General features: G+C 46.0%; 2 protein-coding genes across 3 annotated transcripts; both read right to left on the bottom strand.

Moving 5' to 3' along the window:
- Positions 1 to 6,043: 6,043 nt before the first annotated feature.
- ndc1 (NDC1 transmembrane nucleoporin) lies at positions 6,044 to 50,384 on the bottom strand. Of its 2 annotated transcripts, none has more exons than XM_052509521.1 (18): positions 49,616 to 50,384; positions 45,109 to 45,229; positions 43,375 to 43,476; positions 39,888 to 40,062; positions 37,541 to 37,670; positions 33,429 to 33,537; positions 33,249 to 33,300; positions 30,270 to 30,402; positions 24,601 to 24,693; positions 22,562 to 22,643; positions 19,512 to 19,679; positions 15,774 to 16,049; positions 14,434 to 14,546; positions 14,265 to 14,315; positions 10,319 to 10,382; positions 10,124 to 10,224; positions 9,584 to 9,744; positions 6,044 to 6,540 (listed from the first exon to the last, which is right to left on the bottom strand). In XM_052509521.1, exons 1-18 carry the CDS (start codon positions 49,652 to 49,654, stop codon positions 6,477 to 6,479), a joined length of 2,034 nt encoding a protein of 677 aa, XP_052365481.1. In that variant the 5' UTR covers positions 49,655 to 50,384; the 3' UTR covers positions 6,044 to 6,476. The 2 variants fall into 2 exon arrangements, with proteins under 2 accessions (XP_052365481.1, XP_052365480.1); XM_052509520.1 differs by having other exon boundaries at positions 37,541 to 37,673; positions 49,616 to 50,383.
- Positions 50,385 to 59,116: 8,732 nt separating this feature from the next.
- zgc:113691 (uncharacterized protein LOC503529 homolog) lies at positions 59,117 to 59,866 on the bottom strand. Its single transcript, XM_035762628.2, has one exon. The coding sequence runs from the start codon at positions 59,864 to 59,866 to the stop codon at positions 59,117 to 59,119; it is 750 nt and encodes a 249-aa protein (XP_035618521.2).
- Between the last annotated feature and the right edge of the window lie 5,129 nt (positions 59,867 to 64,995).

Below are 64,995 nucleotides of genomic sequence, written 5' to 3'. Positions count from 1 at the left end.
CTGAGATCTACAGACTAGATCTGACAGACAGAGTACAGACCTGGTATTTTCAGGAAAAGACACAATAATCACCAGGCAGCCTAGAGTAGAACCAGGCTGAAGCCTCAAACAGGCTGAAGCCTACAGTGAAGCCTACAGAGTCTGCCTACAGAGTAGAGTAGAGCCAGGCTGAAGCCTATAGAGCTTTGCATTAATTCATGGGCTGAAGCCTAAAACCTTCTCACACCAAGAGTAGGGTTAAAGCTTTAGATGGCATACCAACAGTAGTGGTTGGATCTACAATAATATGACTAACTCCCTTCCTCAATAATCAAGCAGTAGCTGTATCCTTGGTTGAATAATATTTGCACTAACTGGTAAAACCTTCCTCCAAGGAGTTAAAAGATGGCATTAGCATACAGTAGCTGTGGTTGGTTGAATAATATGGCACTAACTCCTTCCTCATAGCAACAGTAGCTGTGGTTGGTTGAATAATATGGCACTAACTCCTTCCTCATAGCAACAGTAGCTGTGATTGGTTGTGTAGTCATCGCAGAGTCATTTTCTGTTCAAGTCAGTTATGTTCCAATGAACAGATCAGACAGAACTGAAGGCTGAGGATACTATGTAGATGGCAACAGAACACAGTGGCTTGTCTTGGCAGAATCATGTAACAATTAACTAATTAGGATTTTGGGGCACCACGGAAGTTGTTTAACGAGTTACCATCTCCCGAATTAAACTTTAGATGATATACAGGTGAAGTCGGAAGTTTACAAACACTTAGGTTGGAGTCATTAAAACTCGTTGTTCAAACACTCCTCAAATGTCTTGTTAACAAACTATAGTTTTGGCAAGTCGGTTAGGACATCTACTTTGTGCATCAGTTGACTGAGCCTTTAAACAGCTTGGAAAATTCCAGAAAATGATGCCATGGCTTTAGAAGCTTCTGATAGGCTAATTGACATCATTTGAGGCAATTGAAGGTGTACCTGTGGATGTATTTCAAGGCCTGTGGATGTTTTTCAATGCCTGAAGGTACCACATTCATCTGTACAAACAATAGTACGCAAGTATAAACACCATGGGACCATGCAGCCGTCGTACCATTCAGGAAGGAGACGCATTCTGTCTCCTAGCGATGAACGTACTTTGGTGTGAAAAATGCAAATCAATCGCAGAAAAACAGCAAAGGACCTTGTGAAGATGCTGGAGGAAACAGGTACAAAAGTATCAATATCCACAGTAAAACAAGTCCTATATTGACATAACCTGAAAGGCAGCTGAGCAAGTAAGAAGCCACTGCTCCGAAACTGCCATAAAAAAGCCAGACTACGGATTGCAACGGCACATGGGGACAAAGATCGTACTTTTTGCAGAAATGTCCTCTGGTCGGATGAAACAAAAATAGAACTGTTGGGCAATAATGACCATCGTTATGTTTGGAGGAAAAGTGGGAGGCTTGTAAGTCAAGAACACCATCTCAACTGTGAAGCACGGGGTGGCAGCATCATGTTGTGGGGGTGCTTTGCTGCAGGAGGGACTGGTGCACTTCACAAAAGATGGCATCATGAGCAAGGAAAATGATGTGGATATATTGAAGCAACATCTCAAGACATCAGTCAGGAAGTTAAAGCTTGGTCGCAAATGGGTCTTCCAAATGAACAATGACCCCAAGCATAGTTCCAAAGTTGTGGCAAAATGACTTAAGGACAACAAAGTCAAGGTATTGGAGTGACCATCACAAAGCCCCGACCTCAATCCCATAGAAAATTGGTAGGCAGAACTGAAAAAGCGTGTGCGAGCAAGGAGGCCTACAAACCTGACTCAGTTACAACAGCTCTGTCAGGAGGAATGGGCCAAAATTCACCCAACTTATTGTGGAAAGCTTGTGGAAGGCTACCAAAAACATTTGACCCAAGTTAAACAATTTAAAGGCAATGCTACCAAATATGAATTGAGTGTATGTAAACTTAAATGTCAGGAATTGTGAAAAACTGAGTTTAAATGTATTTGGCTAAGGTGTATGTAAACTTCCGAATTCAACTGTATATGAGATACAAGTCATTTATTAATCATTACCTCATATCAGTCTAATTCTGAACGTCGCAAACTTCTTGAATCCGCCTTTTCTGATTATTCAGTTCTACACAAATGTATTTAATTATTTATTTATTTACTAATGAACTAAATAATTACACAGAATACACATACACACTTACATGAGACAAAAGTCCCTAGTGGACTGATAAGAAATGCAGGCTCATTACACAGAGATGGAGAAGGGGTTGGGAAAATAGAAATATGGAGAGAACGAGACATTTATCGTGGATACATTCTATAACTGTTCCCACTTTAATCATATACCTTGCATACGAACCACTGCCCAGTTGGGTAAGACATGCAATGTATTTCCGTGTAGATATTTTTGTTCGTCGTCTCTCTGTTGAAACCAATCAATCTAATCTATGGGAAAGGCTCGATGGGTGTAAAGCTCTGGTTGTCCACCAGAGGTCACAATGTCCTTCTTTGCAGTTGTCTTGTTCTTGTGGTGGACTGTTCAAATAGAACAGATCCCTTTTAAGCACTCTGGTCGAAAAGGGTGTTTCCATGACACCGACACTCTCTTCTGACCTAATTTGGGGCGTGGCTTAGTTAATGTGTAACGGACATGAAAACTATGATCTCTTTAAAATCCCATTCCTATCTGAGAGAAACTAGTTTCATCGTTCTTCATATTTCCAACACAACGTAAAGGATTTAAACCTGACATACACAGCGTGAAAACTCTTCAAGTTACAGTATTTTTGTTTTACAGTTTTTAATGACATCACAAAATGAAAAACAATATGACATGATTATTCATTAGATCATTAGACCATTCTTTAATATTCCTATCTTAGAAATATTACTCCAATATTCACTTTTGTGGATGTTAGAGCTTTTGGGCAGGCAACAGTCTCTCCAGCCAAAGGCATTCCTTTGGTTGATACTTGAAGAGCAGGAGAGGGCTCTCTGATGCATAATACTTACCATTGGTGTGATGTGTCATAAAACTGGCCCAGCCCCCCTCTCCTGTGGAAGAGAGGGGGTATGGCTAGCTGACAGCCATTTGCCAAGCTGATCTGAGACCTTGGTTCCTCGACCCGGAGAGCTATGACAACTGAGATCTACAAGGCCTATTGCTACTACACTGACTGATGCGTGGTAACCATAGTAACTCCTGTATAATAACTACACTTACTAATGCGTAGTAACCATAGTAACTCTCCTGTACAATAACTACACTTACTGATGCATAGTAACCATAGTAACTCCTGTATAATAACCACACTTACGGATGCATAGTAACTCTCCTGTATAATAACCACACTTACTGATGCATAGTAACCATAGTAACTCTCCTGTATAATAACTACACTTACTGATGCGTAGTAACCATAGTAACTCTCCTGTATAATAACCACACTTACTGATGTAACCATAGTAACTCTCTGTATAATAACTACACTTACTGATGCATAGTAACCATAGTAACTCTCCTGTATAATAACTACACTTACTGATGCGTAGTAACCATAGTAACTCTCCTGTATAATAACTACACTTACTGATGCGTAGTAACCATATTAACTCTCCTGTATAATAACTACACTTACTGATGCGTAGTAACCATAGTAACTCTCCTGTATAATAACTATACTTACTGATGCGTAGTAACCATAGTAACTCTCCTGTATAATAACTACACTTACTGATGCGTAGTAACCATAGTAACTCTCCTGTATAATAACTACACTTACTGATGCGTAGTAACCATAGTAACTCTCCTGTATAATAACTACATTGGTTGAAGTGTTTTTCTCTAAAAGTAGGCTAACTTTGTAGCTATGCAGATGGCATCACTCAGTTCCAGTACAGTATATTTAGAAAACACACAGACCTTTATGCGGACTCTCGTGTGTGGTTCAGTGCAGGGAATATTACAGCCCCAGGGTTGAGTTCAATATAAAAGGAACAGAACTCTTTCCTTTACGGACATGTTACGAGGAGAAACGGAGATCGCAGTTGGAGGCCACGGAAGGAGAGTTGTAATGGCATTGAAGCTCGTCTGGAGGTTAGTTAACAGTGTCCAAAGAAGGGCCAGAAGTATACAGAATGGTGTCGTCTGTGTTGAGGTGGATCAGTCGGCCCGAGAATTGAAGTCGGCCCAAGAATTGAACCCTGTGGCACCCTCATAGAGACTGCCAGAGGTACAGACAACAGGCCCTCCGATTTGACACACTGAACTCTATCAGAGAAGTAGTTGGTGCCTCGCCTGGTTCACTACCTCCACATCCCCTCAAGTTGACTAGAATAATGTATTCAGTATAGGTACCAAACAGGAGAACACAGTTTAGACCTGACTATACTCCCAATGGCCTAGTTCACTCGGTACCAAACAGGAGAACAGTTTGGATGGTGCAGTATATTGGACCCTAGACAGAGAACTGTCTCTACTGGCTCGATTTAAGAGTTCTCTAGATGGTGCAGTATATGGTTGTCATGGTTCTTCCTGGCACCGGAGGGCAGCAGAGACCGCCCTAGAGACTTGTTGGACTCAGGTGTGTCTTAGTATTTTAGGATTATGTCCCTGCTAAAAGAGGTGTGGTCTTTTGCAGAAGATTCAGTTGTTTTCTGTGTGTGACCCTTTTCCGAGACAGTGTTGGTTGTTTTTCAACTTTTTGTTGTTGTTGTTTCTCAGTAAAGTATTATATGTTTATCCTTAACCACTGATTCCTCATCTGGTCTTTTCTCTGCACCGGTGTCCAACCTACAGTCAATGTCTCTGACTGGCGATGGATCGACTGGGGATGGATCGACTGGGATGGATCGACTGGCGATGGATCGACTGGGGATGGATCGACTGGCGATGGATCGACTGGGGATGGATCGACTGGGATGGACGACTGGGGATGGACCGACTGGGGATGGATCGACTGGGATGGATCGACTGGGGATGGATCGACTGGGGATGGATCGACTGGGGATGGATCGACTGGGGATGGATCGACTGGGGATGGACCGACTGGGGATGGATCGACTGGGGATGGATCGACTGGGGATGGATCGACAACACTGTAGTTACTCCACAAGAATAACCTAATTGACAGAGTGAGAAGACTGAAGACTGTACAGAATAAAAATGTTCAAAACACGCATCCTGTTTGCAACAAGGTACTAAAGTAATACTGCAAAAAAATATAGCAAAGCAATTAACTTTTTGTCCTGAATGCAGTGTTATTGGATTTGCCCCAAACATACAACACATTACTGAGTACCACTCTCCATATTTTCAAGCGTAGTCGTGGCTGCATCATGTTATGGGTATGCTTGTCATTGTTAAGGACTGGGGAGGTTTTCAGGATAAAAATAACGTATGGAATGGAGCTAAGCACAGGCAAAAACCTAGAGGAAAACCTGGTTCATTCTGCTTTCCACCAGACACTGGGAGATGAATTAATGTTGAATAGAACCAACATGAACACCTGTAAACGCTCAACACCTGCCACGTGGGAGATCTTTGCGACCTTGTAGACTATCATGAAATACGCATATGTATTCATGTTGAGGTGCCCCCCTCTGATGTTTTGAGGGAAATTAAAACATGTTACCTACATTAAGACCTAAACGATGTAGCAGTAAGTAGTAGCCTGGTGTAGTGATAACAACACACAATGTTTTCATAATTCACTGCGTTTCAGCAGTCATTAAAGTATTGCTAAAATCTTATGTTGGACAATGTAGAATAGGCGAGTCACTCAGCATAGATTTATATATTTTTTTCAAGTTCTTTGTTTATTAAATTATTCTTCTCTTGTCGAGTTCAATATCCCTTCAAGGAATCAGCCGTACACATATTTCAGAGTCTCCTGCGACATATATTATTAGTGGAACCGTCACAGGGGGGTGTTGAGGATTACGCTGCCCTGTACCTGGCGTGGCCCTTGTGGCAGCGCCCTCTGCTGGGCAAAACACTTCTCTACAGATGTATATGCGCATGAACCAAAATGAGACCAAGGCATCTTTTTACAACACGTTTTATTCATTCCCTATGTAGTCATGGATCATACGTGAACTCAGGTTGCTGGAGGTGACTTTTCAAAGACTTCCTAGACGTATGTCGCAATCCCGTTCATTTCAGTTAAAGCAGAAAACAACAAAGCGATTTGTCAGATGGACAAAAAACATTATTGACAGAGCTCATTACAAAATGTATAGTACAAAACAAAAAACAACTAACAAGAACTTGGAAGTAACCTCGTTTCCTACGAACAGTAGTCTAGGCAACCAATTCAAATTTGGCACTTTCAAGATCTTTCAATAGGAAGCACAGCCACACACACACACACACACACACACACACACACACACACACACACACACACACACACACACACACACACACTACCATTGTCATCAGCTAAGTGACAGTCCTGGGCATGACACTCACGCCTTCACTCTTTATACTCCAGGAAGTGCTGCAGTCTCTTCCGGTGCTCTGCGGACATCTGGACAGCGCTGGAAACCAGGGACACACGAATCAGACAATCAGATCTGTGTTTGCAGGAGTAGGACAAGGATAAACTTTCAAACTAAGCTTCACATCCACAACGGCAAAACATGATTACACCTATTCTATAGCAGTAGTAGATGACCTGACCAAATCAATTGTGGGACCAAAACATTATAAAGGAAAGTGTTGGAGCAATTGAGTGTTCGGCTTCTACCTCAGTGTGCTCAACAGCCAGCCTCCCCATATTACCACATCTCTCAGGTCCAGCCCCCATATTACCGCATCTCTCAGGTCCAGCCCCCATATTACCGCATCTCTCAGGTCCAGCCCCCATATTAGAGCATCTCTCAGGTCCAGCCCCCATATTAGAGCATCTCTCAGGTCCAGCCCCCATATTAGAGCATCTCTCAGGTCCAGCCCCCATATTACAGCATCTCTCAGGTCCAGCCCCCATATTACAGCATCTCTCAGGTCCAGCCCCCATATTACAGCATCTCTCAGGTCCAGCCCCCATATTACCACATCTCTCAGGTCCAGCCCCCATATTACCACATCTCTCAGGTCCAGCCCCCATATTACCACATCTCTCAGGTCCAGCCCCCCATATTACCACATCTCTCAGGTCCAGCCCCCATATTACCACATCTCTCAGGTCCAGCCCCCATATTACCACATCTCTCAGGTCCAGCCCCCATATTACCACATCTCTCAGGTCCAGCCCCCATATTACCACATCTCTCAGGTCCAGCCCCCCATATTACCACATCTCTTAGGTCCAGCCCCCATATTACCACATCTCTTAGGTCCAGCCCTCTCTCAGGTCCAGCCCCCATATTACCACATCTCTCAGGTCCAGCCCCCATCTCTCAGGTCATATTACCAGCATCTCTCAGGTCCAGCCCCCCATATTACCAGCCCCCCCATAGCATCTCTCAGGTCCAGCCCCCATATTACCAGCATCTCTCAGGTCCAGCCCCCATATTACAGCATCTCTCAGGTCCAGCCCCCATATTAGCCCCCATCTCTCATCCAGCCCCCAATATTACCACATCTCTCAGGTCCAGCCCCCATATTACTCTCAGGTCCAGCCCCCATATTACCAGCATCTCTCAGGTCCAGCCCCCATATTACAGCATCTCTCAGGTCCAGCCCCCATATTACAGCATCTCTCAGGTCCAGCCCCCATATTTACACATCTCTCAGGTCATCTCTCAGGTCCAGCCCCCATATTACCACATCTCTCAGGTCCAGCCCCCATATTACAGCATCTCTCAGGTCCAGCCCCCATATTACAGCATCTCTCAGGTCCAGCCCCCATATTACCATCATCTCTCCAGCCCCAGCCCCCATATTACCACATCTCTCAGGTCCAGCCCCCATATTACCACATCTCTCAGGTCCAGCCCCCATATTACCAGCATCTCTCAGGTCCAGCCCCCATATTACAGCATCTCTCAGGTCCAGCCCCCATATTACCAGCATCTCTCAGGTCCAGCCCCCATATTACCACATCTCTCAGGTCCAGCCCCCATATTACAGCATCTCTCAGGTCCAGCCCCCATATTACAGCATCTCTCAGGTCCAGCAGCCCCATCCCCATATTACCACATCTCTCAGGTCCAGCCCCCCCATATTACCACATCTCTCAGGTCCAGCCCCCATATTACCACATCTCTCAGGTCCAGCCCCCATATTACCACATCTCTCAGGTCCAGCCCCCATATTACCGCATCTCTCAGGTCCAGCCCCCATATTACAGCATCTCTCAGGTCCAGCCCCCATATTACCACATCTCTCAGGTCCAGCCCCCCATATTACCACATCTCTCAGGTCCAGCCCCCATATTACCACATCTCTTAGGTCCAGCCCCCATATTACCACATCTCTCAGGTCCAGCCCCCATATTACCACATCTCTCAGGTCCAGCCCCCATATTACAGCATCTCTCAGGTCCAGCCCCCATATTACAGCATCTCTCAGGTCCAGCCCCCATATTACAGCATCTCTCAGGTCCAGCCCCCATATTACAGCATCTCTCAGGTCCAGCCCCCATATTACAGCATCTCTCAGGTCCAGCCCCCATATTACAGCATCTCTCAGGTCCAGCCCCCATATTACAGCATCTCTCAGGTCCAGCCCCCATATTACAGCATCTCTCAGGTCCAGCCCCCATATTACAGCATCTCTCAGGTCCAGCCCCCATATTACAGCATCTCTCAGGTCCAGCCCCCATATTACAGCATCTCTCAGGTCCAGCCCCCATATTACAGCATCTCTCAGGTCCAGCCCCCATATTACAGCATCTCTCAGGTCCAGCCCCCATATTACAGCATCTCTCAGGTCCAGCCCCCATATTACAGCATCTCTCAGGTCCAGCCCCCATATTACCACATCTCTCAGGTCCAGCCCCCATATTACAGCATCTCTCAGGTCCAGCCCCCATATTACAGCATCTCTCAGGTCCAGCCCCCATATTACCACATCTCTCAGGTCCAGCCCCCATATTACCACATCTCTCAGGTCCAGCCCCCATATTACCACATCTCTCAGGTCCAACCCCCATATTACCACATCTCTCAGGTCCAACCCCCATATTACCACATCTCTCAGGTCCAACCCCCATATTACCACATCTCTTAGGTCCAGCCCCCATATTACAGCATCTCTCAGGTCCAGCCCCCATATTACAGCATCTCTCAGGTCCAACCCCCATATTACAGCATCTCTCAGGTCCAACCCCCATATTACAGCATCTCTCAGGTCCAGCCCCCATATTACAGCATCTCTCAGGTCCAACCCCCATATTACAGCATCTCTCAGGTCCAACCCCCATATTACAGCATCTCTCAGGTCCAACCCCCATATTACAGCATCTCTCAGGTCCAGCCCCCATATTACCACATCTCTCAGGTCCAACCCCCATATTACCACATCTCTCAGGTCCAACCCCCATATTACAGCATCTCTCAGGTCCAACCCCCATATTACAGCATCTCTCAGGTCCAGGACCGCATTAAAGTGGTGTTTAACTACATCTGCTATTCTTACTGGAGGTGTCCTCCGAAGGTGGCTGTGATCCTGTAGACAGAGGTCTTCAGGGTGGATCGCAGGGCGAAGCGGAGCGTCTTGAAACTGTCATCTCCCATACTGCAGGAACAGTGACCTGGTTTAGAGGAGGTATGGGGGAGCTTGAAGTGACGATCCACAGCCTGGAGGAGAGGAGAGGGGGTGAGGAGAGGAGGAGGGGGGGTGAGGAGAGGAGGTCCAGAGGAGGGGGGTGAGGAGAGGAGAGGAGGGGGGGGTGAGGGAGAGGAGAGGAGGGGGTGAGGGAGAGGAGGAGAGGGGGTGAGGAGAGGGAAGGAAGGAAGGAAGACAGTCAGGCATTAAGCAGTCTTGGTATGGATGGATTTGTGCTAACTAACATGTTGACACACTCCCCCCCCCCCATAGTCGATCAAATAATTTAGTGAAACATTACAAGCTAAGAACAGGTCAGCGAGAACCAGCAAATACTGTACCATTATTAGATTCATTTTAAGTGAAAAGTACGCAGGTCTGAAGCTGTCAAATTAACTTCACATGTCTAACCTCCTGTAACAGCAGTAGGGTGCTGAGGATGGTAGGCAGGGTGGTCTGAACTATTCCATACTGGTCCTCAGAGAAGGACGCTGCCACCAGGTGAGACAGACCTACAGGAGGGAGAACATTAGGCTACAATATAAATCTTGACAAAATGTGAAAATCTGTTGTTTTTCTGCAAAAATCTGATGAAGAATGCAAGACCTTGCAGAGCCCATATGTGAACCTGGCTGTCAGCAAACAGGGCCTGACTGGAGGCTTCTGGTAGCTGCAGGGAGAGACAACAATGAGTGAGGAAACTCTACAGAAATCACACAGTGTTAGCCACGGCTAACTGGGCCTTCAGCAATCACACGGTGTTAGCCGCGGCTAACTGGGACGGCAGCAATCACACGGTGTTAGCCACGGCTAACTGGGCCTTTAGCAATCATACGGTGTTAGCCACGGCTAACTGGGACAGCGGCAATCATACGGTGTTAGCCACGGCTAACTGGGCCTTCAGCAATCACACGGTGTTAGCCACGGCTAACTGGGCCTTCAGCAATCACACGGTGTTAGCCACGGCTAACTGGGCCTTCAGCAATCACACGGTGTTAGCCACGGCTAACTGGGCCTTCAGCAATCACACGGTGTTAGCCACGGCTAACTGGGCCTTCAGCAATCACACGGTGTTAGCCACGGCTAACTGGGCCTTCAGCAATCACACGGTGTTAGCCACGGCTAACTGGGCCTTCAGCAATCACACGGTGTTAGCCACGGCTAACTGGGCCTTCAGCAATCACACGGTGTTAGCCACGGCTAACTGGGCATTTAGCAATCACACGGTGTTAGCCACGGCTAACTGGGACAGCAGCAATCATACGGTGTTAGCCACAGCTAACTGGGCCTTCAGCAATCATACGGTGTTAGCCACGGCTAACTGGGCCTTCAGCAATCATACGGTGTTAGCCACGGCTAACTGGGCCTTCAGCAATCATACGTTGTTAGCCACGGCTAACTGGGCCTTCAGCAATCATACGTTGTTAGCCACGGCTAACTGGGCCTTCAGCAATCACACGGTGTTAGCCACGGCTAACTGGGCCTTCAGCAATCACACGGTGTTAGCCACGGCTAACTGGGCCTTCAGCAATCACACGGTGTTAGCCACGGCTAACTGGGACAGCAGCAATCATACGGTGTTAGCCACGGCTAACTGGGCCTTCAGCAATCATACGGTGTTAGCCACGGCTAACTGGGACAGAAGCAATAATACGGTGTTAGCCACGGCTAACTGGGCCTTCAGCAATCATACAGTGTTAACCACGGCTAACTGGACCTTCAGCAATCATACGGTGTTAGCGCCACGGCTAACTGGGCCTTCAGCAATCATACTGTGTTAGCCACGGCTAACTGGGCCTTCAGCAATCATACGGTGTTAACCACGGCTAACTGGGCCTTCAGCAATCATACGGTGTTAGCCACGGCTAACTGGGCCTTCAGCAATCATACGGTGTTAGCCACGGCTAACTGGGCCTTCAGCAATCATACGGTGTTAGCCACGGCTAACTGGGCCTTTAGCAATCATACGGTGTTAGCCACGGCTAACTGGGCCTTCAGCAATCATACGGTGTTAGCCACGGCTACATGCACTACATTGAGAGAATGATATCATATTGCTAGAAGGTACGGCTAGCTAGCGCTTGTCTGCATCTCCGGTATTTTCCATCCTACAGCCATTCTCCATCTTCTTTTCAAATAGTGAGCCAACACTATTACTATTATTACTATTACTACATTACTATTTACCTGGTTAGCTCTCTTAGCCGACGCCCCCCATACTGCGCCCCCACGCTCTCTCTGCGCCTCCTTACGCCCCAGGTACTGCGCATCTCTCAGGTCCAGCCCCCAATATTACCCATCTCTCAGGTCGCCCTCGCGCCACGCCCCTACTGCGCTGACGCCCCTACTGCGCTGACGCTCTTAAAATTACCACATGCGCTGACGCCCCCTACTGCGCTGGTCCAGCCCCCAATATTACGCCCCTACTGCGCCGACGCTTCTCTTACTGCGCCGACGCTTCACTGCGCCCCATATTACAGACGCCCCCATATTACTGCGCCGACGCTCCCACATATTACAGGGTGCGCCAGACGCTCCCCACTGGTGCCGACGCCCCCCCCACTGCGCCGAGCGCCCCCACTGCACACCCCCATATTACACGCTTTACCACTGCGCCGACGCTCCCTACTCTCTTAGAGTCGGCGCTCCCTACTGCGTCGACGCTCCCTACTGAGTCGACGCTCCCTACTGAGTCGACGCATCCCCACTGAGTCGACGCTCCCCCACTGCGCCGACGCTCCCCACTGGTGCCGACGCCCCCACTGCGCCGGCCAGCCCCCACTGCGCCCCCATATTACCACATCTCTCAGACGCTCCCCACTGCAATCTTAGCCAACCCCATATTACAACACGCTCCCCACTGTCCCCCACTGCGCTATTACCGACGCTCCCCATGCGCCTTTAGACGCTCCTACTGAGTCGACGCTCCCTACTGAGTCGATCATTACGCTCCCTACTGAGTCGACGCTCCCTACTGAGTCGACGCTCCCTACTGAGTCAACGCTCCCTACTGAGTCAACGCTCCCTACTGGTCGACGCTCCCTACTGAGTCGACGGGCTCCCTACTGAGTCGACGCTCCAATACTGAGTCGACGCTCCCAGGTGCTGAGTCGAGCGCTCTCCTACTGCGCCCCCATATTACAGCCGACGCCTCCCCATGTTGCGCCCCCACGCTCCCTACTGCGCCCCCATTCACGCTCCCTACTGCGCCGGGCTCCCAGCTGCGCGGTGTTAGCCACTACTGCGCCGCACGCTCCCTACTGCGCCCCCACGCTCCCTTACACGCGCCGCATTAAAGCGACGCTCCCTTCTGGACTGCGCCCGACGCCCTCTACTGCGCCGGTTTAGAGGGAGGTATGGGGGAGCACGCCCCTGACTGCGCCGACGCCCCCACTCTTGCGATTCTGGCTCAAGGAAGTAGCTAAAGCCTTTAGATGACATTGGTAATTTCAGCAAGATGGAGGGAGGAAGTTTAATTCGTAGGGGAGGGAGGAAGTTTAATTCGTAGGGGAGGGAGGAAGTTTAATTCGTAGGGGAGGGTGGAAGTTTAATTAGTAATGCCTGAATGATGGAGCCCTTCTCTCAGTTTAATTAGTAATGCCTGAATGATGGAGCCCTTCTCTCAGTTTAATTAGTAATGCCTGAATGATGGAGCTCTTCTCTCAGTTTAATTAGTAATGCCTGAATGATGGAGCTCTTCTCTCAGTTTAATTAGTAATGCCTGAATGATGGAGCCCTTCTCTGAGTTTAATTAGTAATGCCTGAATGATGGAGCCCTTCTCTCAGTTTAATTAGTAATGCCTGAATGATGGAGCCCTTCTCTCAGTTTAATTAGTAATGCCTGAATGATGGAGCCCTTCTCTCAGTTTAATTAGTAATGCCTGAATGATGGAGCCCTTCTCTCAGTTTAATTAGTAATGCCTGAATGATGGAGCCCTTCTCTCAGTTTAATTAGTAATGCCTGAATGATGGAGCCCTTCTCTCAGTTTAATTAGTAATGCCTGAATGATGGAGCCCTTCTCTCAGTTTAATTAGTAATGCCTGAATGATGGAGCCCTTCTCTCAGTTTAATTAGTAATGCCTGAATGATGGAGCCCTTCTCTCAGTTTAATTAGTAATGCCTGAATGATGGAGCCCTTCTCTCAGTTTAATTAGTAATGCCTGAATGATGGAGCCCTTCTCTCAGTTTAATTAGTAATGCCTGAATGATGGAGCCCTTCTCTCAGTTTAATTAGTAATGCCTGAATGATGGAGCTCTTCTCTCCGTTGAATTAGTAATGCCTGAGCGAATGGTGAGCCTGCTAGACCAGGTAACTTCCAGCATTAAGTAGATGATTTGTTAGGGATGATTTGGGGAAGAGCATGCAGTGAGCCCATGAGTTCCAGAGACAGAGTCCTGGCCCCACACCCCAGAGACAGCGTGCAGGTAAACACACCCCAGGGACAGAGTCCTGGCCCCACACCCCAGGGACAGCGTGCAGGTAAACACACCCCAGGGACAGAGTCCTGGCCCCACACCCCAGAGACAGCGTGCAGGTAAACACACCCTTACCTTGTTAAACAGATACATTATCAGCATCCGCTTTGCCAAGAAATGTTTAACCTGAATGAGACAATAATAAGTTAATAAAAAAATAATGAATAATAGCTAAAATAATACACCACATCACTAGTCAGTAGCTACCAAATGGGAGAACGTTGTTAGAAACACAAGGCAGTACCTGGTCCTTCCTGTTCTGTAGGAAGGTAACAAGGAAGGAGGGTTTGAGTTGGGCCTGGGACGGGCTGGGGGCGGGACCAGGAGATGGCGGAGGACTGCCGTTCAGCTGGGAGTCTAGACATAAAACAGAGAATGGTCTGAATTCATAGGTCAATAAACATCGGCGTTGTTGACTCAAACAGATCCATGGTTCTGAAATTGTATTGATCACATATAAGTGTTTAGCAGATGTTATTGTGGGTGTAGCAAAGCGCTTGTGTTTCTAGCTCCAACATTGCAGTAATATCTAACTAAATGCTTGTGTTTCTAGCTCCAACAGTGCAGTAATATCTAACTAAATGCTTGTGTTTCTAGCTCCAACAGTGCAGTAGTATGTAACAGGCTGACTACACCGCTCGCGTGCGCGAGTGTTGCAAAATATATTTAAAAATCTATATTATTCAATTATCGCGCGGCAACGAGCGTCTGCGTTGCCAAGGGCTAAAATAGAAGTCAGTTCTATTTCTGACGCAGATCGAGCTGCAAGTCCTGCCTTTCCCATCTCCTCATTGGTTTATAGAAGCTGCTACCCACGTGCCATCTCCTCATTGGTTATACCCACGTGGGTGACTGAAAGACGAACGAGGTCGGTGGCGGTAATGCACCTAATTCATGAAAGTTGCCAATTGCAATATAAAGTTCAGTGAAGAAAAAGACTGGAAGGAGGAGAGATGACTGGAAACGATTTGGTTGTCTATTTTATGTGTGGATTAACTGTCGGGAGTAGAGGACCTTGTGCATTTCAGGTAAAAATAACAACTCAATGTTTATATCCCAGGACAAATTAGCAACAGTAGGCTAGCTAAAATAGGACAAATTAGCGAGCAACAGCAAGCTAAGTAGCTAAATGTTTAATGCTTTTCGACCTGTCCCCAAATGAATGTAATTGGTTCAGAGTTTGTTTTGATATTTTAACCTGCGTGTCGTGATCGCGTTTGTTGTCGGGGGACAAAATAAATGTATGCACTAAGGCGCACGCAGCCGGTTTTGGTTCCATGTTAGTTTCACGACATGTACCCAAAATACACGTAAATCTAGGTAAGGAATGGATTAAGTTTGTGTGTGTGTGTATGTATATAAATAAATAAAAGAGCAGCATTGGACTAAGATACAGTGGTATAGTTTAGAATACAGTACATATGAGATGGGCGATGCAATATTTACACATAATTAAAGTGATTAAATATGATACCACTCATACTATGCAGTCCCATGGCTCATAGTAGCAAAAGCAGTATAGTGAAATACGACTCTAGTCCATCGGTAAAACCAGCCATGCGTGACCCCTGGGCTGTCCCTCACCTGTAGAAGCAGACCAGAGTTTGGGGCCCCTCCTCATGACGTGAGGGCTCTGGATGGAGTTGAAGCTGGGGGACAGGGCCCCCTGAGGCTCCAGGGGGCCAGTTAGCCGCCGCAGGGCGGGGGAGGAGAAGGGGCTGTCTAGGTCCGGGGTAAAGGGGATGGTCAGGGGAGTTCGCAGCCCCGCCCCGCCAGAGGAACGTAAGAACACTGAGCCAGGGGTTCTGATCAGGGCGCCGGGCCGAGGAGTCTTCATATCCTCCATACCGACAGAAGTTACTGGAGGAATAGAGGGAGTCAGAGGGGTGTTTTTAAAGGACTTACATACTATTAAAAAAGGTGATCTGACCGCAACCCTGGTTCTAGGGAGATAGAGTGAGCAGGCCGGGCACTAACACCGCTGACTATGATAGGCTGACCACTGACCATGGTTAGAGCCCTGAATGCTGATTGGCTGACCACGGTTTGACGTTGGTTCAGAATTTTCTCTAGAATGTAAACACGATTTTAAACAACCCTGGTTCTGGGAAGATAGTGCCCAGCCTGCTCACTCCAACACCGCTGACTAATCAAGGTCTTGATGAGCAGTTGATTAGAGGACCGTTAATTGGACTTGTTAATCCAAGGCTGTAAAACAAAAGTTGCACATCACATGATAGGCTGACCACTGACCATGGTTAGAGCCCTGAATGCTGATTGGCTGACCACGGTTTGACGTTGGTTCAGAATGTTCTCTAGAATGTAAACATTATTTTAAACTGGGTGGATCGAGCTCTGAATGCTGATTGGCTGACAGGTATGGTATATCAGACCGTATAACAACATTTATTTTTACTGCTCTAATTACGTTGGTAACCAGTTTATAACAGCATTAAGGCACCTCAGGGTTTGTGGTATATGGCCAATATACCACGGCTAAGGGCTGTATCCAGGCACTCCGTGTTGCGTCGTGCTTAAGAACAGCCCTTAGTCGTGCTATATTGGCCATATACCACACACCCTGAGGTGACTTATTGCTTAAATATAGAAAAATAAATATATATTTTTTACTGTATATGTTTTGATTGCACTATACACAGATACCACAGCGTATTTACTTCTTACACATTTTGTAACATTACGTTTAAAAAAAATCTGCAATCTACACACAACACCCCAATCATTCCAAAATGACATCACAACATTCCAAAATGACATCACAACATTCCAAAATGACATCACAACATTCCAAAATGACAAAGCAAAAACGGGTTCAGAATTTTTTCCAAATCTATTAAAAATAAAAAACTGATTTAAATAAATGTAAGTATTCAGACTCTTCGCTATGAGACTCTAAATTGAGCTCAGGTGCATCCTGTTTCCATTGATCATCCTTCAGATGTTTCTACAACTTGATCGGAGTCCACCTGTGGTAAATTCAATTGACTGGACATGATTTGGAAAGACACACACCTGTCTATATAAGGTTCCACAGTTGACAGGTGCATGTCAGATCAGAAATGAGGTCGAAGGAATTGTCCGTAGAGCTCAGAGACAGGATTGTGGTCCTTCTGTAGCTCAGTTGGTAGAGCATGGCGCTTGTAACGCCAGGGTAGTGGGTTCGATTCCCGGGATCACCCATACGTAGAATGTATGCACACATGACTGTAAGTCGCTTTGGATAAAAGCGTCTGCTAAATGGCATATATTATATTATTATATTATCATATATTATTGTGTCGAGGCACAGAACTAGGAAAGGGTACCAAAAATGTCTGCAGCATTGAAGGTCCCCAAGAACACAGTGGCCTCTATCAGTCTTGTTTGGAACCACCAAGACTCTTCCTAGAGCTGGCTGCCCAGCCAAACAGAGCAATGGAGGAAACCTGGCACCATCCCTACGGTGAAGCATGGTGGTGGCAGCATCATATTGTGGGGATGTTTTTCAGAGGCAGGGACTGGGAGACTAGTCAGGATCGTGGGTAAAGATGAACGGAGCAAAGTACAGAGAGATCCATGATGAAAACCTGCTCCAGAGCCCTCAGGACCTCAGATTGGGGTGAAGGTTCACCTTCCAACAGGACAACGACCCAAAGCACACAGCAAAGACAACGCAGGAGTGGCTCCGGGACAAGTCTCTGAATGTCCTTGAGTGGCCCAGCCAGAGCCTGGACTTGAACCTGATCGAACATCTCTGGAGAGACCTGAAAATAGCTGTGCAGCGAAGCTCCCCATCCAACCTGACAGAGATGGAGAGGATCTGCAGAGAAGAATGGGAGAAACTCCCCCAAAAACTGGTGTGCCAATCTTGTAGCGTCATACCCAAGAAGACTTGAGGCTGTAATCGCTGCCAAAGGTGCTTCAACAAAGTACAGAGTAAAGGGTCTCATGTAAATGTGATTTCTAGTTTTAAATTTTGTAATAAAGTAAAACATTTCTTAAGACCTGCTTTTGTTTGTCATTGTGGGGTATCGTGACGTCATTATGGGGGCTTCGTGACGTCATTATGGGGGCACCGTGACGTCATTATGGGGGCACCGTGACGTCATTATGGGGGCACCGTGACGTCATTATGGGGGCACCGTGACGTCATTATGGGGGCACCGTGACGTCATTATGGGGCTTGGCGTCATTATGGGGGCACGTCATTATGGGGGCACCGTATGGGGGGGCACCGTGGCGTCATTATGGGGCGTCATTATGGGGGCACCGTGACGTCATTATGGGGGCTTCGTGACGTCATTATGGGGGCACCGTGACGTCATTATGGGGGCACCGTGGCGTCATTATGGGGGCACCGTGGGGGCACCGTCGCGTCATTATGGGGGCATTATGGGGCACCGCGTCATTATGGGGGCACCGTGGCGTCATTATGGGGGCGTCATTATGGGGCCGTGGCGTCATTATGGGGGCACCGTGACGTCATTATGGGGGCTTCGTGACGTCATTATGGGGGCATGACGTCATTATGGGGGCTTCGTGGCATTATGGGGGCCGTGGCGTCATTATGGGGGCACCGTGATGTCACCGTGACGTCATTATGGGGGCACCGGGGGCTTGATGTCATTATGGGGGCACCGTGATGTCATTATGGGGGCGTCATTATGGGGGCACATTATGGGGGCGTGGCGTCATGGGGGCATATGATGTCATTATGGGGGCTTCGTGATGTCATTATGGGGGCTTGATGTCATTATGGGGGCTTCGTGACGTCATTATGGGGGCACCGTCATTATGGGGGCTTCGTCATTATGGGGGCCGTGACGTCATTATGGGGCGTCATTATGGGGGCACCGTGGGGGGCTCGTGATGTCATTATGGGGGCACCGTGATGTCATTATGGGGGCACCGTGACGTCATTATGGGGGCACCGTGACGTCATTATGGGGGCTTCGTGATGTCACCGTGGCGTCATTATGGGGGCGTTATGGGGGCATTATGGGGGCACCGTGACGTGGGGGCACGTGACGTCATTATGGGGGCACCGTGACGTCATTATGGGGGCACCGTGACGTCATTATGGGGGCACCGTGACGTCATTATGGGGGCACCGTGACGTCATTATGGGGGCTTCGTGACGTCATTATGGGGGCTTCGTGACGTCATCGGGGGGTATTGTGTGTAGATTTGAGGGGAACAACAACTTAATTCAGAATAAGGCTGTAATGAAATATGGGGACAAAGTCAAGTGGGTCTGAATACTTTCTGAAAGCAGTGTAATAATGTTCTTCAGAGAGAGAGACAGAGCGGCGGTGTAGCTACCGGAGCCTTCCGAGGAGGTGGCGGACCGCTTGTTGCCCCCTGTAGACTGGGACTTGGCCCGTCCGTTAGTAGCTACAGTGTCATGGTGGGCTACCAGCCGCTCAGTCAGGTCAGACAACAGAGACAGACACTCCTTACTCAGGGCCGTCCAGATGTGAGGGTGACCGCCTGGGGAAAACACAGAACGACAAAGGAAAAGTTACCTTCCAGGAATTACATGCAGAAAGGGAAACATTTCTCAAGACTCTACATCCACAAAGTCAAAATTGGCTAGATCGTTAAAATTCATAAACGACTCAAATTTGCAACAAAAAAAGTGCTCAGGGTTCTACAGAGCTAACAAGATGGTCAAGGATCATTTAGCTATTAGATTTAGAATTTGAAGATCCCTGTAAAGTTTTATTTTTAATAAATAAATAAATATATATAAACAATTATTTGATGAAGCATTGCATTTGGCCTTAGAAAGTGAATAACATTGAAAAACATGAAATAAAATCACAAGGAAGTGTTTAAGTAACTCCTATGGCTGGTAGTCATGAAATTGTGTCAGCATTTTTGTCGCCATAGAAATGACTGCCGGTCTCACAGTAATGGACTGTTAATTAACAAACATGGTTTAGCTTCGCCAGGCCTCCACGCAAACAAGCCACTGAAACCTCATTTTAACCATGATTTATTTCAGGTCTAAAGAAACAGAATGGCCTGTGTGTATACATCAGATCTAATATGTATGGTAATATGGTGTTTTACACTAAAATATCAAACCCAACACGAAACAAGTCTAATGATTTTACTGTGGGGGGGGGGAAAGAAAAATAAAAAAATCTGTCAATTTAAATAAATTCTTTAGGCTCTCATCTACGGATTTCACATGACGAGGCTGGGGCGCAGCCTATGGGTGGGCCTGGGAGTGCATAGGTTCACCCAGCCAATCAGAATGACTTCTTCCCCACAAAAGGGCTTTATTCCAGACAGAAATACTCCTCAGTTTCATCAGTTGTCCGGGTGGCTGGTCTCAGACAATCCCTCAGGTGAAGAAGCAGGAAGTGGAGGTCCTGGGCTGGCGTGGTGACACGTGGTCTGCGGTTGTGAGGCCGTTTGGACGGACTGACAAATTCTCTAAAACGATGTTGGAGGCGGCTTATGGTAGAGAAATTAACAAAATTATCTGGAAACAACTCTAGTGGGCATTCCTGTAGTCGGGATGACAATCACACGCTCCTTCAAAACTTGAGACATCTGTGGCCTCGACGTGGAATTAGCACTGTCTATTTACAGTGGAAATGCCCCCATTCACTTCGGGTTACCTTCAAAACAAGTCCCGTGACACTTGTAAATGTGGTTAGAGTGGTTAGAGCATTGGACTAGTAACCGGAAGGTTGCGAGTTCAAACCCCCGAGCTGACAAAGTACAAATCTGTCGTTCTGCCCTTCAACAGGCAGTTAACCCACTGTTCCCAGGCCGTCATTGAAAATAAGAATATGTTCTTAACTGACTTGCCTGGTTAAATAAAGGTAAAAAAATAAATAAATAAAAATATTTCACTTATCATCACCAAAGCCAACTCCTCTTTGGCCGCCTTTCCTTCCAGTTCCCTGCTGCCAACGACATAGCCCATCTGTAAATAGCCCATCCAACTACCTCATCCCCATATTGTTATTTATTTAGCTCCTTTGCACCCCAGTATCTCTACTTGCACTTTAATCTTCTGCTAAATTGTAATTATTTCACCACTGTGGCCTATTTATTGCCTTACCTCTCCAATCTTACTCCATATAAAGATTTTTCTATTGTGTTTTTGACTGTACGTTTGTTTATGTGTGACTCTGTTTTTGTCGCACTGCTTTGCTTTATCTTGGCCAGGTCGCAGATGTAAATGAGAACTTGTTCTCAACTGGTTAAAATAAAGGTGACATAAAATAAATTAAATAAATGGTGGTGGCAGCATCATGCTATGGGGATGCATTTCAGCAGCAGGGACTGGGAGACTAAGGACAGAGGGAACCATGAATGGAGCCAAATACAGGCAAATCCTTATTGAGAACCTGCTTCAGAGAGCAAACGACCTTAGACTGGGGTGAAGATTTACGTTCCAACAGGACAATGAGCCCAAGCATACAGCCAAAGCAATGCTGGAACAGCTTCAGAACAAAAATGTGAAAGTCATTGAGTGGCCCAGCCAAAGACTTGAACCCCATTGAAAATCTGTGGAAAGACTTGAAGATTGCTGTTCACCACCGTTCACCACCGCTGCAAGGAACAATGGGAGAAAATCCCCAAATCCGGATGTGCAAAGCTGATACAGACAAATTCCAAGACGACTCAAAGCTGTAAATCGCCGCCAAAAAGGTGCTTCTACAAAGTATTAACTCAGATTTGTGAATACTTACGTAAATAAGGTTTCTGTATTTCATTTCCAATAAATGCGGCAAAATTTCTAAAAACATGTTTTCACCTTGTCATTATGGGGAATTGTGGGTAGAATTTTTTAAAAATGTAATCCATTTTGAATTCAGGCTGTAACAAGAAAATGTGGAATAAGTCGAGGGGTGTGAATACTTTCTGAAGGCTCTGTATCTATAGTTTAACCAGATATCTTAAAATGGGGAATTTATTCAACTAATTAGATTTCCACGGGAACACGGAGATCGACTCGGGGGTAATTTAAGGTTAGGTTTAAAATAGTCAGAAATGGGCGACTGTGGCTAAGGACGCTACTGACAATCCATTGCCCCGGGACTACCAGGGAACATTGCCCCGGGACTACCAGGGAACATTGCCCCGGGACTACCAGGGAACATTGCCCCGGGACTAACAGGGAACATTGCCCCGGGACTACCAGGGAACATTGCCCCGGGACTACCAGACAGAAGAACATTATGCATACTGCAGAGTCAGTTGATGTTTCCGAGACATTTCCAATGTCAACAGTGTAGACAGTGCTCTTTTTGTTTTACTGTCAGTAATGAGACGCATGAAGTCAATCTGTAATGTGAGAGTATAAATATCCATTAGATGTATTTATGCAGGCAGAGCAGAGAGGTCACCTGGTTGGCTGAGACTGAACACCTCCAGACGTCTAGAAGGAGAATGTTGAGACAGCAGAGCCAGGTCCTGGAGGGCTAGGAACTGACAGGACAGAGGTAGAGTTAACCAGAGGGCTAGGAACTGACAGGACAGAGGTAGAGTTAACCAGAGGGCTAGGAACTGACAGGACAGAGGTCGAGTTAACCAGAGGGCTAGGAACTGACAGGACAGAGAGTAGGGTTAACCAGAGGGCTAGGAACTGACAGGACAGAGGTAGGGTTAACCAGAGGGCTAGGAACTGACAGGACAGAGGTAGAGTTAACCAGAGGGCTAGGAACTGACAGGACAGAGGTAGAGTTAACCAGAGGGCTAGGAACTGACAGGACAGAGGTAGAGTTAACCAGAGGGCTAGGAACTGACAGGACAGAGGTAGAGTTAACCAGAGGGCTAGGAACTGACAGGACAGAGGTAGAGTTAACCAGAGGGCTAGGAACTGACAGGACAGAGGTAGAGTTAACCAGAGGGCTAGGAACTGACAGGACAGAGGTAGAGTTAACCAGAGGGCTAGGAACTGACAGGACAGAGTTAACCAGAGGGCTAGGAACTGACAGGACAGAGGTAGAGTTAACCAGAGGGCTAGGAACTGACAGGACAGAGGTAGAGTTAACCAGAGGGCTAGGAACTGACAGGACAGAGGTAGAGTTAACCAGAGGGCTAGGAACTGACAGGACAGAGGTAGAGTTAACCAGAGGGCTAGGAACTGACAGGACAGAGGTCGAGTTAACCAGAGGGCTAGGAACTGACAGGACAGAGGTCGAGTTAACCAGAGGGCTAGGAACTGACAGGACAGAGGTAGAGTTAACCAGAGGGCTAGGAACTGACAGGACAGAGGTAGAGTTAACCAGAGGGCTAGGAACTGACAGGACAGAGGTAGAGTTAACCAGAGGGCTAGGAACTGACAGGACAGAGGTAGAGTTAACCAGAGGGCTAGGAACTGACAGGACAGAGGTAGAGTAAACCAGAGGGCTAGGAACTGACAGGACAGAGGTAGAGTTAACCAGAGGGCTAGGAACTGACAGGACAGAGGTAGGGTTAACCAGTAGGGTAGGGTAGGTAGGTAGGGTTAACCAGAGGGCTAGGAACTGACAGGACAGAGGCAGAGTTAACCAGAGGGCTAGGAACTGACAGGACAGAGGTAGAGTTAACCAGAGGGCTAGGAACTGACAGGACAGAGGTAGAGTTAACCAGAGGGCTAGGAACTGACAGGACAGAGGTAGAGTTAACCAGAGGGCTAGGAACTGACAGGACAGAGGTAGAGTTAACCAGAGGGCTAGGAACTGACAGGACAGAGGTAGAGTTAACCAGAGGGCTAGGAACTGACAGGACAGAGGTAGAGTTAACCAGAGGGCTAGGAACTGACAGGACAGAGGTAGAGTTAACCAGAGGGCTAGGAACTGACAGGACAGAGGTAGAGTTAACCAGAGGGCTAGGAACTGACAGGACAGAGGTAGAGTTAACCAGAGGGCTAGGAACTGACAGGACAGAGGTCGAGTTAACCAGAGGGCTAGGAACTGACAGGACAGAGGTAGGGTTAACCAGAGGGCTAGGAACTGACAGGACAGAGTTAGAGTTAACCAGAGGGCTAGGAACTGACAGGACAGAGGTAGGGTTAACCAGAGGGCTAGGAACTGACAGGACAGAGGTAGAGTTAACCAGAGGGCTAGGAACTGACAGGACAGAGGTAGGGTTAACCAGTAGGTAGGGTAGGTAGGTAGGGTTAACCAGAGGGCTAGGAACTGACAGGACAGAGGTAGGGTTAACCAGTAGGTAGGGTAGGTAGGTAGGGTTAACCAGAGGGCTAGGAACTGACAGGACACAGGACAGAGGTAGGGTTAACCAGAGGGCTAGGAACTGACAGGACACAGGACAGAGGTAGGGTTAACCAGAGGGCTAGGAACAGAGGCTTTGATTTTGTTTTCCTTTGTTCAAAGTTACTCGTAACAGGGAACACTGATTATCCTGTAATGTTTCCATTGTTAAATTGGTGTAAATTGCTTACCTTCAGTATCATTGGTTGCGTGCCAGTGATAACTTTGGGCAGGCACTGGTGGGCGTCCTCTGTGAACGTGGACTGGACAGGGAAACTGTAAACCTGCAAGAAATAATCATTATCAAATCAGACTCCTTGTGGAACCAGATCTTGTCTGACAGGACAGAGGTAGAGTTAGACCAGAGTTAGAACTGCACACTTCCCGAGAGGAACAACGGTTAGGAGGGCTCGAACTGCAGCAGATCAATGATTAGCAGAACTGACAGGACAGAGGTAGGTCAGTTAGGACTAGACTGGTAGAAAGCAGGTGGTCAGTCAGGACCAGACTGGTAGAGGTTAACCAGAGTAGGTCAGTCCAGGACCAGACTGGTAGAGAAGAGGTAGGTCAGTCAGGACTAGGACTGAGTAGAGGGCTAAGCAGGTAGGTCAGTTAGGACTAGACTGGCTAGAAAGCAGGTAGGTCAGTCCAGGACTAGACTGGTAGAGAAGGGCTAGGTCAGTCAGGACTAGACTGGTAGAACCAGAGGGCAGTCAGGACCAGACTGGTAGAGACAGAGGTAGGTCAGTTAGGACCAGACTGGTAGAACTGACAGGACAGAGTAGGTCAGTCAGGACCAGACTGGTAGAGAACAGGTAGGTCAGTCCAGGACCAGACTGGTAGACAGGAAGAGGTAGGTCAGAGGACTAGACTGGTAGGACAGAGGTAGGTTAACCCAGGACTAGAACTGGTAGAGACAGCAGGTAGGTTAACCAGAGGGCTAGAGGACTAGACTGAGGGCTAGGTCAGTCCAGGACTAGGCTGGTAGACAGGACAGAGGTAGGTCAGTCCAGAGGACTAGGAACTGACAGGACAGAGGTAGGTCAGTCCAGGACTAGAACTGTAGGACAGAGGTAGGTTAACCAGAGACTAGAACTGGTAGAGAAGAGGTAGGGTCCAGGACTAGACTGGTAGAGAGGCTAGGTCAGTCAGGACCAGACTGGTAGACAGAGGTAGAGTTAACAGAGTAACTGACAGTCAACCAGGACTAGACTGGTAGGACAGAGGTAGGTCAGTCAGGACCAGACTGGTAGAAACTGACAGGACAGAGGTCAGTTAGGACCAGACTGGTAGGAACTGACAGGACAGGTCAGTCCAGGACTAGAACTGGTAGGACAGAGGTAGGTCAGTCAGGACTAGACTGGTAGAGAAGCAGGTAGGTCAGGACAGAGGTAGAGTTAACCAGAGGGCCAGGACCAGACTGGTAGAGTTAACCAGGTAGGTCAGGAACCAGGACTAGACTGGTAGAGTTAAGCAGGTAGGTCAGTCAGGACTAGACTGGTAGAGAACCAGAGGGCAGTCCAGGACCAGACTGGTAGGTAGAGTTAACCAGAGGGCTAGGTCAGTCCAGGACTAGACTGGTAGAGTTAACCAGCAGGTAGGTCAGTCCAGGACCAGACTGGTAGAGAAGCAGGTAGGTCAGTCCAGGACTAGACTGGTAGAGTTAACCAGAGGTAGGTCAGTCAGGACTAGACTGGTAGAGTTAACCAGGTAGGTCAGTCAGGACCAGACTGGTAGAGAAGCAGGTAGGTCAGTCCAGGACTAGACTGGTAGAGAAGCAGGTAGGTCAGTCCAGGACCAGACTGGTAGAGAAGCAGGTAGGTCAGTCCAGGACCAGACTGGTAGAGAAGCAGGTAGGTCAGTCCAGGACTAGACTGGTAGAGAAGCAGGTAGGTCAGTCCAGGACTAGACTGGTAGAGAAGCAGGTAGGTCAGTCCAGGACCAGACTGGTAGAGAAGCAGGTAGGTCAGTCCAGGACTAGACTGGTAGAGAAGCAGGTAGGTCAGTCCAGGACTAGACTGGTAGAGAAGCAGGTAGGTCAGTCCAGGACCAGACTGGTAGAGAAGCAGGTAGGTCAGTCCAGGACTAGACTGGTAGAGAAGCAGGTAGGTCAGTCCAGGACCAGACTGGTAGAGAAGCAGGTAGGTCAGTCCAGGACTAGACTGGTAGAGAAGCAGGTAGGTCAGTCCAGGACTAGACTGGTAGAGAAGCAGGTAGGTCAGTCCAGGACCAGACTGGTAGAGAAGCAGGTAGGTCAGTCCAGGACCAGACTGGTCCCATATACACTCAGCTAACACCCTGCTGCTAGTCTGTTTATGATCATGTCCCATATACACTCAGCTAACACCCTGCTGCTAGTCTGTTTATGATCATGTCCCAGTAAGGTCTACACCGGTTGTATTTGGCACATGTGAAACTGTAATGTGATTTATTAACACGCTCCATTTGGTTATGATGCCATGTATTTAAATCTGTATAATAATATCATTTAGGAAGACTGTTCCTTACAATTACACTGCATTCATTTCTGTTTCTAAAGTAGGCCTGTCATTTGAATAATTATTTTAATCCAAAATGAAGGACAGAGGTAGTGGCTAGGAACCTCTCAGGACAGACTCCTTTTCAGAGGGCTAGCCTAGAGGACATGCTAGATGTAGCTAGCCTAGATGAATGCTAGATGTAGCTAGCCTAGATGAATGTCCCATGTAACTAGCCTAGATGAATGCTAGATCTAGTTTATGTATTTTCCCATAGCTAGCCTAGATGACAGTAGTTAGCCTAGATGAGGGCTAGATGTACAGCCTAGATGAATGCTAGATGTAGCTAGCCTAGATGAATGACAGATGTAACTAGCCTAGATGAATGCTAGATGAGCTAGCCTAGATGAATGCTAGATGTAGCTAGCCAGATGTAGCTAGCCAGATGTAGCTAGCCTGATGAATGCAGATGGGCTAGCCTGAGATGAATAACTAGATGTAACTAGCCTAGATGAATGCTAGATGTAGCTAACCTAGATGAATGCTAGGATGAGCTAGCCTAGATGGGCTAGAACTGAGCTAGCCAGATGAATGCTAGAGGGCTAGCTTTGAATGCTAGATTATTTTTACATCTCAATGAATGCTAGATGTAGCTAGCCTAGATGTAACCCTAGATGAATGCTAGAACTGAGCTAGCCTAGATGAATGCAGAGGCTAGCCTAGATGAATGCTAGATGTAGCTAGCCTAGATGAATGCTAGATGTAGCTAGCCTAGATGAATGCTAGATGTAGCTAGCCTAGATGAATGCTAGATGTAGCTAGCCTAGATGAATGCTAGATGTAGCTAGCCTAGATGAATGCTAGATGTAGCTAGCCTAGATGAATGCTAGATGTAGCTAGCCTAGATGAATGCTAGATGTAGCTAGCCTAGATGAATGCTAGATGTAGCTAGCCTAGATGTAAGTAAGACAACGGAGACGGTAGCCGATGTCATCGAACACATTCTGGGTATGTACGATTTATATTTTAAAATTGTACAACCTGTCAAAATAGGATCCAATTATTAGATGTATTTTATGGACATCTTTGTGTATATCAGTTGGCTGTATTATTATTATTATTATTATTATTATTATTATTATTCACCCCCTGAGGAAGTGAGAACCCAAAACACTTAGCTGGATATTGCTAACTCTAAATGTGATCGTGTTGCTAGATAGCCATGTTTTCTTAGTTAACTGGGCAAGTCAGTTAAGAATGTATTCTTATTTACAATGATGGCCAAAAGGCCTCCTGCGAGGACGGGGCTGGGATTAAAAATACAAATATAAATATAGGACAAAAACACAGACACAAGAGAGACACCACTACAGAAAGAGACCCAAGACAACAACATAACATCAACACAAGATGACAACATGGTACAAACATTATTGGGCACAGACAACACTTTATAAACAGGGCAAAATAGAAATAGGCCAATAACAGTTAGGATCAGCTTGATCTCCCTTTTTAAATACAGGATGAACCCTGGCTGCCTCCCAACCAATGGGAACCTCCCCAACCAATGGGAACCTCCCCAACCAATGGGAACCTCCCCAACCAATGGGAACCTCCCCAACCAATGGGAACCTCCCCAACCAATGGGAACCTCCCCAACCAATGGGAACCTCCCCATAGAGGAGAGCCGGTTAAAAAGGTCGGAGATGAAAATGGTCTGGGATGTAGGCTAATTGATTATTCAGTTAATTCCCAAATTCCCACCCTGTAGGCAGTCCCCCCCAACAGAGAGGGCAGTCCCCACCGCCACCCCCCCAAAGAGGGGGCAGTCCCCACCGCCACCCCCCCACAGAGCTATACAGTGATGTACAGTACCAGGTGAGGGTTAGGACCCCCCAGGTCAGAGGAGGTACAGTGATGTAGAGTACCAGGTGAGGGTTAGGAGGATGAGGGTCAGGGTTAGGAGCAGTACAGTGATGTACAGTACCAGGTGAGGTTAGGAGGCCAGAGGGGCAGGTCTACAGTGATGTACAGTACCAGGTGAGGGTTAGGAGGATGAGGGTCAGGGGTTAGGGTCAGGTCCTGAGGAGCAGTACAGTGATGTACAGTACCAGGTGAGGGTTAGGAGGATGAGGGTCAGGGGTTAGGGTCAGGTCCTGAGGAGCAGTACAGTGATGTACAGTACCAGGTGAGGGTTAGGAGGATGAGGGTCAGGGGTTAGGGTCAGGTCCTGAGGAGCAGTACAGTGATGTACAGTACCAGGTGAGGGTTAGGAGGATGAGGGTCAGGGGTTAGGGTCAGGTCCTGAGGAGCAGTACAGTGATGTACAGTACCAGGTGAGGGTTAGGAGGATGAGGGTCAGAGGTTAGGGTCAGGTAACTTTGGGCAGTACAGTGAGGGGAGGGTCAGGGGAAACTGGGGTCCTGAAGCAGTAAGTGAGGTTAGGAGGATGAGGGTCAGAGGTTAGGGTCAGGTCCTGAGGAGCAGTACAGTGAGGGTTAGGAGGATGAGGGTCAGAGGTTAGGGTCAGGTCCTGAGGAGCAGTACAGTGAAGGTTAGGAGGAGGAGGGTCAGAGGTTAGGGTCAGGTCCTGAGGAGCAGTACAGTGAAGGTTAGGAGGAGGAGGGTCAGAGGTTAGGGTCAGGTCCTGAGGAGCAGTACAGTGAGGGTTAGGAGGAGGAGGGTCAGAGGTTAGGGTCAGGTCCTGAGGAGCAGTACCAGGTGAGGGTTAGGAGGAGGAGGGTCAGATGTTAGGGTCAGGTCCTGAGGAGCAGTACAGTGATAGTTAGGAGGAGGAGGGTCAGAGGTTAGGGTCAGGTCCTGAGGAGCAGTACAGTGAAGGTTAGGAGGAGGGTCAGAGGTTAGTTCAGGTCCTGAGGAGCAGTACAGTGAAGGTTAGGAGGAGGGTCAGAGGTTAGGGTCAGGTCCTGAGGAGCAGTACAGTGATAGTTAGGAGGAGGAGGGTCAGAGGTTAGGGTCAGGTCCTGAGGAGCAGTACAGTGAAGGTTAGGAGGAGGGTCAGAGGTTAAGGTCAGGTCCTGAGGAGCAGTACAGTGAAGGTTACGCTCCGATCAGACCGACAGCGTCATCTAATGAATTCTACGTAATAACTACTGCAGTCAAACTTATTTCATTACCTAATCCAACAGTTTGACTGGAGGTGTGTGCAACAAAAGTTCAACAGTCACCCTTTTTGCTACCATTTCTGTCAAGTCTACTCGTACAGTTTGATACGATGAGTCCGACGTACGCACCAAGCAGAACGTACCACCCCCCGCCTCCGCAAGGCAAACGCAGCGTTCCAATCTGGTGTACCAGAAACGCAACGCGGCTGTCGGTCTGATCGAGGCGTTATAGAGGGGTCATGGGAGTTACATATGTACCTCGGTAACAAAGATCCTGAAGAGCAGCACTGTGATGTACCAGGTGAGGAGGAGGAAGGTCCCACTGATCCACAGGTGGTACAGGAGGGACAGGTCCAATAGACTAGACACACTGTCCAGGGAATGGGTTGAACTGGGAGGGGGAGACCAGAACACTCCTGTCATCTGTTTAGTCTGTCTTGATTCATGTACCATTCCATGTTGACATGGAGTTTCCCTGGAAACTCAACGTAGGACTGAAAATACATTAGGAAAGGAATATGAGGAGTCCCCTAGCAGTCTAGGGGGTCAGCTGCCGAGCAGTCGAGGGGGTCAGCTGCCTAGCAGTCGAAGGGGGTCAGGGGGTGAATAATTAGCTGCCTAGCAGTCGAAATCAGGGGTGGGGGTCAGCTGCCCTTTTCAGCAGTCGAGGGGTGAGCTGCCTAGCAGTAGAGGGGTGAGCTGCCTAGCAGTAGAGGGGTGAATGGGGTGAGCTGCCTAGCAGTCGAGGGGTGGGGGGTCAGCTGCCTAGCAGTAGAGGGGGTGAGTTGCCTAGCAGTCGAGGGGTCAGCTGCCTAGCAGTGAGGGGTGAGGGGGGTTCAGCTGCCTAGCAGTAGAGGGGGAGTCAGCTGCCTAGCAGATGAGGGGGTAGATGTAGCCTAGCAGTCGTAAGGGGGGGTCAGCTGCCGAGCAGTCGGTAGCCGGGTCAGCTGCCTAGCAGTCGAGGGGTGAGCTGCCTAGCAGTAGAGGGGTGAGCTGCCTGCAGTAGGGGGTCAGCTGCCTAGCAGTAGAGGGGTGAGGGGGGTCAGCTGCCTGCAGTAGAGGGGGTGAGCTGCCTTAGCAGTAGAGGGGGTGAGGGGGGTCAGCTGCCTAGCAGTAGAGGGGGTGAGTTGCCTCTAAATGTGAGGGGGTCAGCTGCCTAGCAGTCGAGGGGTGAGGGGTTCAGCTGCCTGATGGCCAAAAGCAGCAGAGGGGCTGGGGTCAGCTTTAAATAATAGGGGGTGAGGGGGTTAACCTGCAGTTGATGTCGAGGTCGAAGGGGTCAGCTGCCCAGCACAAGATGACAACAGGGGGTTCATTGCCAGACAACAAGAACAGGGGTGGGGGGCCAGCTGAGGTTAAGCTGCTGTTGAGCTGCCTAGCAGGATGAGGGGTGAGCTGCCTCCCAGGGTGGGGGGTGAGGGGGTCAGTTGCCCAGCAGTAAATGAGGGGGTACTGCCTAGCAGTAGAGGGGTAACCTGCCTTGAGGGGAGAGGGGGGTCAGCTGCCTAGCAGTAGAGGGGGGTGAGTTGCCTAAAGTGTGAGGGTTCACTGCCCAGCAGTTGATCAGCTGCCTAGGTCAAGGGGGGTGAGGGGGGTCAGCTCCGAGCAGTCCCCACAGGTCAGCTGCCTGCAGTATCCTGCCTAAGTGAGGGGTGAGCTGCCAGCAGTAGAGGGGTAGGGGTCAGTTGCCTTAGAGGGGATGTACAGCTGCCTACAGGTGAGAGGGGGTGAGGGCCTGAAGTTAGGGGGTCAGCTGCCTAGCAGGGAGGGGGTGACAGCTGCCAGCAGTGAAGGGTCAGCTGCCTAGCAGTAAAGAGTGAGGGGGGGGTGTGAGTTGCCTAGCAGTCCAGGTGGGGGGGATCAGCTGCCGAGCAGTCGGCGGGTCAGCTGCCTGAGGGGTGAGCTACCAGCAGTAGAGGGGGTGAGCTGCCTAGCAGTAGAGGGGTGAGGGGGTCAGTTGCCTAGCAGTAGAGGGGGTGAGGGGGTCAGCTGCCTGAGTAGAGGGGTGAGCTGCCTGGCAGTAGAGGGGTGAGGGGGTCACTGCCCGAGCAGAGAGGGGGTGCCAGTTGCCTAGAAGTCGGGGGTCAGCTGCCTGCAGTCAAGGGGGTGAGGGGGGTTCAGCTGCCTAGCAGTAGAGGGGTGAGGGTCAGCTGCCTAGCAGTAAAGGGGTGAGGGGGGTGTGAGTTGCCTGCAGTCGAGGATAGAGAGTCCGAGCAGTCGGGCGGGTCAGCTGCCTAGCAGTAGAGAGGGTGAAATGGGGTCAGTTGCCTAAGTAGAGGGGTGGGGGTCAGCTGCCGAGCAGTCGAGGTCAGCTGCCTGAAGCAGTCAGGGGGTGAGCTGCCTCAGTCGAGGGGGTGAGCTGCCAGCAGTAGAGGGGGTGAGGGGGTCAGTTGCCTAGACAGTCCAGAGGGGTGAGGGGGTCAGCTGCCTAGCAGAGAGGGGGTGAGCTGCTAGACACACTGTCCAGGGGAGACTAGCAGTAGAGGGGAGAGGGGGTCAGCTGCCTCAGTAACATAGGGTGAGTTGCCTTAGCAAAGGGGGTGAGGGGGAGCTGCCTAGAAGTCTAGAGGGGAGGGTCAGCTGCCTAGCAGTAAAGGGGTGAGGGGGGTGAGTTGCCTAGCAGTCGGGGGTGGTCAGCTGCCCGAGCAGTCGAGGGGGGTGAGTTGCCTAGCAGTCGGGGGTCAGCTGCCTAGCAGTCGAGGGGGTTCAGCTGCCTAGCAGTCGAGGGGTGAGGGTCAGCTGCCTAGCAGTAAAGGGGGTGAGGGGTGAGTTGCCTAGCAGTCGGGGGGGTCAGCTGCCGAGCAGTCGGGGGTCAGCTGCCTAGCAGTAGAGGGGGAGGGGGGTCAGTTGCCTAGCAGTAGAGGGGTGGGGGTCAGCTGCCTAGCAGTAGAGGGGTGAGCTGCCTAGCAGTAGAGGGGTGAGGGGGTCAGCTGCCTAGCAGTAGAGGGGGTGAGCTGCCTAGCAGTCGAGGGGGTGAGCTGCCTAGCAGTAGAGGGGTGGGGTCAGCTGCCTAGCAGTAGAGGGGCGAGGGGGTCAGCTGCCTAGCAGTAGAGGGGGCGAGGGGGTCAGCTGCCTAGCAGTAGAGGGGCGAGGGGGGGGGGCAGATTTAAATAATACTGAGGTTAACCTGTTGATGTCGAGGTCAAGGGGGGGGGTCAGATTTAAATAATACTGTGAGGTTAACCTGTTGATGTTGAGGTCAAGGGGGGCAGATTTAAATAATACTGTGAGGTTAACCTGTTGATGCTGAGGTCAAGTGTTTTACAGATCCAGGCTCGTGGTGCATATCCTGAAAGACAGGGAGATAAACATCAATATCTTTTGACTACAGAACAGAGAGAGCCTGAACAGCACTGAACAGGGAGACACCCCACTGAATAGCTCGTACACAAAGCCATGCCTGACTGGTCTCCTTACCCATGAAGAAATACAGCAGGAGGAAGGTCCTGAGACAGTAGAGAGCCTGAACAGCACTGGCCTTCACCACCCGGGCCAGAGCTCCCTTGAAGCGGAGGTACTTGTATTGCTGAAACATGAAAGCAGAGCAGTGGAGGCTGCTGAGGGGAGGAGGGCTCATGATAAGGTCTGGAATGGAGCAAATGGAATCAAACAAAGATGTGGTTTCCATGGTTTCCATGAGGTCGATTCCATTGACTCCATTCCAGACCTCCTTATGAGCCGTCCTCCCCTCAGCAGCTTGAGGAGAACATGGCACTTCCTGATGTCTCATAACATAGTGCTATCAAAGGTCACAGAAACTATAATACCCAACAGTAGTAGACATTGATGGGTTATGTTCAGTAGAGCGCACTGTAGGAAAACATTATGTAACTGAAAACAATATTCCACGTTGTTATTGGGACAGATTCCGGTAGCACCTGTGTTTCACTTTCAACACATTGTATCTCCTGAACACAACCCAGCAGTGTAACAGTCATCCATTATCTTGTAGTTTTATACACTAGGCGTTTCTCTGGGACAGGACATCTCTGGGAAGAGGGGACAGGACATCTCTGGGAAGAGGGGACAGGACATCTCTGGAATGAGGGGACAGGACATCTCTGGAATGAGGGGACAGGACATCTCTGGAATGAGGGGACAGGACATCTCTGGAATGAGGGGACAGGACATCTCTGGAATGAGGGGACAGGACATCTCTGGGAAGAGGGGACAGGACATCTCTGGGAAGAGGGGACAGGACATCTCTGGGAAGAGGGGACAGGACATCTCTGGGAAGAGGGGACAGGACATCTCTGGGAAGAGGGGACAGGACATCTCTGGGAAGAGGGGACAGGACATCTCTGGGAAGAGGGGACAGGACATCTCTGGGAAGAGGGGACAGGAGATCTCCCTACCTGGGCCCAGTTTCCCGATAGAGCTTAAGCTTACGAGTGTGTTTTAACGATGCAGCGTTCCTACAACGGACGATTATGTAGCATGAGTTTCACAAAACACCACGCAGAGAACGTTCACCATGCATCAAAACTGATGCCAGATCAGCTCCTAGAGATATATTACCACTTAACGGCTGCAAACAGAGGCAGCTTCTTCTAATACTTACGCAATAAAAATGCACAAAAAATAACAGATTCATTCAGCACATCACTGCACACGTTGTTACAGATCATGAAATATATTGAAGAAAAAATATGACAACGTAGCATACAAACAACTCAACATGCCACTTATTTCAATATGAAGGATGTACACTGCTCAAAAAATAAAGGGAACACTAAAATAACATCCTAGATCTGAATGAATGAAATATTCTTATTAAATACTTTTTTCTTTACATAGTTGAATGTGCTGACAACAAAATCACACAAAAATTATCAAAGGAAATCAAATGTATCAACCCATGGAGGTCTGGATTTGGAGTCACACTTAAAATTAAAAAGTGTAAAACCACACTACAGGCTGATCCAACTTTGATGTAATGTCCTTAAAACAAGTCAAAATGAGGCTCAGTAGTGTGTGTGGCCTCCACGTGCCTGTATGACCTCCCTACAACGCCTGGTCATGCTCCTGATGAGGTGGCGGATGGTCTCCTGAGGGATCTCCTCCCAGACCTGGACTAAAGCATCCGCCAACTCCTGGACAGTCTGTGGTGCAACGTGGTGTTGCTGGATGGAGCGAGACATGATGTCCCAGATGTGCTCAATTGGATTCAGGTCTGGGTAACAGGCGGGCCAGTCCATAGCATCAATGCCTTCCTCTTGCAGGAACTGCTGACACACTCCAGCCACATGAGGTCTAGCATTGTCTTGCATTAGGAGGAACCCAGGGCCAACCGCACCAGCATATGGTCTCACAAGGGGTCTGAGGATCTCATCTCGGTATCCTAATGGCAGTCAGGCTACCTCTGGCGAGCACATGGAGGGCTGTGCGGCCCCCAAAGAAATGCCACCCCACACCATGACTGACCCACCGCCAAACCGGTCATGCTGGAGGATGTTGCAGGCAGCAGAACGTTCTCCACGGCATCTCCAGACTCTGTCACGTCTGTCACACGTGCTCAGTGTGAACCTGCTTTCATCTGTGAAGAGCACAGGGCGCCAGTGGCGAATTTGCCAATCTTGGTGTTCTCTGGCAAATGCCAAACATCCTGCGTGGTATTGGGCTGTAAGCACAACCCCCACCTGTGGACGTCGGGCCCTCATACCACCCTCATGGAGTCTGTTTCTGACCGTTTGAGCAGACACATGCACATTTGTGGCCTGCTGGAGGTAATTTTGCAGGGCTCTGGCAGTGCTCCTCCTGCTCCTCCTTGCACAAAGGTGGAGGTAGTGGTCCTGCTGCTGGGTTGTTGCCCTCATACGGTCTCCTCCACGTCTCCTGATGTACTGGCCTGTCTCCTGGTAGCGCCTCCATGCTCTGGACACTACGCTGACAGACACAGCAAACCTTCTTGCCACAGCTCGCATTGATGTGCCATCCTGGATGAGCTACACTACCTGAGCCACTTGTGTGGGTTGTAGACTCCATCTCATGCTACCACTAGAGTGAAAGCACCGCCAGCATTCAAAAGTGACCAAAACATCAGCCAGGAAGCATAGGAACTGAGAAGTGGTCTGTGGTCCCCACCTGCTGAACCACTCCTTTATTGGGGGTGTCTTGCTAATTGCCTATAATTTCCACCTGTTGTCTATTCCATTTGAACAACAGCATGTGAAATGTACTGTCAATCAGTGTTGCTTCCTAAGTGGACAGTTTGATTTCACAGAAGTGTGATTGACTTGGAGTTACATTGTGTTGTTTAAGTGTTCCCTTTATTTTTTTGAGCAGTGTAGTATACGTTTATATGGTATATAGTATATGTTTATATGGTATATAGTATATGTTTATATGGTATATAGTATATGTTTATATGGTATATAGTATATGTTTATATGGTATATAGTATATGTTTATATGGTATATAGTATATGTTTATATGGTATAGTATATGTTTATATGGTATATAGTATACGTTTATATGGTATATAGTATATGTTTATAGTATACGTTTATATGGTATATAGTATATGTTTATATGGTATATAGTATATGTTTATATGGTATATAGTATATGTTTATATGGTATATAGTATATGTTTATATGGTATATAGTATATGTTTATATGGTAAATGTTTAGCGGAGATCTTCTGAAGGGCAAAATAGCATCTAAGGACAAACTCAGCTGTTCTACGAGTGGTGTCAACCAGTCAACCCAGCCAGCCAGCCAGCAAGCCAGTCAGTCAGTCAGTCAGCCAGCCAGTCAGTCAGTCAGCCAGCCAGCCAACCAGTCAACCAACCAACCAGCCAGCCACCCAGCCAGTCAACCAGTCAGTCAACCAACCAGCCAGCCAACCAGTCAGTCAACCAACCAGCCAACCAGTCAGTCAACCAACCAACCAACCAACCAGCCAGTCAGTCAACCAGTCAGCCAGCCACCCACCCAGCCAGCCAGCCAGCCACCCACCCAGTCAGTCAGTCAACCAGTCACCCAGCCAACCAGTCAGTCAACCAACCAGCCAACCAGTCAGCCAGCCAGTCAACCAGCCAGCCAGCCAACCAGTCACCCAGCCAGCCAGTCACCCAGCCAGTCAACCAGTCACCCAGCCAACCAGTCAGTCAACCAACCAACCAACCAGTCAGCCAGTCAGTCAACCAGCCAGTCAGCCAGCCAGTCACCCAGCCAGCCAGTCACCCAGCCAGTCAACCAGCCAGCCAACCAGCCAGTCACCCAGCCAGTCACCCAGCCAGTCACCCAGCCAGTCACCCAGCCAGTCACCCAGCCAGTCACCCAGCCAGTCAGTCAACCAGCATTGAAAGTTTTGTAAACGACTTGAGCTCAACAGATTTCCACAAATTGCTACTAACCTGATTATAATGAAACATCTGTTCACAAAACATATTATTCTCACATAGTGGTATTAAACACTAAAACACAGGAATTAGTGGTTTGGGGTAGACATTAAATTTAAGATGCTTTTGGGAAACCGGGCCCAGGATAAGAAGAGATAGGAAGTAAAGAGACAGTATGTACCTGCATGGTGTGGAAAGAAACGTAGTTCATGTTGTAGACCACTCCCACCAGGCTGTGGCTGTAGCCAATGAAGGCCCCCACGAGCAGCAGCACCAGGTGGTATTCATTCAGGCACATCTCAGGACCACTACTACTGTAACCAACACAACAGACAGACAGATATATTTGAACGGAGCTTTGCTCAATCATGAGGCATCGAAGAAGAAAAAATAAAGAAAGAAAAACGTAGTAAGAAATCAACCAAAAACGTCAATCCCTTCTAGATAATTTCCTAGACAAAACATTCCACTGTAATAGTGAAGGTGTAATTTTGGCAGTAGAAAACCTAAACAGTATATTTGACTTCTCAGCTTCCCTATCAAATCTAAAAAAAAAAAGTGAACAAAATTAACAATGACAAATGGTGTTGAAATGCAAAAACCTAAGACGTAAATTGAGAAACCTATCCAACCAAAAACAGAGATCCAGAAAACTTGAGTCTACACCTTCACTATGGTGAGTCACAACAACAATACAGAAATACACTTCGGAAAAAGAAGGAACAGCACGTCAGAAATCAGCTCAACATAAGTGAACAAACAAACAAGCAAAACAAAAAAAGCCAACGTCTCCATGCTTTGTTGATTTTTAAAAATCCTACTACTCAATTTGGCACGAGGGCCTGCAAAACAAATTGATGGAAAGTGGTGTTGGGGGGGGGGGCGCATACGAAATAAATATATAAAATCCATGTACACAAAATAAAATAGGCCAAACACACATCTTTCCACAGGGCAGTGGGGTGAGACAGGGATGCAGCTTAAGCCCCACCATCTTCAACATGTATATCAAAATATTGGCGAGGGCAGCAGAACAGTCTGCAGCACCCGGCCTCACTCTACTAGAATCTAGAAGACAAATGTCTACCGTTTGCTGATGATCTGGTTCTTCTCTCCTCAACCAACAGCAGCACCTAGATCTTCTGCACAGATTGTGTCAGACCTGGGCCCTGACATTAAAATATCAGTAAGCCAAAAATAATGGTGTTCCAAAAAAAAGGTCCAGTTGCCAGGACCACGAATACAAATTCCATCTAGACACCGTTGCCCTAGAGCACACAAAAAAACAAAACATACCTCAGCACCACAGGTAACTTCCACAAAGCTGTGAACGATCTGAGAGACAAGGCAAGAAGGGTCTTCTATGCCATCAAAAGAAACATCAAATCAGACATACCAATTAGGATCTGGCTAAAAAAAATACTTAAAATCAGTTACACCTTTATGGTTGTGAGGTCTGGGGTCCGCTCACCAAACAAGAAATCACACAATGGGACAAACACCAAATTGAGACTCTGCATACAGAATCCTGCAAAAATATCCTCCGTGTACAACATAGAACACCAAATAATGCATGCAGAGCAGAATTTGGCCGATACCCACTAATTATCAAAATGCAGAAAATAAATTCTACACCCACCTAAAAAAGGAACATAATAACAAAGCCATTACCCACAGAGAAACTAACCTGGAGAAGAGTCCCCTAAGCAAGCTGGTCCTGGGGCTCTGTTCACAAACACACCCCACAGAGCCCCAAGACAGCAACACAACTAGACCCAACCAAATCATGAGAAAACAAAAAGATAGTTATTCCAAATGTGTCAAGTAATTAACAAAGAAACAGAGCAAACTAGAATGTTATTTGGCCCTAAACAGAGAGTACACAGTGACAGAATACCTGACCACTGTGACTGACCCAAACTTAAGGAAAGCTTTGACTATGTACAGACTCAGTGAGCACAGCCTTGCTATTGAGAAAGGCCGCCGTAGGCAGACCTGGCTCTCAAGAGAAGACAGGCTATGTGCTCACTGCCCACAAAATGAGGTGGGAACTGAGCTGCACTTCCTAACCTCCTGCCCAATGTATGACCATATTAGAGACACATATTTCCCACAGATCCACAAAGAATTTGAAAATAAATCACATTTTGCCAAACTCCCATATCTACTGGGAGAAATAGGCAGGTAGCCTAGTGGTTAGAGCGTTGGGCCAGTAAACGAAAAGTTGCTGGATCGAATCCCCAAACTGACTAGGTAAAATCTGTCGTTCTGCCCCTGAACAAGGAAGTTAACCCACTGTTCCTAGGCCGTCATTGTAAATAATAATTTGTTCTTAACCGAGTTAAATAAAGGTTAAATAAAGGTTAAATTCCACAGTGTTCCATCGCAGCAGCAAGATGTGTGACCTGTTGCCACAAGAAGAGCACAACCAGTGAAGAACAAACACCATTATAAATACAACCCATATTTAAATGAATTTCCATCCCTGTGTGTATGCCAGGTAAACCTAAACATGTGTGGTGTCTCACCTCTCATCCTGTGTACAGGGTTGCCCCAAGGACCTGTAGCGCCCTCCGATGGTGAAGGCACAACACCACGCTACTACAACACCCATGATGCAGTGCACCAGTGAGTGGACGAACTGACGGGGGTGGAGCACCTGACCCAGGAGGGCGATCTTGGAACAGGCGATGGATGGGACGACTGGTGGGAATCAATTAATCAATTAGTAAAACAGGGTGAATGCTGGGACTGTTGTCCCAGGACATTGGCACCTCCATATACAGGGTGACTGTTGTCCCAGGACATTGGCACCTCCATATACAGGGTGACTGTTGTCCCAGGACATTGGCACCTCCATATACAGGGTGACTGTTGTCCCAGGACATTGGCACCTCCATATATACAGGATGTGAATGCTGGGACTGTTGTCCCAGGACATTGGCTACCTCCATATAATACAGGGTGAATGCTGGGACTGTTGTCCCAATGGACATGGCACTCCATATGGTCAGGGTGACTGTTGTCCCAGGACATTGGTACCTCCATAATGACAGGGTGAATGCTGGGACTGTTGTCCCAGGACATTGGGACCAGCATATACAGGGTGAATGCTGGGACTGTTGTCCCAGGACATTGGTACCTCCATATACAGGCAATGCTGGGACTGTTGTCCCAGGACATTGGTACCTCCATATAAGGGTGAATGCTGGGACTGTTGTCCCAGGACATTATATCCTCCATATACAGGGTGAATGCTGGGACTGTTTCCCAACAGACACCTCCACATACAGGGTGAATGCTGGGACTGTTGTCCCAGGACATTGGTACCTCCATATACAGGGTGAATGCTGGGACTGTTGTCCCAGGACATTGGCACCTCCATATACAGGGTGAATGCTGGGACTGTCATGTCCCAGGACATTGGTACCTCCATATACAGGGTGAATGCTGGGACTGTTGTCCCAGGACATTGGCACCTCCATACACATAATGAATGCTGGGACTGTTGTCCCAGGACATTATATATCCATCTACTGGGTGAATGCTGGGACTGTTGTCCCAGGACATTGCAGTACAACACATAATAATAGGCTGTGAATGCTGGGACTGTTGTCCCAGGACATTGGCACTGGTCCATATACAGGGTGAATGCTGGGACTGTTGTCCCAGGACATTGGCACCTCCATATAGCAGGGTGAATGCTGGGACTGTTGTCCCAGGACATTGGTACCTCCATATATATATCTAGGGTGAATGCTGGGACTGTCAATAGGGACATTGCACCTCCATAAGCAGACAAATGCTGGGACTGTCTAGAAGCCCAGGACATTGGTACCTCCATATACAGGCAGAATGCTGGGACTGTTGTCCCAGGACATTGGTACCATCATAATACAGGGTGAATGCTGGGACTAACACATGTTGTCCCAGGAGCAGACAACACATCCATAATAGCAGGGTGAATGCTGGGACTGTTGTCCCAGGACATTGGTCCTCCATTACAGGGTGAATGCTGGGACTGTTGTCCCAGGATCATTAATACCATCCATATATACAGGGTGAATGCTGGGACTGTCATGTCCCAGGACATTGACAACACATCCATAATATCAGGGTGAATGCTGGGACTGTTGTCCCAGGAGCAGACAACCTCCATCATTAATACAGGGTGAATGCTGACACTGTTGTCCCAGGACATTGAATACCTCCATATATATCTATCCATCTACTGGGACTGTTGTCCCAGGACATTGGCATTCTCCAATACAGGGTGAATGCTGGGACTGTTGTCCCAGGACATTCTACCATCTACAGGGTGAATGCTGGGACTGTTGTCCCAGGACATTGACCATCCATATACAGGGTGAATGCTGGGACTGTTGTCCCAGGACATTAGGGACCTCCATATAAGGGTGAATGCTGGGACTGTTGTCCCAGGACATTGGTACCTCCATAATATCAGGGTGAATGCTGGGACTCATTGTCCCAGGCAGACAACACATCCATTATACAGGGTGAATGCTGGGACTCATTGTCCCAGGACATTGACACCTCCATATACAGGGTGAATGCTGGGACTGTTGTCCCAGGACATTCTAGTACCTCCATCATTAATAGGGTGAATGCTGGGACTGTTGTCCCAGGACATTGGTACCTCCATATACAGGGTGAATGCTGGGACTGTTGTCCCAGGACATTAATACCTCCATATATACAGGGTGAATGCTGGGACTGTTGTCCCAGGACATTGACAACCATCCATTAATATCATTCTGAATGCTGGGACTGTTGTCCCAGGACATCATTAATATCATCCATATACAGGGTGACTGTTGTCCCAGGACATTGGCACCTCCATATACATTCTGAATGCTGGGACTGTTGTCCCAGGACATTAATATCATCCTAGAAGGGACAATGCTGGGACTGTTGTCCCAGGACATTGGTACCTCCATTCTACACATCATTAATATCATTCTATATACAGACAACAATGCTGGGACTGTTGTCCCAGGACATTGGTACCTCCATATAGCAGACAATGCTGGGACTGTTGTCCCAGGACATTGGTACCTCCATATACAGGGTGAATGCTGGGACTGTTGTCCCATTCTAGAAGCAGACAACTCCATTAATATCAGGGTGAATGCTGGGACTGTTGTCCCAGGACATTGACAACACATCATTAAGGGTGACTGTTGTCCCAGGACATTGGCACCTCCATTAATATCATTCTGAATGCTGGGACTGTTGTCCCAGGACATTGACAACCATCCATATACAGGGTGAATGCTGGGACTGTTGTCCCAGGACATTAATAGGCTCCATATACAGGGTGACTGTTGTCCCAGGACATTGGCACCTCCATATACAGGGTGAATGCTGGGACTGTTGTCCCAGGACATTAGTACCTCCATATAAGGGTGAATGCTGGGACTGTTGTCCCAGGACATTGGTACCATCCATTATACAGGGTGAATGCTGGGACTGTTGTCCCAGGACATTCTAGGCAGACCTCCATATACAGGGTGAATGCTGGGACTGTTGTCCCAGGACATTGACAACCATCCATGTACAGGGTGACTTGTCCCAGGACATTGGTACATTCTCCATATACAGGGTGACTGTTGTCCCAGGACATTGGCACCTCCATATTAGGGTGAATGCTGGGACTGTTGTCCCAGGACATTAGTACATTCCATATAGCAGGGTGAATGCTGGGACTAGTTGTCCCAGGACATTGACAACAACCTCCATATACAGGGTGAATGCTGGGACTGTCGTCCCAGGACATTGGTACCTCCATAATATCAGGGTGAATGCTGGGACTCATTAATCCCAGGACATTGACACCTCCATAATATCAGGGTGAATGCTGGGACTGTTAATCCCTAGGACATTGGCACCTCCATAGCCTGATTCAATCTCAAGAGATGGAGTGCAGCAATCACCTCAGGCTCCTTCCACTCAGAAGTGTGATCCCCTGGGAGAACCCTTCAGCTACTGGCTCACCTGTGTAATACTCCAGGTTGAAGAAGCCCAACATCAATACCACTCCACATAGCAGAATGAAGGAGAAGATGGCACTGGCACTGGTCAATAGGGACAGGCATTCTAGAAGCAGACAACACATCATTAATATCATTCTAGAAGCAGACAACACATCATTAATATCATTCTAGAAGCAGACAACACATCATTAATAGCATTCTAGAAGCAGACAACACATCATTAATAGCATTCTAGAAGCAGACAACACATCATTAATAGGCTGCTGAATATATATATATATATATCTATCCATCTACTGGCACTGGTCAATAGGGACAGGCATTCTAGAAGCAGACAACACATCATTAATAGCATTCTAGAAGCAGACAACACATCATTAATAGCATTCTAGAAGCAGACAACACATCATTAATATCATTCTAGAATAGACAATATATCATTAACTGGCACTAGAAGTCAACAACACACAGGCATTCTAGAAGCAGACAACACATCATTAGTAGCATTCTAGAAGCAGACAACACATCATTAATAGCATTCTGAATAGACAACACATCATTAGTAGCATTCTAGAAGCAGACAACACATCATTAATAGCATTCTAGAAGCAGACAACACATCATTAATATCATTCTAGAAGCAGACAACACATCATTAATAGCATTCTAGAAGCAGACAACACATCATTAATAGCATTCTAGAAGCAGACAACACATCATTAATATCATTCTAGAAGCAGACAACACATCATTAATATCATTCTAGAAGCAGACAACACATCATTAATATCATTCTAGAAGCAGACAACACATCATTAATATCATTCTAGAAGCAGACAACACATCATTAATATCATTCTAGAAGCAGACAACACATCATTAATATCATTCTAGAAGCAGACAACACATCATTAATATCATTCTAGAAGCAGACAACACATCATTAATAGCATTCTAGAAGCAGACAACACATCATTAATATCATTCTAGAAGCAGACAACACATCATTAATAGCATTCTAGAAGCAGACAACACATCATTAATAGCATTCTAGAAGCAGACAACACATCATTAATAGCATTCTAGAAGCAGACAACACATCATTAATAGCATTCTAGAAGCAGACAACACATCATTAATAGCATTCTAGAAGCAGACAACACATCATTAATATCATTCTAGAAGCAGACAACACATCATTAATAGCATTCTAGAAGCAGACAACACATCATTAATAGCATTCTAGAAGCAGACAACACATCATTAATAGCATTCTAGAAGCAGACAACACATCATTAATAGCATTTTAGAAGCAGACAACACATCATTAATAGCATTCTAGAAGCAGACAACACATCATTAATAGCATTCTAGAAGCAGACAACACATCATTAATAGCATTCTAGAAGCAGACAACACATCATTAATAGCATTCTAGAAGCAGACAACACATCATTAATAGCATTCTAGAAGCAGACAACACATCATTAATAGCATTCTAGAAGCAGACAACACATCATTAATAGCATTCTAGAAGCAGACAACACATCATTAATATCATTCTAGAAGCAAACAACACATCATTAATAGCATTCTAGAAGCAGACAACACAGAGAACGACTACAGTAAGTTAAGTTAGTCTGACTGGCTAGAGTGAACGACTGGCTAGAGTGAACTAATACATTTTGACATTGTGTACTAGGTGAGTGTATTGGCTTGTGAAAGCTTCTCTTACCTGATATCCAGAGTATGGGGTGAAACAGACTGAATCTGCTGAGAAGTACAAACAGAGCTGTGGTGGGCAGCAGCAGCAGGACAGACCACGCCATACTGGCTACTGCTCTCCAACAGATCACCTGGAAACACCACATACCGCAGATACAACACATCACATTGGGAAGTGACTGGTATGCCAGAATTGTGTTACCTGAAAACGTTAGCCCGAATAAATCTAGCCGAGGAACGCTGAGCTCTGTTCTCTTTTATCGAGGTGGAGTTGAGTTCTGATAACTGGTCGCGTGATTTGCAACAACATTGAAACACCGTCAGTCGATGCTTGTAAGAAAACGATTACCTGTAACTATGTTTGTTCTGTACAATCGCATTTCTCCCCCAGTGTGCAGAAATTAATACTAGAAAAAATATATATTTCAAACTTCCCGAATACAACCACTGAGTTTTTCCCCTCATTTGTGTTACTCATCTCAGTGAATGGCACGTAGTTGTACATAACAAACATAGGTCCAGGTCAGGGTTTTCACAATGTACATTTTTACAAGCGTCGACTGATGGCGCCTCAATGTTGTTGATGGCACATCACACTCCACCTCGAGACAAGTGAGCACCGTGGAGTGTTCTTCAGCGAGAATAAACCCCTAATAAATCCCTCTACTAGGGTTGCAAAGGGTCTGAAATATTCCCGGATTTGTACATGGGAAGTTTAGCCCGGGAATTTGGAGACTTTTGCTTAAATACATTTTAATTTTTAAAGTCAGCTTATAACCTTGAATTTTTTTTTTGTGGGATACACATAAGGCAATTCTAGGTCTTGTGCCATATGTTGGTTAAACTTTCCCCAATTCAATAGAATTGCATCCCTCTGCATGCACAGTGCTTCCATCACATGTGCAGCTGATTCTCAAGATCTGGCACACTAATGAGATGCTATTGATCCCACACTACTACACTGTCTGAGCCCAGGACTACATGCTTTCTGGTAAGTTTTGATTACAATACTGGGTGGGGTGAATATATTTTATAGACATACATCATTTTTTGTTAACTAGTAAATAGTAGCCTACAGCAAAGTGTGTTTAAATCATTTGTAACTTGTTAACAATTTCTGCTAGCTAGTTTTTGCTACCATTCTGGTTTTAGCTCGACAGCCTGCTAACTGAGTGTTAATTCACCTGTTTCATGTTAAATGTTTTAAAATGATTCTTACAAAAGGAGTTGTTTAATCTAACTGCTTAACTATTTATCTGTACATGGATTTGTTCTTTTTTAAAAAACACATTTTGTTCTAATCTTTATAGGAAAACGCCACGGGCACCATCTGATGTGCGGAGACATTTCACTGCAGCTAATGTAGAAGGAAAAGCTGTGTACATTCGCAAATACTGTGCCAAATCATATGTGAAGAACGCAACAAAGATGCAGAATCATCAGCCAAGTGCATAAAGTTCCCTCAGTGCTCACAACAAGCAACCTCTGACAAAAGCCCCTCTACTTCTATTCGAGGTGAAAATGATGAATCAGACACCTTATCGATAGCAACAGCTCATGGTCCTCCTGGAATCAGACACCTTATCGATAGCAACAGCTCATGGTCCTCCTGGAATCAGACACCTTATCGACAGCAACAGCTCATGGTCCTCCTGGAATCAGACACCTTATTCATAGCAACAGCTCATGGTCCTCCTGGAATCAGACACCTTATCGATAGCAACAGCTCATGGTCCTCCTGGAATCAGACACCTTATCGATAGCAACACCTCATGGTCCTCCTGGAATCAGAAGTGTTTATGACTCAATGGAGGAACGTAGTCAGACAAATGCTGATGAATGTCTTGCTGCTCGAGCTGTGTATGTAACTGGTTCACCACTGATGCTCACAGGCAATGTGTATTTTAAGAGATTTCTGAATGTTCTCCGCCCAGCATATCCCCCTCCAACCAGTATTCTACAAGAGCACAGACACACCGGTCTCTACACTGCAGATGAGCTGAAGGCAGTCAATGACCTTGGACCACAGAAGGTATTTGCACTGGTGACAGACAATGCTGCGAACATGAAGGCTGCTTGGTCTAAAGTGGAGGAGTCCTACCCTCACATCACACCCATTGGCTGTGCTTCTCATGCATGGAATCTTCTCCTCAAGGACATCATGGCACTGAAAACAATGAATACACTCTACAAGAGAGCCAATGAAATGGTTAGGTATGTGAAGGGTCATCAAGTTATAGCAGCAATCTACCTCACCAAGCAAAGTGAGAAGAATAAGAGCACCACATTGAAGCTGCCCAGCAACACAGGGTGGTGTGTCATGTTTGACAATCTCATGTTTGACAATCTCCGCAGTCTGCCGATATGGACAGCCCCATCAAGAGGATCCTCCAGGATGATGTATTTTGGGAGAGAGTGGTAAAGCAGCCAGAAACCTATAGCAGAAGCCATTGCACGGATTGAGGGAGACAATGCCATCCTGTCTGATGTTCAGACTCTGCTTGCAGATTTAAGAGGATAAATCCGTACTGCCCTGCCAACTTCACTCTTTCTCCAAGCAGAGGAAACTGCTGTTACTTCTGCCTGAAGCCCATACAAGCCGCAGCGTACATGTTGGACCCTAAGTATGCTGGCAAGAGCATCCTGTCTGGTGCAGAGACCAACAAGGCCTATGGTGTCATCACCACCGTGTCTCTTCCACCTTGGCCTGGAAGAGGGCACGGTACTTGGCAGTCTGGTGAAATACACTTCCAAGCAAGGGCTTTGGAATGGAGATATGCAATATGGCAGTCGTGCCAACATATCTCATCAGCCACCTGGTGGAAGGGACCTTGTGGATCTGAGGCTCTTTCCCCTGTTGCCTCCATTATCCTCCAAATCCCACCAACATCAGCCACCTCAAGGGTGCAACTGGTCCTAGTTTGGGAACACACACACCAAAGCACGCAACAGGTTGACCAATACAAGGGGATGATGTTTTGGTGGCCATCCGGGCAAATGTGAGGCTTTTTTGAGCCTGACAACGAGACATATTTTTGCTTACTCCGTGATTCCATGTGTTATTTCATAAATGTTGATGTCACGATTATTCTACAAATTAGAAACTCAAAAATAAAGAAAAACCCTTGAATGAGTAAGTGTGTAGAAACTTTTGCCTGGAATTATGACCCCTTCCTCAGTAGCCTAATTCATGCAGGCTACTGGGAAACACAAGCACTTCTTACCTCAAATCGCTTCGCTATTCATGTTGAATAAATTAGTCTTCATTTGAACTAAGCAAGCTGCTAAATAGTTTACGTCAGGGGCTATAGGCTACCTGCTTTTATCTAAGCGTTATCTAACCCTAACCCTAACCCTATTATCTAACCCTAACCCTATTATCTAACCTTAACCCTAACCCTAACCCTGGCAAAACTGAATCACAATCATCAACCTAGATTTTAGTCTGTAGCTTATGCCTAATTGATATGAGAAGTCAATCTCAGGAAGTGGGACATTTATAACGGTTTATAGTATTAACATCTGGCACATAACAACAGTTAAATATGCCAGAAAATAGCCGAACGTGAACATTTTAAAAGGAAGTCCAAGTGGTTCTTGCTCAGAGATTGAGATCCTTGGTCCAACTTTCATCACTCAAACTCTCCTGTTGGATTCATCTATGTTATGGACATACGCAAAGGGGATTTATTTACAATAATAACCCTGGTTTTATACCTGAATGCTGATTGACTGAAAGCGGCAGTATACCAGACCATATACCATGGGATATGAGAAAATATGACTTTTAATTGCGTTGGTACACAGTTTATTATAGCAATAAGGCACCCTGGGAGGTTGTGGTCAATATATCACGGCTAAGAGCTGTATCCGGGCACTCAGCTTTGCGTCATGCTTAAGAACAGCCCTTAGCCGTGGTATATTGGTCATTTAGCATACCCCCTTGTGCCTTATTTCGTAATCATCGCAGTCAAACGAGCTAAATAGACATCCATTGATGGAAACTGATCTGGCGAGTTTAATAAGGGCGAATTATTTTATCTTGCCACATATTCAGTCATAGCTTGCAATAACTATTATTTTGAGGAAACACGAATTACACTTCTAATGTCGTTACAAGTTACTATGTTATTCCTTCTAATTGGATCGATAACATTATGGAAAAAAAGGGTTTTGTTCAACTCCACTCTTGCTGTGAAAAATAAACTATTGGGCTGGTTTCCAGGCGTTTCGTGTGGGTTTTGAGTGGTATGTAATTGGGTTAGACCCTCCGGTCAAAGATGAATGCTACGTTAATTAAACTACTAAATTACCTGGCGTATGTGAAACTTCAAAATCTAGATAGCTTTTCTACAATTACAGACAGCCAGACAGACAACTTGTGTTGTTGATGTTATACTAGCAATGGAATGTAGCTACTGTTACTAGCTAGTTAGTTAATAGCAAAGCTAGCTACTGTAATTGGGTAACTAACTAGCTAGCTGTGGTTTAGTTGTTTAAAATAGGGCAGTGCTTACCTTACGAACGAACCAACAACTTTGATCCGATGAAAACATGTTGTTTCGATATAAAGATTTTAGATCCGACTGCAAAAAAAAAAGAAGTGTTTTAAAAAAATAAAAAAAACTAATTATGCCAGCTAGTTGTCAAAATCCTAGAGAATATTCCACTTCTGTGCAGTTTCTCGTATAAGCGCGGCACATGCATTCAAAGGCCATGTCAGGACCCCCCTTTTTCAAAGTCTGTCCAGAGAGACGACGTCAATGGCGACGCTGGCTGATGAACAACATGCGTAGAAAACACTTCATCCGGTCTCTCCGCCGAACTGCGCATGTGCATGCCGTCAAAAATCAAATGCACTCTCCATCGATATAAACGTTTTTTTTTTTGAAGAACATTAAAATATGTCACTTTCACGAGGTTGGAGTAATAACATGTTCAATTTACTTAAGACTTTGGCTCGAATCTCGGTTCTGCCATTAGATTGCGAGAAAATGATTCATTCATGAATACTTTTTTCACTTATCTCATTACGCCAAACCCCGACCTAGTCTGTTTGGTCCGTTTCGGAAGTGTTCCCGGTAAGGTCGTGATGTTGCGCCTCTTGGGTTTTAGAAACTCTGTGGTCATTCACATAGAAATTAGGTGGTGGGCCGAAGCCTAAAAACGTGAAGTTGATCGATCCCCGTCGAGGAAGGACCTGATATTTTGTATATGACAGTACAACATTCTTATGATGACTATAACATTTGTTGGCACCTTAACTTGTCATAAAAAGTATATTTCAACACCCCTGTCTACTCAGGCAAAATTGCAAACTGCTAAACTTGGAACCAATAGGATCTCCCGTACATACCCCTCGTGATGAAGACAGCCAATGGCTGTAGGATGAAACACAGCCTCCAATGAAAACTCGAGCTGCTTCCTGTGCGTGTGTGTGCGTGCGCGTGCGCCAGAGACGGAAATAAGATCTGTTTTGGAGTGAAATGTGCAGCATGCAATTGGAATTGTCCTGAACGTATGAAGAGGAAACACCGTTGACCAGTGGTGTAAAAAGTATCCAATTGTGATACTTGAGTAAAAGTATAGATACCATAATAGAAAGTTACTCAAGTAAAAGTGAAAGTTACCCAGTATATCCTACTTGAGCAAAAGTCTAAAAGTATTTCGTTTTAAATATACTTAAGAATCAAAATAAATTGTAATTGATAAAATATACTTAAGTATCCAAAGTAAAAGTATAAATCATTTCAAATTCCTTATGTTAAGCAAAGCAAACGGCACCATTTTTGTGTTTTTAAAATTTATGCATATCCAGGGGCACACTCCAACACTCAGACATAATTTACAGATATACAGGGGCACACTCCAACACTCAGACATAATTTACAGATATCCAGGGGCACACTCCAACACTCAGACATAATTTACTGATATCCAGGGGCACACTCCAACACTCAGACATAATTTACAGATATACAGGGGCACACTCCAACACTCAGACATAATTTACAGATATCCAGGGGCACACTCCAACACTCAGACATAATTTACAGATATCCAGGGGCACACTCCAACACTCAGACATAATTTACAGATATACAGGGGCACACTCCATCACTCAGACATCATTTACAGATATCCAGGGGCACACTCCAACACTCAGACATAATTTACAGATATCCAGGGGCACACTCCAACACTCAGACATAATTTACAGATATACAGGGGAACACTCCAACACTCAGGCATAATTTACAAAAGATGCATTTGTGTTTAGTGTTCATACATTTTCTTGTCCTTCTAAGCATTCAAAATGTAACGAGTACTTTTGGGTGTCAAGGAAAATGTATGGAGTAAAAAGTACATCATTTTCTTTAGGAATGTAGTGAAGTAAAAGTTGTCAAAAATATCAATAGTAAAGTAAATTACAGCTACCCCCAAAAACGACTTAAGTACTTTACACCACTCTGCAAACTCTCCTTCCAGACTCATATCAAACATTTCCAATCCAAAATGGAATCTAGAGTCGGCTTTCTATTTCGCAACAAAGCCTCCTTCACTCACGCCGCAAAACTTACCCTAGTAAAACTGACTATCCTACGGATCCTCGACTTGGGCGATGTCATCTACAAAATAGCTTCCAATACTCTACTCAGCTAACTGGATGCAGTTTAACACAGTGCCATCCGTTTTGTTACTAAAGCACCTTATACCACCCACCACTGCGACCTGTATGCTCTAGTCGGCTGGCCCTCGCTACATATTCGTCGCCAGACCCACTGGCTCCAGGTCATCGACAAGTCTATGCTAGGTAAAGCTCCGTCCTTATCTCAGTTCACTGGTCACGATAGCAACACCCACCCATAGCACGCGCTCCAGCTGTGTATCTCACTGTATCGCACATCTCTCCCTAAAGCCAACACCTCATTTGGCCGCCTTTCCTTCCAGTTCTCTGCTGCCTGCGACTGGAACGAATTGCAAAAATCTCTGAAGTTGGAGACTTTTATCTCCCTCACCAACTTCAAACATCTGCTATCTGAGCAGCTAACCGATCACTGCAGCTGTACATAGTCTATCGATAAATAGCCCACCCAATATACCTACCTCATCCCCATACTGTTTTTATTTTATTTACTTTTCTGCTCTTTTTCACACCAGTATCTCTACCTGCACATGTTCATCTGATCAGTTATCACTCCAGTGTTAATCTGATCAATTGTAATTATTCACTCCTATGGCCTATTTATTGCCTACCTCCTCACGCCTTTTGCACACAATGTATATAGATCATTTTTTTCTACTATGTTATTGACTTGTTTATTGTTTACTCCATGTGTAACTCTGTGTTGTTGTTGTTTGTGTCACACTGCTTTGCTTTATCTTGGCCAGGTCGCAGTTGTAAATGAGAACGTGTTCTCAACTAGCCTACCTGGTTAAATAAAGGTGAAATAAATAAACTGCCGTAGCCAATTTATTAAGAGGTAACCAATGTTAGTTTGACTAGCCAAGCCAGCAACTGTAAATGTCAATTTGACTGCTCACGAGACTAGTGTTAAATTAGCTGTCTTGCTGTCAGTGAATTATATTTTTTAATCATGTTTTGGCATAATTACAGTTGAAGTCGGAAGTTTACATACACCTTAGCCAAATACATTTAAACTCAGTTTTTCCCAATTCCTGACATTTAATCCTAGTAAAAAATCCTGTTTTAGGTCAGTTAGGATCACCACTTTATTTTAAGAATGTGAAATGTCAGAATAATAGAAGAGAGAATGATTTCAGCTTTTATTTCTTTCATCACATTCCCAGTGGGTCAGAGGTTTACACACACTCAATTAGTATTTGGCAGCATTGCCTTTAAATTGTTTAACTTGGGTCAAACGGTTTGGGTAGCCTTCCACAAGCTTCCAACAATAATTTGGATGAATTTTGGCCCATTCCTCCTGACAGAGCTGGTGTAACTGAGTCAGGTTTATAGGTCACCTTGCTCTCACACGCTTTTTCAGTTCTGCCCGCACATTTTCTATGGGATTGAGGTCAGGACTTTGTGATGGCCACTCCAATACCTTGACTTTGTTGTCCTTCGGCCATTTTGCCACAACTTTGGAAGTATGCTTGGGGTTATAGTCCATTTGGAAGACCCATTTGCGATCAAGCTTTAACTTCCTGACTGATGTCTTGAGATGTTGCTTCAATATATCCACATAATTTTCCTTCCTCATGATGCCATCTATTTTGTGAAGTGCACCAGTCACCGGAAGTTGTCGACAGGTGTCCCGCTGGCCAAGCCCTAAGAAGTTATAAAGCCTTACAGTAGGTGTTATAAAGCCTTACAGTAGGTGTTATAAAGCCTTACAGTATGTGTTATAAAGCCTTACAGTATGTGTTATAAAGCTTTACAGTATGTTATAAAGCCTTACAGTATGTTGTAAAGCCTTACAGTATGTTATAAAGCCTTACAGTAGGTGTTATAAAGCCTGATCCTTACAGTAGGTGTTATAAAGCTTTACAGTATGTCTTATAAAGCCTTACAGTATGTGTTATAAAGCCTTACAGTATGTGTTATAAAGCCACCTTACAGTATGTTATAAAGTACAGTATGTTGTAAAGCCTTACAGTATGTTATAAAGCCTTACAGTATGTGTTATAAAGCCTGACAGTATGTTATAAAGCCTTACAGTAGGTGTTATAAAGCCTGAAATAAAGCATATATTGTTATTATTATTATTATTGTTATAAAAAGCCTTATAGTATGTGTTATAAAGCCTTACAGTATGTTATAAAGCCTTACAGTATGTTGTAAAGCCTTACAGTATGTTATAAAGCCTTACAGTATGTGTTATAAAGCCTGACAGTATGTTATAAAGCCTTACAGTAGGTGTTATAAAGCCTGACAGTATGTTATAAAGCCTTACAGTATGTGTTATAAAGCCTTACAGTATGTTATAAAGCCTTACAGTATGTTATAAAGCCTTACAGTATGTGTTATAAAGCCTTACAGTATGTTGTAAAGCCTTACAGTATGTTATAAAGCCTTACAGTATGTGTTATAAAGCCTTACAGTATGTGTTATAAAGCCTTACAGTAGGTGTTATAAAGCCTCACAGTATGTTATAAAGCCTTACAGTATGTGTTATAGAGCCTTACAGTATGTTATAGAGCCTTACAGTATGTTATAAAGCCTTACAGTATGTTATAAAGCCTTACAGTATGTTATAAAGCCTTACAGTAGATGTTATAAAGCCTTACAGTATGTGTTATAAAGCCTTACAGTATGTGTTATAGAGCCTTACAGTATGTTGTAAAGCCTTACAGTATGTTATAAAGCCTTACAGTATGTGTTATAAAGCCTTACAGTATGTGTTATAAAGCCTTACAGTATGTTATAAAGCCTTACAGTAGGTGTTATAGAGCCTTACAGTATGTGTTATAAAGCCTTACAGTATGTTATAAAGCCTTACAGTAGGTGTTATAAAGCCTTACAGTATGTGTTATAAAGCCTTACAGTATGTTATAAAGCCTTACAGTAGGTGTTATAAAGCCTTACAAGTATGTGTTATAAAGCCTTACAGTATGTTATAAAGCCTTACAGTATGTGTTATAAAGCCTTACAGTAGGTGTTATAAAGCCTTACAGTAGGTGTTCATTGGTTTCATAGAGAAATATAGCCTTTAAAAAAAAAAAATGTAACCTTTATTTAACCAGGCCAGTTGAGAACAAGTTCTCATTTACAACTGCGACCTGGCCAAGATAAAGCAAAGCAGTTCGACACATACAACAACTCAGTTACACATGGAATAAACAAACATACAATCAATAATACAGTAGAAAAATCTATGTACAGCATGCGCAAATGAGGTAGGATAAGAGAGGTAAGGCAATAAATAGGCCATAATGGCAAAGTAATTCAAATTAAACACTGGAATTGTAGGATGTGCAGAGGATGAATGTGCAAGTTGAGATACTGGGGTGCAAAGGAGCAAGATAAATAAATACAGTATGGGGATGAGGTAAGTAGGTAGGTAGATGGGCTGTTTACAGATGGGCTATGTACAGGTGCAGTGATCTGTGAGCTGCTCTGACAGCTGGTGCTTAAAGCTAGTGAGGGAGGTAAGAGTCTCCATCTTCAAAGATTTTTGCAGTTCGTTCCAGTCATTGGCAGCAGAGAACTGGAAGGAAAGGCGGCCAAAGGAGGAATTGGCTTTGGGGGTGACCAGTGAGAAATACCTGCTGGAGTGCGTGCTACGGGTGGGTGCTGCTATGGTGACCAGTGAGCTGAGATAAGGCGGGGCTTTACCTAGCAGAGACTTGTAAATGACCTGGAGCCAGTGGGTTTGGCGACGAGTATGAAGCGAGGGCCAGCCAATGAGAGCATACAGGTCGCAGTGGTGGGTAGTATATGGGGCTTTGGTGACAAAACGGATGGCACTGTGAGAGACTGCATCCAATTTGTTGAGTAGAGTGTTGAGGGCTATTTTGTAAATGACATCGCCGAAGTCGAGGATCAGTAGGATGGTCAGGTTTACGAGGGTATGTTTGGCAGCATGGGTGAAGGAGGCTTTGTTGCGAAATAGGAATCCGATTATAGATTTCATTTTGGATTGGAGATGTTTAATTTGAGTCCGGAAGGAGAGTTTACAGTCTAACCAGACACCTAGGTATTTGTAGTTGTCCACATATTCTAAGTCAGAACCGTCCAGAGTAGTGATGCTGTTCGGGCGGGCAGGTGCGGGCAGCGATCGGTTGAAGAGCATGCATTTAGTGTTACTTGCATATAAGAGCAGTTGGAGGCCACGGAAGGAGAGTTGTATGGCATTGAAGCTCATCTGGAGGTTAGTTAACACAGTGTCCAACAAAGGGCCAGAGGTATACAGAATGGTGTCGTCTGCGTAGACGTGGATCAAAGAACCACCGGCAGTGAGAGCGACATCATTGATGTATTCAGAGAAGAGAGTTGGCTCGAGAATTGAACCCTGTGGCACCCCCACAGAAGACTGCCAGAGGTCCAGACAACAGGCCCTCCAATTTGACATACTGAACTCTATCGGACAAGTAGTTGGTGAACCAGGCGAGGCAGTCATTTGAGAAACCAAGGCTGTTGAGTCTGCCGATAAGAATGTGGTGATTGACAGAGTCGAAAGCCTTGGCCAGGTCAATAAATACGGCTTCACAGTACTGTCTCTTATCGATGGCGGTTATGATGTCGTTTAGGATCTTGAGCGTGGCTGAGGTGCACCCATGACCAGCTCTGAAACCAGATTGCATAGCGGAAAAGGTACGGTGAGATACGAAATGGTCGGTAATCTGTTGCTTAACTTGGCTTTCAAAGGCCTTAGAAAGACAGGGTAGGATAGATATAGATCTGTAACAGTTTGGGTCTAGAGTGACTTCCCCTTTGAAGAGGGGGATGACCGCGGCAGCTTTCCAATCTATGGGGATCTCAGATGATACGAAAGAGAGGTTGAACAGGCTAGTAATAGGGGTTGCAACAATTTCTGCAGATAATTTTAGAAAGAGAGGTTCCAGATTGTCTAGCCCGGCTGATTTGTAGGGGTCCTGATTTTGCAGCTCTTTCAGGACATCAGCTATCTGGATTTGGGTGAAGGAGAAGTGGGGCAGGTTTGGGCGAGTTACTGTGGGGAGCGCAGTGCTGTTGACTGGGGTAGGGGTAGCAGGGTGGAAAGCATGGCCAGCCTTACAGTGTGTTATAAAGCCTTACAGTATGTGTTATAAAGCCTTACAGTATGTGTTATAAAGCCTTACAGTAGGTGTTATAAAGCCTTACAGTATGTGTTATAAAGCCTTACAGTATGTTATAAAGCCTTACAGTATGTGTTATAAAGCCTTGCAGTATGTTATAAAGCCTTACAGTATGTGTTATAAAGCCTTACAGTATGTGTTATAAAGCCTTACAGTATGTGTTATAAAGCCTTACAGTATGTGTTAGAAAGCCTTACAGTATGTGTTATAAAGCCTTGCAGTATGTTATAAAGCCTTACAGTATGTTATAAAGCCTTACAGTATGTGTTATAAAGCCTTACAGTATGTGTTATAAAGCCTTACAGTATGTGTTATAAAGCCTTGCAGTATGTTATAAAGCCTTACAGTGTGTTATAAAGCCTTGCAGTATGTGTTATAAAGCCTTACAGTATGTTATAAAGCCTTACAGTAGGTGTTATAAAGCCTTACAGTAGGTGTTATAAAGCCTTACAGTATGTTATAAAGCCTTACAGTATGTTATAAAGCCTTACAGTAGGTGTTATAAAGCCTTACAGTATGTTATAAAGCCTTACAGTAGGTGTTATAAAGCCTTACAGTAGGTGCTATAAAGCCTTACAGTATGTGTTATAAAGCCTTACAGTATGTGTTATAAAGCCTTACAGTATGTGTTATAAAGCCTCACAGTGTGTTATAAAGCCTTACAGTATGTGTTATAAAGCCTTACAGTATGTGTTATAAAGCCTTACAGTATGTGTTATAAAGCCTCACAGTGTGTTATAAAGCCTTACAGTATGTGTTATAAAGCCTTACAGTATGTTATAAAGCCTTACAGTATGTGTTATAAAGCCTTACAGTATGGGTTATAAAGCCTTACAGTGTGTTATAAAGCCTTACAGTATGTTATAAAGCCTTACAGTAGGTGTTATAAAGCCTTACAGTATGTGTTATAAAGCCTTACAGTGGGTGTTATAAAGCCTTACAGTATGTGTTATAAAGCCTTACAGTATGGGTTATAAAGCCTTACAGTATGTGTTATAAAGCCTTACAGTATGTTATAAAGCCTTACATTAGGTGTTATAAAGCCTTACAGTATGTGTTATAAAGCCTTACAGTATGTGTTATAAAGCCTTACAGTATGTGTTATAAAGCCTTACAGTATGTGTTATAAAGCCTTACAGTAGGTGTTATAAAGCCTTACAGTATGTGTTATAAAGCCTTACAGTATGTGTTATAAAGCCTTACAGTATGGGTTATAAAGCCTTACAGTGTGTTGTAAAGCCTTACAGTATGTGTTATAAAGCCTTACAGTATGTTATAAAGCCTTACAGTATGTGTTATAAAGCCTTACAGTATGTGATAAAGCCTTACAGTATGTGTTATAAAGCCTTACAGTATGTGTTATAAAGCCTTACAGTATGTGTTATAAAGCCTTACAGTATGTGTTATAAAGCCTTACAGTATGTGTTATAAAGCCTTACAGTATGGGTTATAAAGCCTTACAGTGTGTTGTAAAGCCTTACAGTATGTGTTATAAAGCCTTACAGTATGTGTTATAAAGCCTTACAGTATGTGTTATAAAGCCTTACAGTATGTTATAAAGCCTTACAGTATGTGTTATAAAGCCTTACAGTATGTTATAAAGCCTTACAGTATGTGTTATAAAGCCTTACAGTATGTTATAAAGCCTTACAGTAGGTGTTATAAAGCCTTACAGTATGTGTTATAAAGCCTTACAGTATGTTATAAAGCCTTACAGTATGTGTTATAAAGCCTTACAGTAGGTGTTATAAAGCCTTACAGTAGGTGTTATAAAGCCTTACAGTATGTGTTATAAAGCCTTACAGTATGTTATAAAGCCTTACAGTATGTGTTATAAAGCCTTACAGTATGTGTTATAAAGTTATGTTATAAAGCCTTACAGTATGTTATAAAGCCTTACAGTATGTTATAAAGCCTTACAGTATGTGTTATAAAGCCTTACAGTATGTTATAAAGCCTTATAATAAAGCCTTACAGTATGTTATAAAGCCTTACAGTATGTGTTATAAAGCCTTACAGTATGTTATAAAGCCTTACAGTATGTTTATAAAGCCTTACAGTATGTTATAAAGCCTTACAGTATGTTATAAAGCCTTACAGTATGTGTTATAATTGGTTTCATATGAAATAAATCCTCCTTTTCACGTTGTATGGTATTTCCCAGCTGAAGGCCATTTCCCAGTGTATGATGGTTGCCATTTCCCAGCTGAAGGCCATTTCCCAGTGTATGATGGTGCCATTTCCTGAAGGCCATTTCACAGTATATGATGGTTGCCATTTCCCAGCTGGAGGCCATTTCCCAATGTTGTTAATCCCCCTTGTTTATCTGTAGAAGACCTTGTCTTGTGGTGTCGTGATCGTGGTGAAGGAGAAGGTTTGGTCTCAAACGCGTTGTGTGGGAGTTTCTGGGCTGAATCGATGGACATCTCTGTTTGTACTCCCTTGTGAGAGACAGATTTCTCTCCGGGCCTCTGGGGCAGGCCTATCGCAGGGAGAGTGAGCTGCTCTCTTTGAGATCTCTTATCCTCCCAGAGTTTCAACAAACGGCGTTGATTATTCGTCATGTCCTTCAGGTTCTGCTGTAACGACTGCACCTGATATTCCAGAAGAGTTTTGGACGTGACAGCATTTGCCAGCTCTGCTGTCAGATCATCAATGGTCAAACTGAGTCTACCCGTTTTCTCCACCAGGAAACTGCACTGGCGCTCCTTCTCGTGCATGTCAGAGATGATGTCCTTGGTGGTTTTGCCGTTGAACTTGGGGCTCGCCTCCAGGCCTATCTCTTGGCGGAGAGTCTTGACATGCTTGCGCAGCTCCTTGTTTTCCGAAGTCATGGTCTTGAATTTCTGTTTCAGCAACTCCGTTGACCTCATCCTGGACTCGTACTGTCTCAGCTTCTCCCTCATAATACTCTCCCTGTGCACCGCATCGTCTCTCTCTTTCCTGCACTTCTCCAGAAGTTTCAACATCTCAAACTTGGAGACGTTCTCTTTTTTATCAGCCATGCGGTTATAGCTTTTAATAACAGACTCAAATATCACACATAAAACTAGAATCCCCTAGTGTGGGATAATAACCTAAAAATCCTCTCTGTTCTCTACTCCTGGTTTTAGGTTTCTCTACTGCAGGTCTCTCCCATGGGTTCAAATAGATCGACAAATCATTTTCAGAAATCAAAAACATGAATATTCCCCAGGATCTAGAACGTTCCATCCATTGTTATATCCACCCTGGACATAAGCACTTGACACAATCCACTCGTGTTAAGTCTATCAGAGAGAGAGCAGAGAGGCAGGCAGCACCAAGGCAGCTCCAGCTGGGCGGGCAGCAGTTCCTCTCCAGTGTAACACTAAGCTCAGGTCTAGAATGACCGTTAATTAGGCCACACCATCTCTTTGACACAGATCGTTTCAAGTGACACAATGTTTCTATTTTCTTAATTAAAGCCAAATACTTAAGCCCTTCTTGGTCAGTAAATGGAACAAACGTTAAGCCCTTCTTGGTCAGTAAATGGAACAAACGTTAAGCCCTTCTTGGTCAGTAAATGCATCAACATAAGCCCTCCTGACCACAGACACCACAACCCATCAGGCTGACTGATCTGACCACAGACACCACAACCCATCAGGCTGACTGATCTGACCACAGACACCACAACCCATCAGGCTGACTGACTTGACCACAGACACCACAACCCATCAGGCTGACTGATCTGACCACAGACACCACAACCCATCAGGCTGACTGATCACACCAGACACCACAACCCATCAGGCTGACTGATCTGACCACAGACACCACAACCCATCAGGCTGACTGACTTGACCACAGACACCACAACCCATCAGGCTGACTGATCTGACCACAGACACCACAACCCATCAGGCTGACTGATCACACCAGACACCACAACCCATCAGGCTGACTGATCTGACCACAGACACCACAACCCATCAGGCTGACTGATCTGACCACAGACACCACAACCCATCAGGCTGACTGACCTGACCACAGACACCACAACCCATCAGGCTGACTGATCTGACCACAGACACCACAACCCATCAGGCTGACTGACCTGACCACAGACACCACAACCCATCAGGCTGACTGACCTGACCACAGACACCACAACCCATCAGGCTGACTGACCTGACCACAGACACCACAACCCATCAGGCTGACTGATCTGACCACAGACACCACAACCCATCAGGCTGACTGATCTGACCACAGACACCACAACCCATCAGGCTGACTGATCTGACCACAGACACCACAACCCATCAGGCTGACTGACCTGACCACAGACACCACAACCCATCAGGCTGACTGACCTGACCACAGACACCACAACCCATCAGGCTGACTGATCTGACCACAGACACCACAACCCATCAGGCTGACTGACCTGACCACAGACACCACAACCCATCAGGCTGACTGACCTGACCACAGACACCACAACCCATCAGGCTGACTGACCTGACCACAGACACCACAACCCATCAGGCTGACTGATCTGACCACAGACACCACAACCCATCAGGCTGACTGACCTGACCACAGACACCACAACCCATCAGGCTGACTGATCTGACCACAGACACCACAACCCATCAGGCTGACTGATCTGACCACAGACACCACAACCCATCAGGCTGACTGATCTGACCACAGACACCACAACCCATCAGGCTGACTGACCTGACCACAGACACCACAACCCATCAGGCTGACTGACCTGACATTGACTAATGTCCTCGTATTAAAAACATTAAGGGACAAAAGCTCCACTTAATCAGTAGATGTCTAGGCGTCCACTCTGTTTCATCGACTTTGAGACACTGCAACTACTCTAGTCCTTCCCTCTAAGTTACATTCTGTCCCTGAATGATTTAAACATTCAAATAGTACTGATGTACTGGCTTACATTAACATGGTTGTCAACAGCAGACAGCTAAAAATACCCACTTTCCTGATCAGACTGTAATGAATACTCAGGGAGAAAAAGGTGTAGATTCACGCGCAGAGCAGATGTTATTTAGCCATCGCAGAAGGCAGGAATCGTGGTCACAGGCAGGCAATGAATGGTCAAAAACAGGCAGGCAATGAATGGTCAAAAACAGGCAGGCAATGAATGGTCAAAAACAGGCAGGCAATGAATGGTCAAAAACAGGCAGGCAATGAATGGTCAAAAACAGGCAGGCAATGAATGGTCAAAAACAGGCAGGCAATGAATGGTCAAAAACAGGCAGGCAATGAATGGTCAAACAGGCAGGCAATGAATGGTCAAAAACAGGCAGGCAATGAATGGTCAAAAACAGGCAGTCAAAAACAAACAATATCTCACAACACGACAAAACAGAAAAAACTGAATTACAGTTGAAGTCTGAAGTTTACATAGACCTCATTATCAAAATAAAGCAAAATGGATGGAATATGTGGAAAAATGCTCCAAATAATTTAAAAAATCTTCAACAAGAATTTACCGAAACTTGTTACAAATGATGGAGTCCCCCATGATTCACAAAATGATTAGCGATGCAAGATATTTCGGGGAGGATATCGGAATCGGCAGATATTAGCTAAAAATGCCAACACCGGCATCTGCCCGATGTCAAAGCTGACGTGTGTGTACCTATATAACGTAAGTACTATTGTAAAGTGGCTGTTCCACTGGATGTCACAATTTGTAAGTCGCTCTGGATAAGAGCGTCTGCTAAATGACTTAAATGTAAATGTAAGTAGATGACGTAATGACGCCATGAAAAATACAGCGCTACTCAGAACAAAAGCAGAAAAATACGAAGCGCACACTTCCAACAACTAAACAAGTTCAAGTCCAGCAGTCATTTGAAAAAGTAAGAACATTTCAGCGAGACAACTCAAAAGGCCACATCCATGGAATTCATTATGCTACTTGCTATGGGCGTCACTGCTATTAGCTTCACGACTGACATCTGGACCAGCGATGTCAGCCCAATGAGCCTGCTGAGTCTGACAGCACAGTGGGTCAGGCTGACTGATTTCTGACCACAGAGGAAACCCATCAGGCTGACTGTTGCTCATACCGCATGTTCTCATACCGACATGGCTCATGACCGCATGTTCTCACAACCCATCATGTTCTCATAGACACGCATGTTCTCTGACCACAGTTCTCAACCCATCATGTTCTCACAGACACGCATGTTCTCATGACCGACATGGCTCTCATGACCAGACATCAGGCTGACTCATACCGCATGTTCTCATACCGCATGTTCTCAACCCATGTTCTCATACCGCATGTTCTCATACCCATGGCTCTGATACCGACATGTTCTCAACCCATCATGTGACTCATACAACCCATGGCTCTCATACCACAGACATGGCTCTCATACCACAGACATGTTCTCATACCGCATGTTCTCATACAACCCATGGCTGACTGACCTGACATGTTCTCATACCCATCATGTTCTCATACAACCCATGTTCTCAACCAAGCATCAGTTCTCATACCGCATGTTCTCAACCCATGTTCTCATACCAGACATGTTCTCATACCCATGTTCTCATACCTGCATGTTCTCACAACCCATCAGGCATGTTGACTCATACCGCATGTTCTCAACCGCATGTTCTCATACCTGCCATGTTCTCATACCGCATGTTCTCATACCAGCATGTTCTCATACCGCATGTTCTCAACCCATGTTCTCATGACCGCATGTTCTCAACCCATCAGTTCTCATACCGACATGTTCTCATACCGCATGTTCTCATACCGCATGTTCTCATACCGCACCACAGACACCACAACATGTTCTCATACCGCATGTTCTCATACCCATGTTCTCATGACCGACATGTTCTCATACCGCATGTTCTCATACACGCATGGCTCTCATACCGCATGTTCTCATACCCATGTTCTCACCTGACCGCATGTTCTCATACCGCATGTTCTCAGGCTGACCGACATGTTCTCAGACCGCATGTTCTCATACCAGCATGTTCTCATACCGCATGTTCTCAACCCATGTTCTCATACCGCATGTTCTCAACCCATGTTCTCATGACCGCATGTTCTCAACCCATCATGTTCTCATACCACATGTTCTCATACCACATGTTCTCATACCACATGTTCTCATACCACATGTTCTCATACCCATGTTCTCATGACCACATGTTCTCAACCGCATGTTCTCATACCGCATGTTCTCATACCCATGTTCTCATACCGCATGTTCTCAACCGCATGTTCTCATACACGCATGTTCTCATACCGCATGTTCTCATACCGCATGTTCTCATACCGCATGTTCTCATACCACATGTTCTCATACCACATGTTCTCATACCATCAGGCTGAACAAGACCACAGACACCAAACATGTTCTCATACCAATGTTCTCATACCACATGTTCTCATACCACATGTTCTCATACCGCATGTTCTCAGGCCGCATGTTCTCATACCGCATGTTCTCATACCGCATGTTCTCATACCGCATGTTCTCATAAACATGTTCTCATACTGCATGTTCTCATACCGCATGTTCTCATACAGACAGCATGTTCTCATACCGCATGTTCTCATACCGCATGTTCTCATACCGCATGTTCTCATCATGTTCTCATACCAGCATGTTCTCATACAGGCAGGCATGTTCTCATACCGCATGTTCTCATACCAGCATGTTCTCAAAACAGGCAGGCAATGTTCTCAAAAACCAGCATGTTCTCATACCACATGTTCTCATACCAGGCATGTTCTCATACCAGGCATGTTCTCATACCACATGTTCTCATACCGAATGTTCTCATACCGCATGTTCTCATACCGCATGTTCTCATACCGCATGTTCTCATACCGCATGTTCTCATACAAAACAGGCATCTGCAATGAATGGTCAAAAACAGCATGTTCTCATACCGCATGTTCTCATACCGCATGTTCTCATACCGCATGTTCTCATACCGCATGTTCTCATACCGCATGTTCTCATACCGCATGTTCTCATACCACATGTTCTCATACCACATGTTCTCATACCACATGTTCTCATACCACATGTTCTCATACCACATGTTCTCATACCACATGTTCTCATACCACATGTTCTCATACCACATGTTC

This window comes from Oncorhynchus keta, unplaced genomic scaffold (genome assembly GCF_023373465.1).
Source record: "Oncorhynchus keta strain PuntledgeMale-10-30-2019 unplaced genomic scaffold, Oket_V2 Un_contig_4700_pilon_pilon, whole genome shotgun sequence".
Lineage (NCBI taxonomy): Eukaryota > Metazoa > Chordata > Actinopteri > Salmoniformes > Salmonidae > Oncorhynchus > Oncorhynchus keta.
Note: the sequence above shows the minus strand (reverse complement) of the source record. Positions and strands in the feature narration are given on the sequence as shown.

Excerpts from the sequence above, each read along its gene's own strand:
- zgc:113691 (XM_035762628.2), bottom strand. The coding sequence starts at position 59,866 with ATGGCTGATAAAAAAGAGAACGTCTCCAAGTTTGAGATGTTGAAACTT.
- ndc1 (XM_052509520.1), bottom strand. The coding sequence starts at position 49,654 with ATGTTTTCATCGGATCAAAGTTGTTGGTTCGTTCGTAAG. Across the intron at positions 19,680-22,561 it reads GTTCAGTCTCAGCCAACCAG|GCGGTCACCCTCACATCTGG; the intron begins GTGACCTCTCTG and ends TGTTTTCCCCAG. Across the intron at positions 14,316-14,433 it reads TACAGAACAGGAAGGACCAG|GTTAAACATTTCTTGGCAAA; the intron begins GTACTGCCTTGT and ends TGTCTCATTCAG.